General features: G+C 38.9%; 3 protein-coding genes across 3 annotated transcripts; 1 reads left to right on the forward strand and 2 right to left on the reverse strand.

Annotated features, from left to right (window-relative positions):
- The first annotated feature begins 13,709 nt into the window (after nucleotides 1-13,709).
- LOC113914499 (olfactory receptor 5B3-like) lies at nucleotides 13,710-14,624 on the forward strand. Its single transcript, XM_027579781.1, has one exon. The coding sequence runs from the start codon at nucleotides 13,710-13,712 to the stop codon at nucleotides 14,622-14,624; it is 915 nt and encodes a 304-aa protein (XP_027435582.1).
- Nucleotides 14,625-21,126: 6,502 nt separating this feature from the next.
- On the reverse strand, nucleotides 21,127-22,068 carry LOC113913540 (olfactory receptor 5B12-like). The gene has a single exon (XM_027577850.1). It carries the CDS (start codon nucleotides 22,063-22,065, stop codon nucleotides 21,127-21,129), a length of 939 nt encoding a protein of 312 aa, XP_027433651.1. The 5' UTR covers nucleotides 22,066-22,068.
- Nucleotides 22,069-63,229: 41,161 nt separating this feature from the next.
- LOC113914763 (olfactory receptor 5B12-like) lies at nucleotides 63,230-64,174 on the reverse strand. Its single transcript, XM_027580272.1, is given in 3 exon segments — nucleotides 63,230-63,311; nucleotides 63,313-63,457; nucleotides 63,460-64,174. Coding segments are annotated over 3 exon segments (939 nt in total). The 5' UTR covers nucleotides 64,172-64,174.
- Nucleotides 64,175-72,089: the final 7,915 nt, after the last annotated feature.

The raw sequence follows: 72,089 nt of genomic DNA on the forward strand, positions 1-72,089 counted from the left end.
CTACCCACCTACCCTCCAGCAACCCTCAGTTGAGGGTTTAATTTTTAATTTGAATTTGGAACTTCTGGAAGTATGTCCATTCTCTGGTGACTACTTTTCTCTACCTCTTATCTACCTTCTCTTTCCTCCTGGCCATTTTGCAACTTCACTCTACATTCCTTTTTTTGTTTTTTTTGCATTTTTAAAATTTTATTATGTTATGTCAATCACCATACATTACATCATTAGTTTTTGATGTAGTGTTATATGATTCATTGTTTGCATATAACACCCAGTGCTGCATTCAATACATGCCCTCTTTAATACCCATCACCAGGCTAACTCATTCCCCCACCCTCCAGCCCTCTAGAACCTTCAGTTTATTTCTTAGAGTCCATAGTCTCTCATGGTTCATCTCCCCCTCTGATTCCCACCCCCTTCATTTTTCCCTTCCTACTATTTTCTTCTTCTTTTTTTTTTTTTAACATATAATGTATTATTTGTTTCAGAGGTACAGGTCTGTGATTCAACAGTCTTACACAATTCACAATGCTGTCCCTAAAGGCATTTGTGTTTATAAATTTCTGACACACATGATAATATAATCTATAACTTTTAAAATAAATAGAATATGCAGTGTTCACTAATAAGGGAATTTTGTATTCAGATATTGATATGTTTCAGTTAATCTTCATAACAGTATTAAAATTTGGCACTATTGTCACTATTTTAACAGATAAGAAAACTGAAAATTTACTTCCTAGAATTACGTGTCTAATACAAAGCAGATTCAAGACTCAAATGTATCTATGATTAATTTCACAACCTATTCTCTGAATGACTGCCCTGTCAACTTTTCTAGATGTCACGAAAAGGGTGAGATTTGGGGGTAAAGAATATTAAAGGGGTATTATGCTAAGTGAAATAAGTCAGTCAGAAAAAGACAAATACTGTATCATTTCACTCATATGTGGAATTTAAGAAACAAACAGATGGACATAGGGGAAGGGAGGGAAAAATACAATAAGATGAAAATAGAGAGGGAGGCAAACCATAAGTGATGCTGAACTCTAGGGAACAAACCAAGGGTTGCTGGAGGGGAGGATTCCACTTGATGGAATGAGCACTTGGTGTTATATGCAAATGATGAATCACTAAATACTACCCCTGAAACTAAAAAAAAATTTAAAATAAAAAATAAAAAAAGAATATTAAAGGGGAATACAGATCTAAATAATCTCATGAGGATCCTTCTGGGATCTAAAGAGCTGTCAATTCAAACTTTGTTTGTGAGCATCACCTACAATGACAGGGAAAGATGGTAAACGGGAGGAAATTACCATCTGCTCAATCAGAATGTCATTCCTCTTATGTCTTTGCCCATCCTTTTTAGCAACATAACAGTGTTTCATGAGTGTCCCTGAACTTCCTACGAAGGGACGTACTTTGTAATTGGACATAAAGTCCCAACTGTTTCAGAAAAATGTTCATGACATTGTACTTTGAGCTCAAATAACTCATAGCATCAACTTCATTGCTCTTTTTACATGTATTATACTTCTCACTGAAAATGTGTATAGAAGACAGAAGCTTATTCACCTGCCCCTTGAAAACAGGTACTGGAAATCTTGATTTTTTAGTCATTGATCTAAAACTCTGCCAGGAAAGAATGTATCAATCCAGTTGCAGACGCTCTCCTTGGGCACTAGTCAAAAGGTGCCCTTAGAATAGTCACTTACTTGATGCCAAACAGTTTCTTTGTGAAATAGAAAATTATTAACACATGGGCATAAGTCATAGAATTGTGGCTGTGAATAGCAGATAAAAAGGCTATAAAACAACTCAGGAAAGGGTTGTCATTTTGACTGCATTCAATATAATTTTCATCCTGGAGGTTTTTCTGTCAATGGTTGCAGACTTACAGAAAATCCACAATTTGGGGGAAGTCCAGCACATGTACTAACAACTATTCACATTCACATGAGTAAATAAATTACCAAAACAGCTTAGTATATAGTCTGTTCCTTTCAAAATGATGTCAAAGAGAAGAACTACATTGGGATTTTTAGAAGATAATGAATGAGAACCAGAAGGGAGTTTTAGAGGCCTGGAGACCTCAGGGGAACGGGCCCCTGTGAAGACAGCTACAGAGCCTTCTCCTACTACCTAACAAAGAAGCAATTAAACCACCTGTGAAGACCTAGCTTAGTTGAGTGAACACACAGATGTATTCACATTTTTTGGTTGCCATTTCTTCCTTTTTTTCAGTTTACGTATAAGTTATTACAGGACATTTCATGAATTTTAGTGTATAGTCCTGAGAGTTTGGACAAATGGTGTTTGATCGTGGAAACACAACACAATCAAAATAAGGAATAGTCCCATTTGCCCCCCAAAATTCCCTGTGTTCTTTTGTAGTGAAACTCCCCTGCCACCCTCAATCCTCAATTTCCTATGGAAGCAATGTCACATAAATGAGGTCACACACTATCTATTTTTTGAGTCTGGCTTGTTTCATTCAGCATAATGTATTTGGGAGATTCATCCATTTGTTGCATGTATCAGTAGTTTGTTTCTTTTTATTGTCGAGTAGTAGTCTATTACATGGATCTAAGCGCATTGTTTACTTCTAGTTTGTATTGATTGCAGTTAAATCTGCTATAAACTTTTGCACACAGAACTATGTATGAACATAGGTTTGAGTAAATACCTTGAAGTGATATTGTTAGCTGATACAGTAAGTTTATGTTTAACCTTATAAAATATTACCAAATGGTATTTTTTTTTGAGTACCATTAGTAGTGCATAATAATCTCAATTTCCTCATGTCACTGCCAACCCTTGGTAGTGTCTATGCCAGGATAGAGTATTCCTGACAGAATGAAGAGCCTGAGAATTCTATGGCTACGAAAAGTTATATTGCTTACAGACTATGAGAATTGCATTAGCCTTGCAACAGCATTTGTCAAAACTACTGCAGAAGGATAAATCACAGCTGCCAAGAGCTGTAATACTGTTTGGGGAAAGTGAGGGACAAGTCAGACATTTTAAAGGGATATTTAGGAAATGATACAGCCATGTGGGCTTTGAAAAGCTCTGACATATTCCTGGGTATGTATCTGTTCAATGCTACGTAAGCACGCAGGTAAAACAGCAGATGCCAGTTCCTCATTCCTGGCTGCTCTCATGGTCCCACCCAAGAAGAAAGCGAAAGCCAGGGCAGATTTGTCAACTTGCCCGAACTTTGAATATATTTCTCAAACCATACACGGAAACTTCCATCAAAATGGGTCTAAGGAAAACTTCTGACACATCATTGGCTGGCCACTGATACAGTGGCTACCCCTAAGAGCACAGGCTTATAAATAAAAACAAGGTTAAAAAAGGATGGAATTGCGACTTCACTGGCCACACACAGCAGAGAAACAGACTCTAAAATCAGGATAGTTTGATCAATCAAACAAAAAGGAGTATCAAACAACAACTCTTGGAGGACACCTGGGTGGCTCATTTGGGTAAGCGTCTGACTTCAGCTCAGGTCTTGGGTCCTGGGATGGAGTCCCACATTGGGTGCCTTGCTCAGTGAAGAGCCTGCTTCTCCCTCTGCCTGTTGCTCCCGCTGCTTGTGCACATGCACTCTCTCTCTCTCCTTCTGACAAATAAATAAAATCTTAAACAAACAAAAAAAGACAACTCCTGGGATGTTCAGAATTCAGAGTTTCTATACTTTATTATCTGAAGTGTCCACCTTTTTAGGAAAAAAAATATTATGAGGCATGAAAATAAAGAGGAAAATGTGACCCAAACAAAGGGAGAGTAGTCATTACAAACTCTCTGAGGGAGATCAGATATGTGCAAAGAGCTGAAGAAAGCAAGGAAAGGAAAATATGGTGCCAATGATTCACCTAATAAAAAATATCAATAAATAGATGAAACTTACAAAAAAGTAACAAGTAACAATTTTGGAGTCACAATGTTAACTGCATCAAAATTCAATTTTTTTTCTATATCAAGAAACACCATTAATCAAATAAAAAAGCCAAAATTACAAATTGGGAGGAAATTTTTGCAAATCTAATATCTGATCTACAAGTTTATTTTGAGAATATAGAAATCTTACAACTCAATTATGAGAAAACAAACATCTTGATTAAAAAGTGGGGAAAGATATAAGGAGACATTTTTTTAAATTTTCTATTGTTATTTTAATCACCATATATTACATCATTTGTTTTGGCGTAGTGTTCCATGATTCATTGTTTGTTCATAACACCCAGTGCTCCATGCAGAATGTGCCCTCTTTAATACCCATCACCAGGCAAAGAAATTGTGTGAATACTGATAATCACATGAAAAGATACAAAATATCATTAATCATAAATATTAAAACCAGAATGAGACACAAGTTCATACACACTTGGATGGCTGCATTCAAATAAACAGATAATGACAGATTTTTGTACAGGTGTGGTGAAATGAGAGTCCTCATACATTGCTGGTAGTATTCAAGTTTGGAGTTACCTGAGAGGCTGGAGAATTGGGACAAACTCTTCTACAGAGGTAGAACAAAATCCTCTGTGGTTTCATTATACAAAGAAAATAAATAACTGCTAAAGGAAGGGACCTTGTCTCAAACATCAAGACAATATCACTCACAGGATATAACTGTCTTTTGAAGGTAATGGAGTGAGGTGTTAAGGGACTGGGCTAGACATTTCTGAATACATTAAGGACATAAAGGCTTTTTAAAGTTCCAATCAAAATTCCTGGGAGGGAGCACCTGACATTCCAGTAATTATAGCGAGTATAGAAGCTCAATTATCAGCGTATCTAAGGGACAAATTTGTCCCCTCCATCCACTCCAAATGTGGGTCCTTTTGATCCAACAACTTATGAACTAAGAAAAAAACTTAGCTCGTCCCATATGCACATCCAATATATAATATTGAAGTAGGGTAAAGATAATAAGGGAAAAAATCCAACTCATTCATAAAAGTGAAGAAAAGAAGGCAATCAATTCTAGAATTTTGCTGAGTTGGCATTACAAAGTCTCCTCAACCATGAGGATGGTGGATAATTCTTCATTAGATCTTGGTTTTTCTTTTTGTGAAGAAATACACTTGCCATTCTTTTTCTTAAAACCTGATTTAATTTTTTGGAAGTTGCTTTCTTTTTAAAAAAATTTTATTTATTATTATTATTATTATGTTCAATTAGGCAACCATGAGAGACTCTGGACTCTGGGAAACAAACTGAGGGTTAGCGAGGGGCAGGGGGGTGGAGGGATGGCGTAACTGGGTGATAGGTATTAAGGAGGGCACTGTTGTGATGAGCACTGGTTGTCATATGCAACTGATGGATCTTTGAACACTACATCAAAAATTAATGATGTACTATGTTGGAAGTTGCTTTCTTACCCATTATTTTTTATTTACAACTTTAGAAGCGGTGTTGAAGGATCTATTCTCCTTGAGGAACATCATTTGGCAACTTACTTTCATCCATGCAATTTTTAATTTCCACAGGTGGTTTAAGACTTTTTCAATGAAGGCACAGACATCCTAGAAATGCAGTTCCTTAAAAAACCTGGACATTTCTTATAAGTTGGCTCCCATATTCTAGTCACCACACCCTGAATTGTTTTCTAGATATAACTCTCTAGATTGCTTCATTTACTTTTGTCCCTACTCCTGTACCTTTCTCTTTTAATGTATGTGGTTCAAAGGGACACATGTACCCTGAAGGTTATAGCAGTATTATCAACAATAGCCAAATTATGGAAAGAGCCCAAATGTCCATTGACTGATGAATGGATAAAAAAGATGTGGTATATATATACAATGGAATATTACTCAGCCATAAAAAAGAATGAAACCTTTCCATTTGCAATGATGTGGATCGAGCTAGAGTGTATCATAAGCGAAGTAAGTCAGCCAGAGAAAGACAAATACCATATGATTTCACTCATATGTGGAATTTAGAAAACAAAACAGATGAATATCAAGGGAAAAAAAGAGAGGGGCAAACCATAAAACAGATTCTTATCTACAGAGAACACACTGAGGGTTGTTGGAGGGGAGGTGGGCAGGGGATGGGTCAAATGGGTGATGGGCATTAAGGAGGGCACTTGTGATGAGCACTGGGTGTTATATGGAACTGATAAATCACTAAATTCTACTCCTAAAACTGATATTACACTGTATGTTAACCAAGTAGAATTTAAATAAAAACTTGAAACTACTAAAGATAAATAATATCTCTGAGAATGACACATTGCTGGTGACACACTACTAGTGTGTAGTAGTCTGGCTTAAAATAACACAATTTGTATTTGCTTCTGTGGTATCCAAGATCGGATCCTGACCAAAGGTGGTGGGAGGGGGAGAGGACATTAGTGGAAAAAGTAGTGAAATTTGAACAAACTCTGGACTTCAGTTAACAGTAAAGTACCAATATTGGATTCTTTGTCTTAAAAAATGTGGCACAATAATATAAAATGATAAAACTTTAGATGCAAGTTTTAAGGGAAACTAAGTGAGTGGTTATACAGGAGTTCTTGGTAATGACTTTGAAACTTTTGTGTAAATCCTAAACAATTCCAACATTAAAAGTTTATGAAAAATAATCTTAGCGGTGGGCTCTCTAGACGGCATACAAAGGGCTCAACAGACCTTCTCTTCAGTGAAACAACAACATAACTAGTGAAAATTATTTTTTTTAAACCCAACAATTTGAAATCCTTTATACTTATCTTAAGGACATATAGCAAATGGAGAAATATTTATTCAAGGAGATCTGCTCAATCTTACTAAGAACAGCGTCTGTGGCATTTAAGCCAAGACCCGCTTCCATCACCTTTCCCAGCTCTGTGTGGTAGAGGTTATATTCCAGGAAAATGTGTCCAAGAAGGCAGGGAAACTTTCTAACTCCAGGTTCCAGTGGGCTACAATATCACTCTATGAGGAGCAAGACACTGGCATCTCTCATCCTTCCCAGGCCCATCCTGCGGAAGCACTGTTCCCATTGAGCAAGGCTGGGTAGGCCAGGGCTGTCATCTCCAGGGTAAAATCTTTGCCCCAACATACAGAAGTCTGAGAATTTGGGGACCCCATGGTCTCTGCCTCAATTTATTTTTTGGGCAGTGATTCCACATTGGGAGGGGCAAGCCAAGAAACCTAGGGCTATGGTCTTCCCACCAGCACTTACTTAACAAAGAGGAGGATCATTCTGGGAGAAGCTGAATGCTGTCTGCCCCCACAGTTCCAGTACAGTGGTACAGAGTTTATGTCCAGCGGGCTAGGCAGTCCACAAGGACATAGAGCTGCTGTTGACACACTACTAGTGTGTAGTAGTCTGGCTTAAAATAACACAATTTGTATTTGCTTCTGTGGTATCCAAGATCGGATCCTGACCAAAGGTGGTGGGAGGGGGAGAGGACATTAGTGGAAAAAGTAGTGAAATTTGAACAAACTCTGGACTTCAGTTAACAGTAAAGTACCAATATTGGATTCTTTGTCTTAAAAAATGTGGCACAATAATATAAAATGATAAAACTTTAGATGCAAGTTTTAAGGGAAACTAAGTGACTGACTTTAGTTAGAGCAAGTGAGAAGTTCATGCCTAAGAGTATCGTGGAAAACCATGGAGGATTTGGTGATTAGCAATTAAAAGGGGTTTGGAAAATTTCATGATACTAGTAGCAAAAAGTAAAATGGTCGAGATGCCAGTAGATTCAAAGAGAGAACAGGGGCAAGAGAGAGTCAAGAAGAGTCCTTCTAAAATCACACTCATGCCTAAGGGTCCTAAAGCTTGCATTCACACCCTAGATAGCATCCACTTAAGAGCCATAAAAGCCGGAGGTGGGGAAAACATGAAAGTTTTACCAAATCACACAGTGATCCATTAGCAAAGGACCTTGAACTCTAAGCACACTCGAGCACAACTTTGACCAAACGCTGGCTAAAAATAAGCTACTTTAATCCAGGCATAACTCTAAAGAAGTAGTCTTAAAAATAAAGTCATACTTATCCCTGTCGGTCTGGAAGATGTTCTGCATTCCCAAGGCCACACCATCTCGGGAGGCCTAGGAAGGAAAATTTCTGAGGTACTAGTCCTTGGCTAAATGTAGGGCAAAATTATAATGTCCCTGAACTGTGAAAGTGGTATCCAACTCATACAAACATCCAATGGTAAAATATGAAATTTGGGGTCTACTTGGTTAAGGGGATTTAAGAATAATTTTTGCTGTGTAAATGGTTCATAAGGACCCAAGAGCAATCCATAGGAAGGTAGGCTAAGAGATAAAGAAGGAAAAAAAAAATAAAGCCGGGACATCAGAGCTTATGTACTTCAGGGGAAATACACTTTGAAGAATTAGTCCTGCCAAGCCATTAATCATATAATAAAGGACCAGAGAGTGAGATAAGCAGGATGGAGCAATGGAAAGTCCAAACCCATGTTCCCTTACAGAAAGACAGATTTAACAATATAAGTAACAAAATGCTCTTATGAGAAGTCCAAAGTCCAGTTCAATGTCTCATTTGTTGAAGTCCTAACCTCAGTACTTCAAAATATGATCTTATCTGTAAACAGGATCGTTGCAAATTTGATTACTTAAAATGAGATCATACTGGGGTAGGATGGGCCCCAAATCTAACAGGACTCATGTCCCTTTAAGAAGGGAAATTTAGACAGACACAAACATAAGGGGAGAACACCATATGATGACGAAGACAGAAGTCAAGAAGATGTAGCAGACCAAGGAATGCCAAAGAATGCCAACACATCACCCAGATGCTCAAAGACAGATGTGAAACAAATTCTGCCTTTCAGAAATCACAAGCAACCAGCAGAACCAACCCTGTCGACACATTGACCACAGGCTCCTAGGGCCAGAAATGTGAGACAATAAATTTCTGTTGTTTAAAACACCTGTTTTGTGGTACTTTTTAATGGCAGTCTTGGGAAATTAATACAGGTAACAATATGGATGAATCTCAGACACACTGTGCTAAGTGAAGGAATCCAGATACAAAGGCTACACACTGGGATTCAATTTATAGGACATTCTTGCAAAGGCAAAATTACACGGACAAAACCAGTTTAGTGGTTTCCAGGTGCGGCAGGTGGGAGAAGGGATTGATCACAAAGAAGCTGGAGGGTTTGGTTTAGATGATGGAATTCTTCTATATCGCAATTGTGCTAGTGGTTACATGACCTTGTAAATGTAACCAAACTCTGAAATTTATACAATAGAAACTAAGGATGTTATTGTGTATAAATTCTGCTTTAATTAGAAAAGGGGGAAAATAAGAAATAACAAGTGATATGAAAACATGTGTGACCTTAATCAAATCCAGCTAGGGCCCCACAGGCTGTTTAATTGCTTCTCCCTAAGAAGGTGGATGAGAGCTATAGATGCCCTCCTGGGGGACATGCACAGAGAACTCCATGTCTACATAACTCCCTCCTGATTCCATGAGTTAGCCCCTGAAATCCCAACATGACTCACAGGACATCATTTTTAGAGGGACCAGACCATGTGCCGAGCCCCTTTGGCCACCATTTATTCATTTGACTGTTAATAGTTGCTAGTACTTGCAGACCTTCCTCCCTGACTTGGACTTGAGAATTTGCTTCAAGCCTGCAATCATGGGCAGGGAAAACATTTCAACAGGAAAATTATACTGATTGACTTTAAAGGGATAACCCCTCAGCAAGATGTTTTACTGAGCTTCCTTCCTTTGCTTACCACAGACATAATTCTGTGAATGATGTAGGAGAGGTCACTTTATTCTTTATCTTACAAATAAGGAGAGAACAAGTGACTCCTCCAAAGCATAGGAAGAATTAATGGTAGATTCAGGACATGGATCAGGTTTGTGACTCCCTGTTGGAATCTTTCCTTCATCTTTACCTGCCTTAAAGGTCTTGGAATATTTTGGCTGATAGCTGATAGAGAACATCTATAACAGTATATAGGCGTTATTCCATGGCAAAAAGTCTGATTTCAGACTCACTATTCAGGATTTCCTATCCCTTCTTTTCCAGCAGCAAGGTAAGCGTCTATGATCCATACATATATGTGTGTGTGCGTATAAATATATATATATTATATTATATATAATGTCAGTCTCTCTATATATTTCTTTATTTAAATTCAACTAACTAAGTTGAATTACTAGTTTCAGGGGTAGAATTTAGTGGTTCATCAGTTGCACATAACAGCCAGTGCTCATTCCATCAAGTGCCCTCCTTAATGCCCATCACCCAGTTACCCCATCGCCCCACCCACCTCCCCTCCAACAACCCTCAGTCTGTTCCCTAGAGCTAAGAGTCTCTTATGGTTTGCCTCCATCTCTGTTTCTATCTTATTTTATTTTTCCTTCCCTTACCCTATGTTCATCTGTTTTGTTTCTTAAATTCCACATATGAGTGAAATCATATGGTATTTGTATTTCTCTGACTGGCTTATTCCACTTAGCATAATACCCTCTAGTCCCATCCACGTTGTTGCAAATGTATTTTTAGCGAGAAGTGTAATTCATGCAAAATCCATGGGGCTACTCTACCTACTATGAATTATTTGAGCACAGAAATAGATGATTTGAACATTACGTCTAAAGTAGTGAGCTGAGACTGAGATTTAAATATCAAAACTTCTGTCAATGGGGAGTTTAGTGATACTTATGGAATACCATCATGCTGCTGTCTTTTAAAAGATCCACCAGGACGCCTGGGTGGCTCAGATGGTTAAGCGTCTGCCTTTGGCTCAGGTCAGGATCCCAGGGTCCTGGGATCGAGTCCCGCATCAGGCTCCCTGCTCGGCGGGGAGCCTGCTTCTCCCTCTGCCTCTCTCTCTCTCTCTCTCTCTCTCTCTGTCTCTCATGAATAAATAAATAAAATCTTTAAAAAAAATAAAAGATCCACCAAACAAAAAAGATAGGTGAAGCTCTTATTCAGTAAGTTTTAAATTCATCTTATGCTTGCTATCTCTGTCCTCTCATTGGAGGTTAAGAAAAACAGAAGACAGTAAAATAAACATTCTATAAACTACAAAAGTGTTATAATTAACCAGATCTGTACTCCACTGTAATCTTTCCTGCATAATGCATAATGTCATCCTTATTATTATTGTTAGCACATCTGTAAAGGCCAATGATAAGGTCACTAAAAGCACAGGTTTTTTTTAAAGATTTTATTTATTTATTTGACAGAGAGAGACATAGCGAGAGAGGGAACACAAGCAGGGGGAACGGGAGAGGGAGAAGCAGGCTTCCTGCCGAGCAGGGAGCCAGACGTGGGGCTCGATCCCAGGACCCTGGGAACATGACCTGAGGCGAAGGCAGACGCTTAACGACTGAGCCACCCAGGCGCCCCTAAAAGCACAGGCTTTTGATTTGGTCACAGCTGGATTTGAATCTTGACTCTTCCTCATCTGAGCCAAGCAGTTGTAGAGCTTTACATAATTCCTCAAATCCTCAGTTTTCTTAATGGTAACTTGGGAGTAATAATTCTACTTACCGTGAATTTAAATGTAATGATATGTGTTTACATACACACACACATAAATATATATGTACAGATATGCATAAAGAAAAATATATAAGCATATAGCTCTTACTATTTGTAGAACATGCCACATTCTAAGAGTGGTTACAATTGTCAGAGGTTGACAAACTTAATGATTTTAGAGCTGGGCTTGCTGAGGGAAGATTTGCAGAAGCGGGAGGACAGTGGTAGAGAATGATTAGCAGAAGAGATGTCTTTCTAAAGCCTTCAAATTCAAATTCAAAAGATTGAAGGCACTGTTCCTATATAAGATCATATCACATAAAAAAATTTGAGAGGCACCTGAATGGCTCAGTTGGTTGTGTCTGCCTTCGGCTCAGGTCAGGATCCCAGGGTCCTGGGATCGAGTCCTGCATCGGGCTCCCTGCTCGGCAGGAAGCCTGCTTCTCCCTCTGCCTCTGCCTCTCTCTCTCTCTCTCTCTGACTCTCATGAATAAATAAATAAAAAACATTTAAAAAATGTTTTTAAATGTGGAGCTCACTACCAAAACAGACCTGCAGGCTAAAGGCAGCCAACAAACCAGGACCTTTCAGCCCTTGATCTTGGTGATTCAACCATGAGATGATAGTAATGAGAGGAAGAATGAGTTTCAGAAAGGACATTCTTTGACTCATGCTAAAATATGGATTTTAAGAAAGAAATTAAGCAAAAGAATGGCTCATTTGGAATGGCTAGAACAGCCACTCAAGCTGACAGAGGACAGACAGACTGAGGAACACTGGAGGGGACAAAATCATCAATGGACCAAGTGTGTGAGAACAAGGAAATCAAAGAGAGGCTATAAACTTCAGAACTCATCCATCCCTGAATTTCTGCATGTCACCACCCACCTTTCTCAAACAAACATAAGGGCTATCATTCCATCCTAAGGACAATACTACAGCTAACTTATATATTAGGCCATGCTAAACACCCAGCATTTTGCTCATTGTTTATAATGCCTTATCTCTTTATTTCTATAAGGAAAGAGAGAGAGAGAGAGAGCGAGGCACACCATAAGAGACTCTTAATGATGGAGAACAAACTGAGGGTTGATGGCGGAAGGTGGGTGGTGGATGGGCTAATTGGGTGATGGGTATTAAGGAGGGCACTTGTAAGCACTGGGTGTAATATATAAGTGATGAATCACTAAGTTCTACACCTGAAACCAATTTTACCATATTTGTTAACTAACTAGAATTTAAATAAAAAGTTTAATTAAAAAAAAACTAAAAAAGAAGACAATATCTTGAGGTAGATCTCATGACAATCCTCATTTTGTGTATGGAGAAAATCAGGTCTAGGTACTGAGGTTGGAACCAATACCCCTTCGGTAGTCAGTGATAGGGCTGATGTGCACCTCTTCCCAGAGCCCGAGCTCTACACCGGATGCTGTGCCTTGCTCTCTGAATTGCCTCTGCTGGTTGTATATGCCCTACTGCTCCAGTTACCCTACTACATCTACTCTGCTTATATGCTCAGTTACCTAAGTATAAGGCTCCAAAAACTGAGTGTGGGACAATGGAGACAATGAGTAATTGTAAATTGAGTTAAATTCAATTTTACTTGAGACCAGTGGACTGAAGAAACACTCTTGGGTACAAAACTTGGCTTTGGCAGCATAATGTTGTAAACAAGAACACATGACTTAATCTCTGTGCTTCATAAATGAAATGGGGGTAATAACCAGTCAATCTCATATGGTTGTTGAGAAAAAAGAATGAATATATGCATAGTGTCTAAAGTAGTTTCTGTCTAGAGCAACATACAAGTGTAAACATTTAATGACCCATGGAACTGAAATGACAGATATATTTGATTCCAGACATGCCATCTTTTTTTTACCTTCAATGAGCCAAGGTATAGACACGTCATCTTAATCAAGACATTCTTTTTCCACATCTCAGTTTACAAATTTACAAAACTTAGAAAGTGGAATATGATCCATGAAGATCCTTCAGTTTTAGCAATGTATAACTATATAGATAATTCATGCATTAAATTTTGAGATCTGAAAAATATGAAGTAAGAATTATTGGTGTAATGAAACCATGCACATCTATTGATCTATCATTTTTCTATGTATCTCTTTCAATTTCACTTCAATTACTTGTTTGTTTTTTATTGTTTCTTTATTTCTCATCCCTCCAGGGCTTCCTGTGATTCTCCAACAATACCCATGGAAAACAACACAGAAATGACTGAATTCATCTCTCTGGGACTAACCCATGCCCCAGAGCTGCAGATCCCCCTCTTTATCATGTTCACCCTCATTTACCTCATCACTCTGGTTGGTAACATGGGGACGATTCTTTTGATTCTCTTGGACTCCCATCTCCACACCCCCATGTACTTTTTCCTCAGTAATCTGTCTCTGGTGGACTTTTGTTACTCTACAGCTGTAATTCCCAAAGTGACGGCTGGGTTCCTTGTGGGAGACAAGGTCATCTCCTACAGTGCATATGCTGCTCAGAGGTTCTTTTCTGTAGCCTTAGCCACCGTGGAAAATTTCCTGTTGGCTTCAATGGCTTATGACCATTTTGCAGCAGTGTGCAAACCCCTCCATTACACCACCGCCATGATGACAGGTGTGTGTGCTTGTCTGGCCATGGGCTCCTACATCTGCGGTTTCCTTAGTGCCTCCATTCACATTCAGAACACTGTCAGTCTCTCTTTCTGCATGTCCAATCTAATCCATCACTTTTTCTGTGATGTTTCAGCAGTCATGGCTCTCTCTTGCTCTGATAGACATGTCAGTGAGCTGGTTCTTGTTGTAGCGAGCTTCAAAATCTTTTTTGCTCTCATTATCTTGATTTCCTACCTGCTCATTTTTATCACCATCCTGAAGATGCACTCAGCCGAGGGATATCAGAAAGCTTTATCTCCCTCTGCCTCCCCCCTCACTACAGTGTCCATCTTCTATGGGCCAACCTCCTGCCATTCCATGGACTCAGACAAAATCGCATCTGTGTTCTACACAATGGTCATTCTCATGCTGAATCCCCTGGTCTATAGCCTGAGGAACAAGGAGGTTAAAACTGCTTTCAAGAAGGTGGTTGAGAAAGCAAAATTGTCTGTTGGTTTTACCTCTTGAAATCATAGTATCCACAGTGACCTGTGTCATTGTTGTCAGGTCTCTAATATGCAATGACCATTTTAATGCTCGCACTGCACCTAAATTACTGAGGTGATACCATTTCTTGTTCAAAAATCTATAATCTAGAAGAGAAAATATATGTTCAAATATGTGATATCTGAAGCAGGATGGCCAAGGGGAATCTTATGAATTTGGGGGCTCTGCTTGTAGTAAGTTTTATTAATTACATCTTCATTATTTTTTCTACCATATGGCAATGCAAGCCTCCATGCAAACCATGGCACACACAAACCCATGAAAAAAAGCATATGCAAGAATCCCATATGTGCACATACACACAGGAGGGGGGAATTTGTTAAAGGAGTTGATTGTAGTATGACTAATTTTTAATAAAAAAGTTAAAATAACCAATTTAAATATTAGAATATAAATTTATGTCTGACATTATTTATTTCTGTAGTTGAAAATTTTACAAGAGTCCAAAATGGGGATTAAGAGTACATTACCTTCATGAGCACTGAGAAATATATAAAATTGTTGCATCGATATATTGTACACTAGAAACTAATACAACACTGTATGTTAATTATACTTGAAGAAGAAAAAAATGATTTAAGATGGTGAAAAAAAGGCCAAAATGAAATAAAACATGACATAATTTTTTTTTTTAGAGAGAGAGAGAGAGCAGGGTGAAGGGGCAGAAGGAAAGAGAGAGAGAGAGAATCTTAAGCAGACTCCATGCCCAGCTCACAGCCTAATGCGGGGCTTGATCTCACAACCCTGAGATCAATGACCTGAGCAGAAATTAAGAGTTGGACATTTGACCAACTGAGCCACCCAGATGCCCAAATACATGATATAAGTTTTTAAATAAAGATATACGCCTTTTGTGGCACATTTTATTCAAAGCTACAACATACAATATTTTAAAGGAATTACTATTCTGTCTGTTGGAAACAGATTTGTCACAGGGCAATTTTCTCTTTTTTAAATTTTTTAATTAACATATAATGTATTATTTTTTCAGGGGTACAGGTCTGTGATTCATCAGTCTTACACAATTCACAGTGCTCTTCATATTACATACCCTCCCCAATGTCCATCACCCAGCCAACTCAACCTTCCCACCCCCCTCCTCTCCAGCAACCCTCAGTTTGTTTCCTGAGATTAAGAGTCTCTTAGGGTTTGTCTCACTCTCTGGTTTCGTCTTGTTTCATTTTTCCCTCCCTTCCCCTATGATCCTCTGTCTTGTTTCTCAAATTCCTCGTATCAGTGAGATCATATGATACTTGTCTTTCCCTGATTGACTTATTTTGCTTAGCATAATACCCTCTAGTTTCATCCACATCATTGCAAATGGCAAGATTTCATTTTTTCGATGGCTGCATAATATTCCATTGTATATATACACCACATCTTCTTTATCCATTCATCTGCTGATGGACATCTAGACTCTTTCCATAGTTTGGTTATTTTGGACATTGCTGCTATAAACATTGGGATGCACGTGCCCCTTTGGATCACTACATTTGTATCTTTGGGTTAAATACCCAATAATGCAATTGCTGGGTTGTAGGGTAGCTCTATTTTCAGCTTTTTGAGGAACCTCCATACTGCTTTCCAGAGTGGCTGCATCAGCTTGCATTCCCACCAACAGTGTAGGAGGGTTCCCCTTTCTCCACATCCTCACCAACATCTGTCGTTTCCTGACTTGTTAATTTTAGCCATTCTGACTGGTGTGAGGTGGTATCTCACTGAGGTTTTGATTTGGATTTCCCTGATGCTGAGTGACGTTGAGCACTTTTTCATGTGTCTGTTGGTCATTTGGATGTCTTCTTTGCAGAAATGTCTGTTCATGTCTCCTGACAGGGCAATTTTCAAAAAAAAAGAAGGCCAGAAAAAGAAAAGTTGATCAGTATATAATAAGGGAATTTTCCAATTTATCTGTTTATAATGATCCTTTCTTATATTCTGTGAAAAAATAAATGCACTGAGTAATGATCACATTAGCTATTTTTTTCTCTGGAAATACTATGAGATGGCTAGTGCTCCTCATTCAGGACACTTTGGCTTCAGATGAGCTACATCATGTGTGGCTGCTCTCTACTTGCTCCTTCCACTTCACTCACACTGAGTTCCCTGCTGTTCCTGGACCATCCAAGCTCCCTCCTGCCTTAGGGTCTTTGTACTTGCTGCTGCCAATGCTCAGAAAGCTCCCTCACTTCCCTCAGGTCTTTGCTTAAGTGTTACCATACAATAGTCTCCCCACACCCCTTGGACATTGTTCCCAACTTGTTTTACTCTTCATAGTCCTGATCAGTACTCAAGTATTTCTATTTATTTGTTTGTTAGCTTGTTTATTCATTTACCTGTCTACCTAGCACATACACTACACAAGAGTGAATTTGTTTTATCGACAACTTTATCCCCAAACAAAAATTATACCCTAGTTCATACTAATTTCTCAATAAACATTTGCTAAATTAATGAATAAATAAATTAATTAAGCTTTGAGTCCAGAAGTCAATATATTTGAACTACTGATAATTATAGTTGATTACCCATTATGTAATTCTTTAAAAAAGAATTTGAGAGCATTTTAGGAGATGTGGCTGTTTTCTTTATATAGTCTCTCACTCACTGTTTGCATTTCCCGCTTTCATACAAATAAATTTTGGAAGCCACACTATCACGTGAATCATATCAAGCCATCTTAATTCTTTTCTTCTAGGAATTTCTCATTAAATGAAAAATAACACATGAAAGACATTTTATTTAGCAAATTGTAACAACACAAAATATGAGACTGCACAAAGTTTTCTAAATTATTCAACTTGCAAAAGTCCTTCATAAATAATGATTATTCAATCAACTCCAGTGACTAAACATCCATAGAAAATGTAAGCATGACAACACTTTACCACAACAAACATAACCTACCTCAATATGCTATAATAATATATAATCATTGCGTATTTTATTTGACTTAGAGGTGAGCTCAGTTTTATGATAAACCTATCCAAAGGAATTTTTACCCATATTCTTTTTCTTATCTCTATGGTTTTACTTTTTTTTTTTTTAAAGATTTTATTTATTTATTTGAGAGAGAGAATGAGAGAGAGAGAGAGCATGAGGGGGGGAGGGTCAGAGGGAGAAGCAGACTCCCTGCCGAGCAGGAAGCCCGATGTGGGACTCGATCCCGGGACTCCAGGATCATGACCTGAGCCGAAGGCAGTCGCTTAACCAACTGAGCAACCCAGGCGCCCTGGTTTTACTTTTTTATTTACTTTGGTTTTTTTTTTAATTTTTAAAAAGATTTTATTTATTCATTTATTTATTGAGAGAGCTCAGGGGGAGGGGCAGAGGAAGAGGGAAAGAGAGAATCCCAAGCAGGCTCTTTGATGAGCACAGAGCTCATCCCGAAATCATGACCAGAGCTGAAACCAAGAGTCAGACGCTTAACATACTGAGCCGTCCAGGTGTGCTCATCTCCATGATTTTAAAAGCATTCAGCTTCTCAAGACTTGCAAACCTGTGCTTGAATGTCCTAAGACATTGCTGACATTGGTGGGGTCTGTGTGATGCAACACAAAGGTCTTCTCTGAAGTCTATGAAAATGGTTTCTATTCTGGAGCCATTTTTTAATAATGACTTTAAATTTGAAAATGATTTTAGATTTTCAAAATATTTGTTAAGATATTAGAACAAGTCCCACCTACCTCCCACCCAGTTTCCCCTAGTGTTAACATCTTACTTTATCATAATACACTAGTCAAAACGCAGAGACCAGCATTGATACATTACTATTCTCTAAACTTGAAGAATTCGTGCAGATTATTATTTTTCAGATAATGTCGTTTTGTTCTTACAGGGTCTGATCCGGTATCCAAACCTACATATACTGTCCTGTCTCCTTAGTCTCCTCTGATCTGTGAGAGGGTCAGTCTTTCCTGGATTTTAACTACCTTAATAGCTCTGAGGAGTATTGCTTTGGCATTTTCTAGAAGGTCTTTCAATTTAGGTTTGTATACTTTTTCTGGTCATGGTTACAGGGGTTGTAGGTTTTCAGAAAAATAACAAATTCATATCTGATCAGGGGACACATTACCAACATGACTTGTCACTGGGGGTCTTAACCTTAATCACCTAAAGAAGGTATGTTTGCCAGGGGCTTCAGTGTAATGTTGCCTTTCTCCCCTGCATGCTGTACACTTTAGAAACATCACACTAAGTTCAGGACACACTCATGGTGGAAGGGACTACACTCTACCTCCTGGGGAAGTCTGAATATATTATTTAGAATTTTTCTATAAGGAAGATTTGTTTGCTTACTTATTTATTTATTAATTACTTCCATCAATACCAACTTACATATATCTGCTTTATACTTTGGGGTACAGTGTAGTCCTATGTTATTTACTTTCTTGTTCAAGTTGTTCTGTCTTTGGCCATTGGGAGCACTTTCAGTTTTACTCTTGTTTCCTTTTGATATACCCAACCCTCTTGTTTTTCTCCTCCTTACTTTCTGGAACTACAAGACACTCCAGGTTCCTCTTGTGCTATTCCTGTCCCAACCCGGTAATCAGTTCTTTCTCCAAAGAGCCCATCTCACTTCTCAGTTGTAACTCAAATGAACCCAAATCCTCCAGCCTTCTTTCCTTTAACTGGTAGATTAAATAGCAACTAGCTAGCTACAAGAGGCTGAGTACCTTCCTAAATGGTTCTGAGGTGTCTTTGAGTAGGGATTGTGTGTGTTTAAGTTTTCCTTTTGTCTCTCAGTTCCTGTTCCAAATCCCTTCCTTTGTCTTACTTGTCCATCACTTCAAGCACCACACCACCTCCTGTGCCTCTTCTTTTCCTGTCTCTACACTGCTTTTCCCCAAGGTGACCTAAACCACTCCTTCTCCATTCTTCTAAAGAACCAGTTACACAATAATCTTGTACTCAGACAAAATGGAGGGGAAGTGAAGCCCAGAACAACGAATTGCTGCAAAGTAGGCATTCGATATAACTGATGCTCAAGTTCATGAAGCATCATCTACTGCCAAAACATCTTTTTACCAGTCATCTCCTGAAACCGTGGCTTCCCATCATGTTGTTAGGCTCTGTCTATCTCTCTTCTCAAAGTTGAAAGTCTCAAAGCCTTATCTCTCTAGCTGCTCTGGGAAAAGACAACATACATTTACTCCATCATGCAGGTTGGGAAAATACTTAGAAATGATGTAAAGCAAAGAATAATCATGGACTAGATTGTAGAGTATACATTTAATGAGATTTGTTCTTCCACCATCTAGCTATAACCATTCAAAGTCACCCACCAACTTGCTATCACTATGGCCTATTTCCAGTTCTTAGTCTTGATATTGCTTAACCTACTAGCAGCTCAGACACATCCATTTCCTCTTGATGCATTTCTCATCACTTGGTTTCTAGAACACCACTCACCTCTAGAACACCACTCACTGGCTACTCATCTCTCTGACCTTTTATTGAGAAAGTTCCAGGGCTTAGAAGCTCAGATTCAGTTACTAATTGTGTGGCAGTATCCTGGCTTTCCAGGATATGTTTTTCCATTATTTTTTCCAAAAGTATTGAGATTTCAGCTTCATCCACTGTCTTTTAGACAGAGATTAAATTTTGAAGTTGATTTTGCAGGTTGTTTTTGTGGACTTATGACTAAATCCTTGCCAATGGAATGTACTCAGAAGTCATGCAGATAGTGACTATATTACTTTCTTGAAGAGATATTATTTTTCTTTCAACTCATCTCTTCCTCCTTTCCTCCAGACAGAAGAGTTATGATGAGGACAAACTCAACACTCAACACTCTAGGAGATAATAGAGAGAGGTTAGGTGGACTGAACCTGGCCCTGAATGACCAAGACACACCAGCCGTCCAGAGAGTTCATTTTCACGTTGCTACATTAGCTTCCATTATTTGAGAACAAATTGCTATGGTATTTAAGCCACTGTATTTTGGCTTTCTCTGTTACAGCAGTTTAACCTAATTTCTAATTATGGTAGATTAACTATGGGCACAAATTCTTTGCAGCTATTTCCCTCAAGAGGTGGAGTCTTTCTTCATGCTTGCATTGGGGCCAACCCTTTGACACCATTGATTAGTATAATGTGGTAGAGAAAATGTGTAAGTTAGGAGTCTAAATTTCAAGAAACTGTTCAGTTTTACTTTCATACTTAAAATATGTAATAAAGCTTGTCCATCCTCTGGAGGATGAAAGAGCATGTGGAGAAGAGGTGGACAGTAACCAGAATCCACAGTTAGAAATATGAGTTAGAAACATGAACCTTTCAGCCCAGCTGACCTTGCAGAAGGTATGCAACTTCATGAGTGGGCCCATAGGAAAGCAGTAAAGGAACTACCCCACCAACCACAGAATTATGAGAAATAATAAACTGTTGTTTTAAGCATTGTGATATTTTGCTACACAACAATAGATAACTGATTAACTATACAGCTTTTATAATCTCTCTAATTGATCTATGGGCTGAACAGAATTTTCAGCTTCTTAGTGGCTTTCCTGAAAGCATTATTCACCTCTTTATTCCTTAGACTATAGACAATAGGGTTCAACGTGGGGACTATTATTGTATAGAACATAGATGCCATTTGGTCATTGTCCATAGAATGACTAGAACTGGGTTGTAAGTACATAAACATGACAGTCCCATAGAAGGTGGTTACAGCAGTGAGCTGTGAGGCACAGGTGGAGAAAGCTTTCTTCCTTCCCTCAGCTGAGCACATCCTCAGGATGGCAATGAAGATGAACAGATAGGAGGTCAAGATAACTACAAGGGCAAAACAGACACTGAAAGCTGCTAAGGTAAAGAGCACAATCTTATTTATATAGATATAAAGGCAGGAAAGAGCCAAAATTGGGGGGATATCACAGAAAAAGTGATGGGCCACATTGGAATGGCAGAAAGAGAGGCAAAATGTGAATCCAGTATAGATGACAGAGTCAACAAAGCCCCAGACATAGCAGCTTACTGCCGTTTGAGCACACAAGCTTGTAGTCACAGCGGTGATATAATGTAAGGGCTTACATACTGCTGCCTGCCGATCATAAGCCATGGCAGCTAACAGGAAACAGTCTACACTGGCAAAAGCCACAAAGAAGAACATCTGAGCAACACATCCACCATAGGAAATGACTTTATCCCCTGTGAGAAACCCAGCCATCACACTGGGGGTAACAGCTGAGGAGTAAGCACAGTCCACCAGAGAGAGGTTACTGAGGAAAATATACATGGGAGTGTGGAGACGAGAGTCCAACAGAATCACCAGGAGCATCCCAAGATTTCCAATGAGGGTAGTGAGATAAATGAAAATGAACATTATGAAGAGAGGGATTTGCAGTTCTGGGCTGTCGGTCAGTCCCAAGAGCCTAAACTCATTCACCTTGGTGCTGTTCTCCATAGATACTATTTTGAAATTATGGTTCACCAGAAGGCAAAATGGATAAATTACTTATGCATGGAAAATGACTCAGAGCTCACCCAAGTCACCCAAATGACATGAGTGCACCATGACACCATTACCAGTACAGGGTTCCCAGTAACCCAGAGACTGGCATCTTCTGACCTCCATCTTTCAATGTGTAAGGGTACATACATACTTGTCAGTGCCTGACCCCACTGAGATATTCCAAATTACCACTCAGTTATCTTCAAACTGGCTATTGCTTATTTTCATGTAGGTTGAAGGTTTCTGTGATCTTCATTTTATTGCCTCAGAAAAGCAACATAAATGTTCCTGAGCTTTAATTTCTTCATCTGAAAAAACTAAGTGGGCATTGTGTTTCCTACTTTTACTATATTACAAGATTCTTAGAGGAATTTTAAAAGGCACTTTGAAAACAACACAAGTATTTCCAGGGGCGGCATATTGTTATAGTGAAGAACATGGTGTCTGGGTGACCTATCTGCATTCAAATCCTGGCATTTCCACTTGCTAGCTGGTAATCCTGGGCAAGTCACAGCCTTTCCGTGTGTCAGTTTAAAACAGAGGTGATAATAATAGTACTTCACAAGGCTGTTTGGAGAATTTAATGAGTTGATATATTTGAATCACCCCAAATACTGCCTAATAGTGTGTAATAAATCATAAGTTGTATTATTATTAAATAAATATTATTATTATTAATAGTATGTATATAAGGCTGTTGAAAAAAATAACAAAGAAACCAACACAATTATTGGAACCATACTACTAAAGAAACTTATGTGGGTGAGTGACCTCATAACTTAAATTCAAATCTGTTTAAACAAACATACTGTTTTAAAAATATTAACAACAAAAAATTGGGGGCCAAACATCAGGAATGATAACAGGTACAAATGTTGAGATACTATCTTTCATGGCATGACTACTGCAAAAGGAATCTCTTGAAGGTTATACCAATTATTTCAGCCAACTGTATAATCTCTGTATAAAATAGCCTCCACAATTCTCAGAATCCAGGTTACATATCTGGCTAACCCTGATAAAGTCTTCCACAAAGAATCTCTTAATGCCAGAATTATTCAGCCCTGGCTCTTTCCCTCACGCTCCACATGTAGTCCATGAGCACATCTTGTTATCTCTACCTTCAAAATATAGCCTGAATTGATGTCCTTGTCACCACCTCCTGTGTACCCGCTCTAAGCCATGGCATCACTTAGGCCATGTGTGGTAAGAACTGAGTCCTGCAGTGGGTCACTGGAAAAGGTAAGAAGAGAAAATCAGAGGTGAGATGCAGATATGGGAGCTGAAAGATGGTGGGAGCCAAGGAGTAGATATTAACGATGCCAAAGTTTTGTCTTTTCAAGTAGATAATAAATGTGTCCCATAGGCCATGTCTTTTTAAAGCTAACAACAATAAGATCAATAGAGCTCCTGGGTGGCTCAGTTGGTTGAGTGTCAGACTCTTGGTTTTGGCTCAGGTCATGATCTCAGGTTCGTGATCTCAGGATCATGCTCTCAGGGTCATGAGATCAAGCCCCGCACCAGGCTCCATGCTCAGCATGGACTCTGCTTGAGATTCTCTCTTCCTCTCCCTCTGCTCCTCCTCCCCCACTGCTCACATGTGCTCTCTCTCACTCTCTCTCAAAATAAATAAATAGATCTTAAAAAAACAACAATAATATCAACAATAATGGGTAGCCAGGCACTACTGTTACTTATTCACAGAAGTCTAAAACCTTTGATCCAGGGCCTCTGCAAAGCCTCTGTTAAGTTGCACATGAGACTAGCTTTAATAACACAGTACCAGGTACTTCAGAATGTGCTTCATTAACAGGCTTAATAAACAGCTCATTCAGAGATTCATTCATTCATTCATGTATTCATTTATTCATCTTTTCACTCATTACCTCAACAAAGATGTACTGAGTCCTTACCAGTTTCTAAGTGCTCTCTTAGGTGCAGGGATGTTAAATGATGAGAAAAATACCATCTCTATTATTTGAGAAAAATCACCATTTTCCTAATCAATAAAGGTTCCTCTAACATCTGGACTCCAGCCAAGCAGTCTGGAAGGGTAAGAATATTAAACTCTGAAAAATCGGTGTTGGGAAGGTGTTGGGAAGGTGTTGCCCTTGTAACTTCACATAGCACATCTTCAAATACCACAATCTAACAGACCAGAGAACTGAGCTAAACATTTACCTTGCCCTTCAAGGAAGGTGACACAACTTCACTTATGATCTTCAAATTGCTAGTGCCACTCAAAGAGAAAGAAAATGTCCCATTGATCTCCTTGCTTAATGTCTGGTCACAAAGATTGAGGTTCTCTAGAGGCAGGGAGATATAAAGAAAAGGTAGTTACTAGATGGGGATTATAAAATATTCTCCAACCTGTCACACAGAGATGCTGCCATGAGGAAAAACAGAAGAAAGTCTCTGAATGGACTCTACAGTCCTGAGCCACTCCAAAAAAGAATCATCATACCCACCAGGGACAAAATTTCGGCCTGGGATTTTGTCCCTGCTCATTTCACAGGCTCAGAGTAATATGTCTGTGAAATAAGGCCACTTAGTGAAATAGACAACATTTTACATGAAGATTCACAAAAAGAACACCAAAGAGCCTATGGCACACAGACTGGTCCCTCCAAAGTGATGTCAAATAGAGTCATGTTGGGATGTTAGGAGCTAATGATGGGGAAACAGAGGGATTTATACATACATGAGATTCTCAGTGGAATAGGTACCCAAGAGAGCAACCATAGCCTCTGAGTCCATTCACGTAGAGAAGAAGCAATTAGAGACCCAGCTTAGTTTGTTAAGGCATAACATTGATGTATTTACATGACTTGGGATTATTTCTTCTTGACAGTGCAGATATCTTCAGAAAAGATTCAGCATTAAATTTCCCAATGGCAATCAGACAGAATCGTGAGAGAGGTCATGAAAACCAGGCTGGAGCATTATGGAAGTTGTGTTGTCGCACAGCCACATGACCTCCAAAAATTAATGTGGAGAAGGTTACAGGTTATATAACCCCTCTACACTTCAGCTCCCTCATTTGTAAAATGAAGACAATGATAGTGCCTACTTCATACAGTTGTTATGAGAAGCATATTAATTAACATTTATATGCTTTTAAAACAAAGCCAGGTACACAGTAAACTCTCACCAAACATTGTAAAAAACAATTGCAAAGTCTTACTTTTTTGTGAGAGAGCCTCCATTCATTTCTGAAAGTGCCCATTGTCTCTAAAAGAAATAATTTACCCCCTAGGGGCCTTAGAAGTCACCATGACTCAATTCCACAGACCCTACCATAGTGGGGTTGAGGTGTGTGTTAATAATTAGCAAACTGAGAAGTAAGAATTCAAGTGAGAAAAGAAGAATTCAAATACGAGCTGCTTAAATTGACAAAGCAGGGAAGCAAGAATTCATCTATAGCATATTCAGTTTGCCCACTGACTTCCAGACTAAGCTGAACAACCCAGGGACTCAACAAAGAAATTCCAGATATATGTCTTTGTAGAAACTATAACATGGCCACCAGGAGCTGAGATACGACATTTTTCTGGATGCCCTTCACCCAAACTCTTCCTACTTTTGATAATTGCCCAATATATGAAACGTGGTAGGAAACTACAGCACTGGGTTCACAAGTAGGAAACTGTACAACACTGTGTTCACAAGTTCACAAGAGAAGACTCCAGAGGGTGGCATGTGTGCAGATCCTGGTTCTGTCCAAACTGTCCTGGAATGTGGGGGAGCTAATTAATGTCTCTAAGCCTCAGTTCCTCTTAAGTAAAATGGGAATTACAATAGTACTTATTTGTGAAGTTGCTGTGAAGATTAAATTAATTAAGACGTGTAAGCACTAAGAACATGGTCAATGTACTAGGAGGGATGTATTTGAGAGCAGTAATTATTATTATTATTATTATTATTATTATGCTTACCATGCTCACAGCTCAGCAAGCATCAGAAGAACTTATCTCAGCCAAAGGAATGCAATTAATGCCATACAGAAGTTAGGATAGTTAGAATTTTTTGCAATAGGTGTTATGGCATATGACATTAGCAAGGGTCCAACAGTTGTGGTAGTGGCAGCCGTCAATAGTAGCGTCCAAGGCAGAAATGGTGGATGTGCCAGAGGAATTGTCTTAACAAAACTCTTTCAAGGGCTTTGTCTTGCCTGTGGTTCCTGCCTTCTGGCTTTCTTTGTTTAACACCGATTTTCTTAGCCTAAATTATCACATATTCCCTTTGGTTTTGTGAGCACCCCTTTAATCTTCTAATAAATTTCTTTTCTGCTTAAGTTAGCCAGAGTTCATTTCTGTTGTGTACATCAAGATCACCTCTCTCCCCCACATTATCACCCACACCTATGTGATAGGCAGGGATGGCAACAGTGGAGGGAGCCTAACCAGGAAAACAGATTGCCACTGCCACTTTTGCTCAAAGTCCTGAGTTGTCTTGTCTCACCTTTTAATTCCCAAATGGGCATGACTAGACTCCTTGACACAACATGCCAAACATCAAGAATCTTAAGTTACAGATTTTATATCTTAAATATGAGAATGGCTGACATGCTTTTTTGTCCCTCCTTACTCACACCTTGGCCTGATTACTCATCAGTGTTGTATCAACTTTGTTCTAGCAGGGGAATATTCCAACTCAGTTAGCTGGGAAAGAAAATTAAAAAAAGAAAAGTGAAGGAAGAGCTATTTGGATCAGTTTCTCAGGTTTCCAAATCCAGCAAAATGTAAATACAATTTATAACAGTTTCTTTTACTAAGCAAATGACAAACAAAACAAAACAAACAAACAAGCCAAAGCATAGAGAGTACCCGAATCCTAACACCAGATAAGATAAATGCCTTACCACTAAGGAAAACTACAAGCAAACATTTCTCGTGAACATCGATACAAAAATCCTTAGCAAAATATTACCAAACCAAATGCAGCAGTGTATAAAAAGAACTATACACAATGACTAAGTGGAAATTATTCCAGGTATGCAAGGCTGAGCCAACATTTGAAAATCAGTCGATGTAATTGACCTTATCAATATGCTAATAAAGAAAATTAAACGTGATCATATCATTTGCTGCCGAAAAAACAGTTGACAAATCCAATATTGATTCGTGATAAAAACTGTTGTTGAGCTAGCACTAGAGGAAAAGAAGTCACACAGGAAGTGGGGGAGGTTGGAAAGAACAAAATTAAAGTCAGAAATATTTAGCTTATTACAGGTATAGATGGGCAGATACAGAAATAAGCATAAATGTGTGTGTATGTATATTTCCTAGTTTTGTCTTCTAAGATCACCTGGAAATGACAGCCAAGTAGCAATGAGCCTACCCAGCTCCTAGATCTTATTTTCTAAATAGTATTCGCCAATAGATGGGAGCAGGGCTCTCTGGAGAAATAACTGATTCCAGGCCTGGAGAGGGTCAACACAAGATGAGTCTGAGCATCTCATAATGCTCCAACACAAAGAATTGTTCAAAACAGATGGGGGCGTGTCAAAAGGGTTATACCCCAAAGTATACAATAAATGTGGGATCCCATACTGATATAAATAAATGATTGAAGAAATAAGTAAATGGTGAAAATAGACAGATTCTCCCTTCAGAAGAATTCTAAATCATTTATTTATATGTCCCCCTCTACTCCCAGAGGTGGACCTTAGTCCCCCACTGCCTGGAGTCTAAGGTAGTCTTAGTGAGTTACTTACAAAAAATAGAATATAAAGAAGGGAAAACATTGCTTCACACTGGACAACCTGGCCAAGCCCTCTTGGCCACGTGATCAAAGGTAATATCGCAGTACCAAATCATGTTGTGAACGTGTACCGCTGATACAACATGATGAAAAGGGAACTTCTTGTTCCTGACAGAAAACCCATAACCCTTATTTAACCATGACCCCAAAAAAACCAAATAACTGCAAATTGAAAGCTATTCTACAAAATATCTGACTAGTACCTCTCAAAACTGTCCAAGTCATGAGAGACAAGGAAAGACTGAGACACTGTTATAGGAAACCAAGGAGCCATAACAACTCAATTCAGTATTGTTCCTGAGTTGTAGCCTGGAAGAGAAAAGGACATTACTGGAAAAAAATGATAAAATCCAAGTAAAATCTAAAGTTTAGAGAACAGTAATGCTGAGGTTAGCTTCTTCGTTTTGACAAACATACCATGTTAAAGTAACACATTAGTAATAGGGGAAAGTAGGGCAGGGGTATATGGGAAGTGACAGTAATATCTTTGTAAGTTTTTGAAAATTTAGAACATTCTAGAATTTAAAAAATATTTAAAGTGATAATAATGGTTCCAGGAGGAGAAACATCACCATTTCTATAGACTTTAGAGCCAGAAGGGAATGCATGCTAGTGTCCCACTAGCATATGATACTAGTGAGATAAACTGGTGGGACAAAAAAGCACGTCAGCCATTCCTATATTTAAGATATAAAATCTGTAACTTAAGATTCTTGATGTTTGGCATGTCGTGTCAAGGAGTCTAGTCATGCCCATTTGGGAATATCAGTTTATCTCATGCTAGTATCTACATGACTGCCTTAAGGCATTCAAGCACAGTGTTATAAATCTTGAGATGTTGAATACTTCTAATCATATAGAGATAGAAAGAGAAGATACAGATGCAAATATCCTTGGGTAGCTTTATTATAGCTAACAGGAGAACCAAAATCAAATGATAATTATTGTATCTCACACTAGGATACTGAATGCAGGTTATGTTTACATTCAATATTAGGTCTTTTCATAATTTACTAAATAGGATTTGTTTGATTGTGTGACTTGCCACTTAATGAGACATTCCTAAGGGAAAAATAAGAGATGGTTTCAGATGACACACTGAATGGCAAGGTGGGTTCCAAAAGATCCTTGCATCTAAAATTGGGGGTCCAAGCACTGAGATTGTAGATAAAAATATTCCACAAAGGAGAAAAGCAGCCATGTCTCTTGAAATGTTCTAAATTATATTTAGAAGGATTATTTAGTAGTGGTGTGATAGAATTATCAGTGCTTCAAAGATCCAACATATTGACATAGTGTACTCATGACAGAGTTACTTCGTTCATTCCACAAAAGAATCTTGAGCCAGACACTCTACTAGGTACTGGGAAGAGAGTTGTGAACACAGAAGATCAAACTGCAGCTCTCGGGGAGTTTATATTCTAGTTAGCAGATATAGATGAACAGGTGAACAGATAAAATAAGTCAGTGTTAATAAGAACTATGAAAAATAGAGCAGGCTGAGGTGAGGAGGCCCATGAAGAACAAAGTGAACATTTTATAAGGGGAGTCATACCTATAGGACAGGTAACATTTAGGGAGAGTCCTGAAGGAAGCAAGGGAACATTCTAAGCAGAGGGAATAGCAGGTACAAAGGTCCTGAGGTAGGAGCATGCTTGGAATTGTGAAGGAATAACAAGGAAGTCAATGTGAACGATGTGGAGTCCATGATTGGGAAAGTGATAACAGATGGTGCAGATCAACTAGGGTAAAAGTGAATGAGGACAATAACCATTTCAAAGCATTTACAGACAGAAAAAAAGTATATTTGTTATTCTGAGTGCATTATTTTTACTCAACGTGAGGAGTCGGTAGTCATGTACACATAAGGTGGAAAGGCCGGTATTATCTCTTTTGTTTTCTTCTACTCTGGTCTTTTATCTTTTTGAAAATTATTATGTGAACCTGCTGTTTCTACATAATGGCTCAGTCAAGATGGAATTCATTTAAGTGCTATACTTATGTAGCTTTCCATAAAACGTATTGACTTAAACACATGCCTTCATTAAAAAAATACTAGAGTACTTTTTTCTGCATTTGGGACTCTTAGAACAGTTTTTCAAACAAATAAATTATGATTTGACATAAGTTTATATTCTGATACCTCAACTGATTTGTTATGTTTTTTCATCAAACATTAGCCACACTATACTTACTTCTTTGACAAATTTCCTATTCCTACCTGTATGTGTATAGATGGAACTCTGCATTACTTTTTATTCACAGGCTTGTGTGCACCCCCATTCTCATGTACTCATGTAGGTTTATATTGAATGTGGTAGAGCAAATGCATGTCCTATCCATTTTAATTATGTTTAGAAGCTGGATGGGGATTAATTTGTGGAATTGTGTTGTAGACATTTGACAGTATTTCTCATCATACATCCATCTGCTTCTTGCCAACAGCCTCCAGACTGTCTTATGGGAATCTCTTTATATTAGCTGGTGTAAATAATACGAGCTGTTATTCAAGGAAACTCCCAAATCACAGTGGCTTAACCATAGAGACTTCACTTGCTCATATACTGTTCAGTTAGTTGTTCTATGTGACCTGGATTCTCTATCCAATAGGTGACAGTGGAAGAGAGAATAAGCAAAGGATCACCTGGAAGGTTTCACAGGCCAGACTTGGAAGTGGCACAGGTAACTTATACTCACTTTCACTGACAAGGATACAATGACATGACCTCCACTAATTGCATGCAGGCTGAGAAATTAAGTGTAGCTATGTGCTTAAGAGGAAAAAGAAAATAGTTTGGCACAAAAAGAACAAGTGTCTTCTACTGTAATATTTATGTTCATCAAATATCCATTTTATTCCCCCTGTTCCCACAGACCATATTATCTGCTTCCAGTAGGGAGACAACCTAAATCCCAACTAATCACTATAGGGGCTCAATACCCAGGACACTAAAGGGGTTCAATGGTTCTCTCCATTCAGTCCAAACATGGCTCCTCATGGTCTAGGAACTTACAAACTAAACAAACAAATAAAAACCAAACAGCTTATCTCACATCTTACTCAATATATTACATACAAACAGGATGAATATAAGTGAAAAAAAAAAGTTCCCTATTATGAAAGTAAAGAACAGAGATATAATGGTCACTTTTGAAATCTTGCTGAGTCAGCCTTATGAAACAGCCCCCCTCACCCCACCCCAACCTTGACAGTGGAGATATTTCTTTATGAGATCCTGTTTTTCTCTCTAGGAGAATTCTACTTTCCATTATTTTTCCTGGGCCCTAGTCTAGTTGGATTTCCCCCCCCCCCTTACCCATTATTCTTTAAGATCATTTCTGAAGTGTATCAAAGACAAAATCTGAGACAAAATTAACAGGCTGGTTTTGTTTTGTTTTGTTTTGCCTTGTTGTATTTTGTGTCAGCAAGGGAAGCCATCTGCTATTACTTGAGTTTTAGCAGGGGTTATAAAAATGTTATAAAGGAGAGTAAGTTTTATAGATTAAAAAGAAGAAATACTGAGAGATGTATAAAATTGACGAACATGTTATTAAGATGGGATTTTTGGAAAAGGAGACTTTCTAATTGGTTTTCAGGTAACTTTGATGGGCCTTAGTTTGTTGCAGGGTTCAAGTGAACAGTTCTGGGGCATTTCAAAACAGAAAGAACTGTCCGGTGCTAAAGACCTTGGGTATTAGAGTCTGGCCATGTCCCAGAACAAGTGGGAGATATATTGAGTGCTGTTGTGCAATGTTTTTATGTGAAGCTGATGGCCACATCAGGCAGTTTAAGTGCATGTGGGGGATTATGAGCTCTTTGAGGAATATTCAGTTTTTACAGCTTACTTCTGCACACGCAATTTTAAATTTCTAGAGTTGTTTTAATGCTCAGTCAAGGCTCATAGCTTTCTTGCCAATGCAATTCCCTCAATAATGTGAAGTTGTGTTTTCAATTTGTATTACTAGGTCCAATATTGGTCATCATATCCAAAATTTTTTCTTTGTTTTTTTAAAGATTTTATTTATTTATTTGAGAGAGGGAGGAGAGCATGAGTAGGGGGAGGGGCAGAGGGAGAAGGAGAAGCAGACTCCCTGCTGAGCAAGGAGCCCAGTGTGGGGCTTGGGTTCCCAGGACCCTGGGATCATGACCTGAGCCGAAGGCAGGCACAACTGACTGAGACACCCAGGCACCCACCAAGTTTTTTCTTATATGTAACTACTTCACCTTCTTTGTCTCCTTACCCCCATGACTTTTTCTTTCACTTATATGCTGCTTGTAGAACATCACCCAAAATAATGACATAAAACAATAACCACTTTTATTTCCTTATGTGGTATCGTGGATAGGATACTGGAACAGAAAAAAGACATCAAAAGAAAAACTAGTGAAATCCAAGTAAGTATGGGATTCAGTTAATAGCAATGTATGAATGTTGGATTCTTTGTATGGACATATGTACCAAGGTAATATAGATGATAACATCAGAGTAAACTGGGTAAGGGATATATGGGAACTCTTATACTGTCTTTGCACATTTTCTGTAAGCCTAAAACTATTCCAAAAGTTTTTATTAAACTTAGTTTCTTAAATGATTCCAGCAGAAGATACATCACCATCATCATAGATCTGGAGCCAAAAGAGAACGTTTATGTTATAACACACTGCCCATGCTAGTGTCAGCATGACCATCCTAGCATATTCAAACACAGTCTTTTTATTTTTAGAGCAAGGAATGGGGGAGGGGCAGAGAGAGAGGGAGAAAGAGAATCTCAAGCAGGCTCTACGCCCAGTCTGACACTGGGCTTGATCTCATGACCTTGAGATCATGACCTGAGCAGAAACCAAGAGTCAGCCACTTAACTGACTGAACCACCCGGGTGCCCCAAGCACAGTCTTTCATATACTGTGAGTATGAGTGCCTCCAAGTGTGTAGATGCAGAAAAGGAAACAGTGCAAATTCCTATAGGGAGCTTTATTATAGAATTGATCTCTCCTGAGGATCAAAATTAAACACATGATCACTTTAATGCTAGGATATTGAATGTGGATTGTATTTACTATTGACAAATACTATTGCATTCCCATTCTCTATGGATATTTAAAAGGCGAAAGATTGGGCGCCTGGGTGGCTCAGTTGGTTAAGCGACTGCCTTCGGCTCAGGTCATGATCCTGGAGTACCGGGATCGAGTCCCACATCGGGCTCCCTGCTCAGCGGGGAGTCTGCTTCTCCCTCTGACCCTCTTCCCTCTCGTGCTTTCTATCTGTCATTCTCTCTCTCTCAAATAAATAAAATCTTTAAAAAAAAAAGGCGAAAGATTTATGTGATCTGAAGAGAAATCAGAGTATCTCTCTATGGATATTTAGAATCACTGGAATTAACTGCATAACCAGTGTGTATAAAGTGATTTTCTGAACTGAATGAGATATTAAACTTTAAAATAGTTTTATACTTTATATCTTTTCATGATTTACTAAATAGAATCTATTTGATGTGTTACTTACTAGTCAATGAGATGTCATTCCTAAGGAATGATAATGTAGTTTCCAGAAAATTATTGCATCCATAAATGGGGATTAAAAGCATTGAGTGAGAATGTAGATAAAAATATTTCAGCAAAAAAGAACACTGGTCATGAATCTTGAAATGTTCTATAATTTTATGTCTGATGAATTTAAAATTTTTTTTATTTTATGAATGATGAATTTTATGAATTTATTTTATGAATGATGAATTATAAATATTCATGATCCAAATAGCCAATGTATTGATATGATTAAACTAAAAGCTTCATTTATTAATTCATTCATTTCACAAAGAGTTACTGAAATTTCCTATGAACCAGAGATTCATTTAGCTATGGAGGGTAGAGTTATGAGCAAAGCAGACAAAGCTACTGTTCACATGGAGTTTATGTGTTAACTGGAAATACATACGATAAATGCCATTTTGTTTGTGTCTATGGAATTCTTGGAGCTAGGCTGTAAGTACATGAAGATGAAGATGATTGTCCCATAGAAGATGGTCACTGTAGTGAGGTGGGAAGCACAGGTGGACAAAACCTTTTGATGCCCCTGAGCTGAGTGCATCTTCAAGATGGTGATAAATATAAACAGGTAGGAAATAAAGATAACCACAAAGGCAAAAAAAAAGAATGGAAGCCAGTCATATAGATAAGAACCAACTTACTGATGTACTTATCAGAGCAAGACAGAGCTGTGACTGCTAGAATATCACAGATAAAGTGCTGAACCACATTGGACATACAGGAAGAGAGACTGAAGGTATCTCCAACATTTATAGAGGCATTCAGAACATCACAGACATCCAGCCTATGGCCAGACAAACACACAAACCTACTGTCATGGTGGTATAATGGTCTCTGATAAGATAAACTCAAAATGGATGAAAGACCTCAGTGTGAGACAGGAATCCATCAAAATCCTAGAGGAGAACATAGGCAGTGACCTCTTTGACATCAGTCACAGCAACTTCTTTCAAGATACATCTCCAAAGACTAGTGAAACAAAAGCAAAAATAAACCTTTGGGACTTCATCAAGATAAAAAGCTTCTGCACAGCAAAGGAAACAGTCAACAAAACAAAGAGGCAACCCACAGAATGGGAGAAGATATTTGCAAATGACACTACAGATAAAGGGCTGGTATCCAAGATCTATAAAGAACTTCTCAAACTCAACACCCAAAAAACAAATAATCAAGTCAAAAAATGGGCAGAAGACATAACAGACACTTCTCCAAAGAGGACACACAAATGGCTAACAGACACATGAAAAAGTGTTCATCATCATCAGCCATCAGTGAAATTCAAATCAAAACCACATTGAGATACCACATTACACGAGTCAGAATGGCAAAAATGGACAAGGCAAGAAACAACAAATGTTGGAGAGGTTGTGGAGAAAGGGAAACCCTCTTACACTGTTGGTGGGAATACAAGTTGGTACAGCCACTTTGGAAAACAGTGTGGAGGTGCCTCAAAAAATTAAAAATAGAGCTACCCTATGACCCAGCAATTGCACTACTGGATATTTACTCCAAAGACGCAGATGTAGTGAAAAGAAGGGCCATATGCACCCCAATGTTCATAGCAGCAATGTCCGCAATAGCCAAACTGTGGAAAGAGCCGAGATGCCCTTCAACAGATGAATAGATAAAGATGTGGTCCATATATACAATGGAATATTACTCAGCCATCAGAAAGGATGAATACCCAACTTTTACATCGACATGGATGGGACTGGAGGAGATTATGCTAAGTGAAATAAGTCAAGCAGAGAAAGTCAATTATCATATGGCTTCACTTATTTGTGGAACATAAAGAATAGCATGGAGGACATTAGGAGAAGGAAGGGGAAAAGGAAGTGGGGGAAATCAGAGGGAGAGATGAAGCTTGAGAGACTATGGACTCCAGGAAACAAATTGAAGGTTTTAGAGGGGAGGGGGTTGGGGGAAAGTGTTAGCCCGGTGATGGGTATTAAGGAGGGCATGTACTGCATGGAGCACTGGCTGTTATACGAAAACAATGAATCATGGATCACTACATCAAAACTAATGATGTATTGTATGGTGACTAACATAATATAATAAAATTAAATAAAAAAAAAAAGAAGTCCTGTCATGACCTTGGGTATGTAACAAAAATCTATCAGAGACAGATTACTGAAGAAAAAGTACCTGGGAGTGTAGAGATGGGAGTCCAACAGAATCAACACAATCACCCCCAGATTTCCAACTAGAGTAAAGAGATAGAAGAGGGTGAATGTCATAAAGAGTGAGATCTGCAGTTCTGGAGCATCTGTATGTCCTAGAAGGATGAACTCACTTCTGTGCTGTTCTCCATGGATGTCAGTGGGGAATCACAGGATACCCTGTAGTGATGAGAAGTAAAGGAACAGAGTGTTAATTGGAAAAGAGAGTAGAATGAAGTTGAACTGTGTAAATTGATTGTTTCAATTATGGCAATAATTTGTTCTTCAAGTCTAGAGCACACACAAAACAAAACAACCAGTCATTACGCTCATTTATTTTGTGAGGGAACTTAGGCTCAAAAAGGTTGTGTAATTTGTCCAAGCTTACCCAAATATTAACTGGCAGAATCAAGCTGTGTACCCAGGCAGACTAATTCCAGAATCCCATGACAGTAACTGAAATTTGAATTGAATTGAATTAATTCTATTCACATGAAGCCATTGAATCCATCAGAACCATCTTAATGTTAGTTGTGAGGAATACTGACATGATGAAGATACTATTCCTGGATTTGAGACTTGCAGTGGGGTGACAGAAGCATAGAGGTAGAGTGGATGTAGTGGGGGAGCTGCTGCTGCAGACATGGACAACCAGCAAAGGCACTTCTGAAGAGAAGGTAATGCACCAAGTACAAGAGCTCAAGCTCCTGTGCTAAAATGGTACCCTAGCATTTACCGTCTGGGAGACACTGTCCTAACCTAAGTTCTCTGAGCCTCAGTTTTTTCATCTCTAAAAATGGAGATGTAATGTGAAGGGGCAATTGTGAGTTTAAAAATAATGCATGAACAACAATAATGACAAATCTCATGAGTGTTGGCTCTAATGTTATTAGTGGGATGAAAGGGTGGTCTCTGTCTTGGCTGGGTAAATGTGGGAAGCCATATCCAATCTCTAGGTTACAGATTAGTTTTGAAGTCTGAGAGCCTCGCTCTTTGATTTGTCTTTCCCCACACACCATGTCCACTCAGATCTTCTGATCCTCCTGTGTCTCGTTCTGTCCTACCTCTGACCGTATCATTGGCCACACCAGCCATTCGTTCAGTTTCTTCCTTGGGATCCATACTTTACCTTGGGTTGAAACAGTTTTCTTCTGTTTTGAACTCACTCTTACTCTCATTACTCTGACCCCTTAAGCTGGATGACAAAGAACCAGGGTCAAAATCTCATGTCCCTGGGTTTGACTCTAGCTTTCAGATCTGCCTTCGAGGTGAGCTCCATGCTGTGATTTTTCTCATTTGAACTGAATGAAGCCTATGCCACAGCTTTCCCTCATTGGTAACCACTCTTCTCTACCATCTGAAGAGGCGTCACAACTTCCCCTTTCATACCCAGTTCCTAAAAACATTTGTATGTGCTCACCTTTGACAAATATAAGATTTTTTTTTAGCATATACTAAGTTCTACAACCTCTGATAAGAGCATTCCGAGTGTGGGTGTGTATTCTTTCTTTATCCTCATGACTTTATAAGGATAACTTATAAATTGACAAGAATAACTTTAAAAGTTATAGTATCCTACAATGTTATAAGATATGGAGTATTTAAAAAAAGATATGGAGTATTAATATCCACATTTTGTGGTTAAAGAATTGAGGATTTGAGAGGTTTGGTGACTTTACAGAGGTCCACTCTACACCTAGCAAGAAATAAACTCAAGATTCATATACAGATCAGAAAGTTCATAAGCCTGTGCTTTTAGCTACTACACTTTCAGCTTTTTTATGTGAGCCAGTAATATGAGTAAGGTTAGAGAGCAAAAAAAGGTTGAAATAGAGTACGGAGCTTTATAATCATGAGGATCCTCTTGGAGTCTAAAGACATATCATTTCACCTTGTTCTACTTAACTTCCCTTCCATAACAGACCCACAATTAGTAAACAGAATGAAATTACTACCTATTCCATTGAAGCATAATCTATCCTCTATTTCTTGTTATTGCTGTTCAGCGTCCTTAGGAAAGCAATATGTTGTTTCCTAATTATCACTAAATTCCTTATTTGTTGAATAATGATGTACATTTGAGCATTTAAGACCAGCTCTGCCTCACTGTTCAGAAAAATACTCACAGCATCCATTACTTTGCTAAAATAATTTACAGCAATTCCTAGAGCATAGATCGTTTACCTCTTTGGTTAGGTTTATTCTGAGGTATCTTATGGTTTTTGGTGCTGTTATAAATGGAATCGTTTCTCTAAATTCTCTTTCTACAGTTGCGTTGTTAGTGTATAAGAAAGCAACTGATTTCTGTGCATTGATTTTGTATCCTGCCACATTACTGAATTGCTGTATGAGTTCTAGTAATTTGGGGGTGGAGTCTTTTGGGTTTTCCACATAAAGTATCATGTCGTCTGCAAAAAGAGAGAGTTTGACTTCTTCTTTGCCAATTTGAATACCTTTTATTTCTTTTTGTTGTCTGATTGCTGTTGCTAGGACTTCTAGTACTATGTTGAACAATAGTGGCAAGAGTGGGCATCCTTGACGTGTTCCTGATCTTAGGGAAAGGCTCTCAGCTTTTCCCCATTGAGGATGATATTTGCTGTGGGTTTTTCATAGATGGATTTTATGAACTTGAGGAATATTCCCTCTATCCCTATACTCCGAAGAGTCTTCATCAGGAAGGATGCTGTATTTTGTCAAATGCTTTTTCTGCATTAATTGAGAGGACCATATGGTTCTTCTCTCTCCTCTTATTAATGTGGTTCTATCACGGTGATTGATTTGCGAATGTTGAACCACACTCGCATCCTGGGGATAAATCCCACTTGGTCGTGGTGGATGATCCTTTTAATGTATTGTTGGATCCTATTAGCTAGAATTTTGTTGAGGAATTTGGAATCCATATTCATCAGGGATATCGGTCTGAAATTCTCCTTTTTGATGGGGTCTTTGCCTGGTTTGGGGATTAAGATAATGCTGGCCTCATAGAATGAGTTTGGAAGTTTTCCTTCTGTTTCTGTTTTTTGAAACAGCTTCAGGAGAATAGGTATTCTTTCTTCTTTGAATGTTTGGTAGAATTCCCCAGGGAATCCATCAGGCCCTGGACTCTTGTTTTTTGGGATGTTTTTGATCACTGCTTCAATCTCGTTACTGGTTATTGGCCTATTCAGGTTGTCAATTTCTTCCTGTTTCAGTCTTGGCAGCTTATAGGTTTCCAGGAAGGCCTCCATTTCATCCAGATTGCTCAGTTTATTGGCATATAGTTGTTGATAATAATTTCTAATGATTGTTTCTATTTCCTTGGTGTTAGTCGTGATCTCTCCCCTTTCATTCATAATTTCATTAATTTGGGTCCTTTCTCTTTTCTTTTGGATAAGTCTGGCCAGTGGTTTATCAATCTTATTAATTCTTTCAAAGAACCAACTTCTAGTTTCGTTGATCTGATCTACTGTGTTTCTGGTTTCTAATTCATTGATTTCTGCTCTGATTTTAATTATTTCTCTTCTAATGCATGGCTTAGTCATCGTTTGTTGCTTTTTCTCTAGTTCTTTAAGGTGTAGATTTAGTTGGTGAATTCGGGATTTTTCTATTTTTCTTGGATGGCTATGTATTTCCCCCTTAGGACCACCTTTGCAGTATCCCATAGGTTTTGGACTGATGTGTTTTCATTCTCATTGATTTCCATGAATTGTTTAAGTTCTTCTTTGATTTCCTGGTTGACCCAAACATTCTTGAGCAGAGTGGTCTTTTTTTTTTATTGTTATGTTAATCACCATATATTACATCATTAGTTTTTGGTGCAGTGTTCCATGATTCATTGTTTGTTCATAACACCCAGTGCTCCATGCAGAACGTGCCCTCCTCAATACCCATCACCAGGCTAACCCATCCCCCTACCCCCCTCCCCTCTAGAACCCTCAGTTTGTTTTTCAGAGTCCATCATCTCTCATGGTTCGTCTCCCCCTCTGACATACTCCCCTTTTCTTCCTCTCCTGTTATCTTCTTCTTTTTCTTTTTTCTTAAAATATGTTCCGTTATTTGTTTCAGAAGTACAGATCTGTGATTCAACAGTCTTGCACAATTCACAGCGCTCACCGTAGCACATACCCTCCCCAATATCTATCACCCAGCCACCCCATCCCTCCCACCCCCAACCACTCCAGTAACACTCAGTTTCTTTCCTGAGATTAAGAATTCCTCATATCAGTGAGGTCATGTGATACATGTCTTTCTCTGATTGACTTATTTCACTCAGCATAACACCCTCCAGTTCCATCCACGTCGTTGCAAATGGCAAGATCTCATTCCTTTTGATGGCTGCATAATATTCCATTGTGTATATATACCACTTCTTCTTTATCCATTCATCTGTCGATGGGCATCTTGGCTCTTTCCACAGTTTGGCTATGGTGGACATTGCTACTATAAACATTGGGGTACACGTACCCCTTCGGGTCCCTACATTTGTATCTTTGTGGTAAATACCCAGGAGTGCAATTGCTGGATCGAACAGTAGCTCTAATTTCAACTGTTTGAGGAACCTCCATACTGTTTTCCAGAGGGGTTGCACCAGCTTGCATTCCCACCAACAGTGTAGGAGGGTTCCCCTTTCTCCACATCCCCGCCAACATCTGTCGTTCCCTGACTTGTTAATTTTAGCCATTCTGACGGGTGTGAGGTGGTATCTCATTGAGGTTTTGATTTGGATTTCCCTGATGCTAAGCGATGTTGAGCACTTTTTCCTGTGCCTGTTGGCCATTTGGATGTCTTCTTTGGAGAAATGTCTGTTCATGTCTTCTGCCCATTTCTTGATTGGATTATTTGTTCTTTGGGTGTTGAGTTTGATAAGTTCTTTATAGATTTTGGATACTAGCCCTTTATCTGATATGTCATTTGCAAATATTTTCTCCCATTCTGTTGGTTGTCTTTTGGTTTTGTGGACTGTTTCTTTTGCTGTGCAGAAGCTTTTTATCTTGATGAAATCCCAATAGTTCATTTTTGCCCTGGCTTCCCGTGCCTTTGGCGATGTTTCTAGGAAGAAGTTGCTGCGGCTAAGGTCGAAAAGGTTGCTACCTGTGTTCTCCTGTAGGATTTGGATGGACTCCTGTCTCACGTTTCGGTCTTTCAACCATTTGGAGTCTATTTTTGTGTGTGGTGTAAGGAAATGGTCCAGTTTCATTCTTCTGCATGTGGCTGTCCAATTTTCCCAACACCATTTGTTGAAGAGACTGTCTTTTTGCCATTGGACATTCTTTCCTGCTTTGTCAAAAATAAGTTGACCATAGAGTTGAGGGTCCATTTCTGGGCTCTCTGTTCTGTTCCATTGATCTATGTGTCTGTTTTTGTGCCAGTACCATACTGTCTTGATGATGACAGCTTTGTAATAGAGCTGGAAGTCCGGAATTGTGATGCCGCCAGCTTTGCTTTTCTTTTTCAGTATTCCTCTGGCTATTCTGGGTCTCTTCTGGTTCCATACAAATTTTAGGATTATTTGTCCCATTTCTTTGAAAAAAGTGGATGGTATTTTGATGGGGATTGCATTGAATGTGTAGATTGCTCTAGGTAGCATTGACATCTTCACAATGTTGATTCTCCCAATCCATGAGCATGGAACGTTTTTCCATTTCTTTGTGTCTTCTTCAATTTCTTTCCTGAGTATTTTATAGTTTTCTGAGTACAGATCCTTTGCCTCTTTGGTTAGATTTATTCCTAGGTATCTAATGGTTTTGGGTGCAATTGTAAATGGGATCGACTCCTTGATTTGTCTCTCTTCTGTCTTGTTGTTGGTGTATAGGAATGCCACTGATTTCTGTGCATTGATTTTATATCCTGCTACTTTACTGAATTCCTGTATGAGTTCTAGCAGTTTTGGGGTGGAGTCTTTTGGGTTTTCCACATACAGTATCATATCATCTGCAAAGAGTGAGAGTTTGACTTCCTCTTTGCCGATTTGGATGCCTTTGATTTCTTTTTGTTGTCTGATTGCTGTGGCTAGGACTTCTAATACTATGTTGAATAGCAGTGGTGAGAGTGGACATCCCTGCCGCGTTCCTGACCTTAGGGGAAAAGCTCTCAGCCTTTCCCCATTGAGAATGATATTCGCTGTAGGTTTTTCATAGATGGCTTTTATGATATTGAGGTATGTACCCTCTATCCCTATACTCTGAAGAGTTTTGATCAAGAAAGGATGTTGTACTTTGTCAAATGCTTTTTCTGCATCTATTGAGAGGATCATATGATTCTTGTTCTTTCTTTTGTTAATGTATTGTATCACGTTGATTGATTTGCGGATGTTGAACCAGCCTTGCAGCCCAGGAATAAATCCCACTTGGTCGTGGTGAATAATCCTTTTAGTGTACTGTTGGATCTTATTGGCTAGTATTTTGGTGAGAATTTTTGCATCCATGTTCATCAAGGATATTGGTCTGTAATTCTCTTTTTTGATGGGGTCTTTGTCTGGTTTTGGGATCAAGGTAATGCTGGCCTCATAAAATGAGTTTGGAAGTTTCCCTTCCATTTCTATTTTTTGGAACAGTTTCAGGAGAATAGGTATTAATTCTTCTTGAAATGTCTGATAGAATTCCCCTGGGAAGCCATCTGGCCCTGGACTTTTGTTTCTTGGGAGATTTTTGATGACTGTTTCAATTTCCTTAGTGGTTATAGGTCTGTTCAGGTTTTCTATTTCTTCCTGGTTCAATTTTGGTAGTTGATACATCTCTAGGAATGCACCCATTTCTTCCAGGTTATCTAATTTGCTGGCATAGAGTTGCTCATCCTATGTTCTTATAATTGTTTGTATTTCTTTGGTGTTGCTTGTGATCTCTCTTTCATTCATGATTTTGTTGATTTGGGTCATTTCTCTTTTCTTTTTCATCAGTCTGGCCAGGGGTTTATCAATCTTGTTAATTCTTTCAAAGAACCAGCTCCTAGTTTCGTTGATCTGTTCTACTGTTCTTTTGGTTTCTAGTTCATTGATTTCTGCTCTGATCTTTATTATTTCTCTTCTCCTGCTGGGTTTAGGCTTTCTTTGTTGTTCTTTCTCCAGCTCCTTTAGGTGTAGGGTTAGGTTGTGTATTTGAGACCTTTCTTGTTTCTTGAGAAAGGCTTGTATTGCTATATACTTTCCTCTCAGGACTGCCTTTGCTGTATCCCAAAGATTTTGAACAGTTGTGTTTTCATTTTCATTGGTTTCCATGAATTTTTTTAATTCTTCTTTAATTTCTTGGTTGACCCATTCATTCTTTAGTAGGATGCTCTTTAGCCTCCATGTATTTGAGTTCTTTCCGACTTTCCTCTTGTGGTTGAGTTCTAGTTTCAAAGCATTGTGGTCTGAAAATATGCAGGGAATGATCCCAATCTTTTGGTACCGATTGAGACCTGATTTGTGACCTAGGATGTGATCAATTCTGGAGAATGTTCCATGGGCACTAGAGCAGAGTGGTCTTTAGCTCTAGGAACTACAGAACACTCATGAAAGAAATTGAAGAAGACACAAAAAGATGGAAAAATATTCCATGCTCATGGATCGGAAGAATAAACATTGTTAAAATATCTATGCTACCCAGAGCAATCTATACCTTCAATGCCATCCCAATCAAAATTCCAATGATATTCTTCAAAGTGCTGGAAAAAAGAATCCTAAAATTTGTATGGAACCAGAAAAGACCCCGAATCGCCAAGGAAATGTTGAAAAATAAAAACAAAGCTGGGGGCATCACGTTGCCCGATTTCAAGCTATATTACAAAGCAATGATCACCAAGACAGCATGGTACTGGCACAAAAACAGACATATAGACCAATGGAACAGAATAGAGAACCCAGATATAGACCCTCAACTCTATGGTCAAATAATCTTTGACAAAGCAGGAAAAAACACGCAATGGAAAAAAGACAATCTCTTCAATAAATGGTGCTGGGAAAATTGCAGAGCCACATGCAGAAGAATGAAACTTGACCATTCTCTAACACCATTCACAAAGATAAACTGAAAGTGGATGAAAGACCTCAATGTGAGACAGGAATCCATCAAAACCCTAGAGGAGAACATAGGCAGTGACCTCTTTGACATCAGTCACAGCAACTTCTTTCAAGGTACATCTCCAAAGACTAGTGAAACAAAAGCAAAAATAAACCTTTGGGACTTCATCAAGATAAAAAGCTTCTGCACAGCAAAGGAAACAGTCAACAAAACAAAGAGGCAACCCACAGAATGGGAGAAGATATTTGCAAATGACACTACAGATAAAGGGCTGGTATCCAAGATCTATAAAGAACTTCTCAAACTCAACACCCAAAAAACAAATAATCAAGTCAAAAAATGGGCAGAAGACATAACAGACACTTCTCCAAAGAGGACACACAAATGGCTAACAGACACATGAAAAAGTGTTCATCATCATCAGCCATCAGTGAAATTCAAATCAAAACCACATTGAGATACCACATTACACGAGTCAGAATGGCAAAAATGGACAAGGCAAGAAACAACAAATGTTGGAGAGGTTGTGGAGAAAGGGAAACCCTCTTACACTGTTGGTGGGAATACAAGTTGGTACAGCCACTTTGGAAAACAGTGTGGAGGTGCCTCAAAAAATTAAAAATAGAGCTACCCTATGACCCAGCAATTGCACTACTGGATATTTACTCCAAAGACGCAGATGTAGTGAAAAGAAGGGCCATATGCACCCCAATGTTCATAGCAGCAATGTCCGCAATAGCCAAACTGTGGAAAGAGCCAAGATGCCCTTCAACAGATGAATGGATAAAGAAGATGTGGTCCATACATACAATGGAATATTACTCAGCCATCAGAAAGGATGAATACCCAACTTTTACATCGACATGGATGGGACTGGAAGAGCTTATGCTAAGTGAAATAAGTCAAGCAGAGAAAGTCAATTATCATATGGCTTCACTTATTTGTGGAACATGAGGGATAGCATGGAGGACATTAGGAGAAGGAAGGGAAAAATGAGGGGGGGCGGAATTGAAGGGAGAGATGAACCATGAGAGATCATGGACTCTGAGAAACAAACAGGGTTTGGAGGGGGATTGGTTAGCCCAGTGATGGGTATTAAGGAGGGCACATACTTCATGGAGCACTGGGTGTTAAACGAAAACAATGGATCGTGGATCACCACATCAAAAACTAATGATGTATTGTATGGTGACTAACATAACATAATAAAATTTAAAAAAATAAAATAATTCACAGCAGACACAGCTTGCCTACTGTTTTGGCATGAATTACACTTCTTACTGAAAATGTCTAGGATATGTAGAATCTTACCTTGCTCCTTGACGAAAAGGGAAAGGCAACCATGAATTGTGTCTCTGATATCAGAACTTCAACCGGGGTAGAATGTGTATATCTTATTGAAGAGGCTCTCTCTCTGGTACTGGTAAAAAGGCTTCAAGGTCTCTGAACCATGGAAGAATGGAGGAAAACTCACTGACGTGGATCTAGGAAAATGGTCCAATTCCCGCATCTCCCATGTATTCTTCATGATCCCCTGGAAGAGTCATTTACTTCTGTCAAGCCCAGTTTCCTGATACGTGAAGTAAACTAATAAAATTGCATCTCCCGCATACCTTACAGAATTCTGTGTGTGAATAGCAGATGAGGGAAGGTCTATAAACCAACTTGGTAAGGGGTTTATCGTTTTAACCTGAATTAGTATAATTCTTATCTCGGAGTGGTTTTTTCTTGTAGTTGTTTTTTGTTTTGTTTTGGTTTGGGTTTTTTTGGCTTTGGTTGCAGCCTGGAAACAAATCCTGTTTGGAGGAAGACAGCAGGTATACCAGGAAAACTAACTTTAAGATGAATGAACAAGTCCATATATACAATGGAATATTACTCAGGCATCAGAAAGGATGAATACCCAACTTTTACATCAACATGGATGGGACTGGAGGAGCTTATGCTAAGTGAAATAAGTCAAGCAGAGAAAGTCAATTATCATAGGGTTTCACGTATTTGCGGAACATAAGGAATAACGTGGAGAACACTAGGAGAAGGAAGGGAAAAATGAAGGGGAGGAAATCGGAGGGAGAGATGAACCATGAGAGACTATGGACTCTGAGAAACAGACAGGGTTTTAGAGGGGAGGGGGGTGGGGGGATGGGTTAGCCCAGTGATTGGTATTAAGGAGGGTACGTCCGGCATGGAGCACTGGGTGTTATATGAAAACAATGAATCATGGATCACTACATCAAAAACTAATGATGTACTGTATGGTGACTAACATAACATAATAAAATTTTTTTTAAAAAGATGTATAAACAAATGAACAAAAGGGTTCTGCACACAGTTGGGTACTCTAAAATGATGTCAAATCGAGTGATTTTAGGATTCCCAAGGCTAATGAATGGGAACCAGGAGAAAGTCAAAAAAGAAAGAAAGAAAGAAAGCTATAGGGAGGCAGAGTTCTCAGGGGAACAGACCCCCTATGAGAAGATCCACAGCTCCTCATCTCATTTAGGGAAGAAGCAATTAAACTGTCAGTGGGGAACTGAAGTGTCTGTTGAGTAAGAGCACTGACCCATTTGCATTACTTGTCTCTCTTTTGTTTTCCTTTTTCTAATTAAAGTATAATTTACATAGTTATATCCACACTTGCAATGCATTGTTCTAAGAGTTTGTACAAATGTAATTGGCCATATAACCACCATAATATCATGATATAGAACAGTTTATTAACCCCCCACAGTTCCTACAAGCCGTTGCAATTGACCTCTCCTTCCACCTCCTAGCAACCGCTAATTTTTTTCGGTCCCTATGGTTTGGGCTTTGTAAGAATGTCATAAAAAAAGAATCATACAGTAGGTTATCTCTTGAGTCATGCTTCTCTCCCTTAGTATAATGCATTTGAAATTTATGGAGTTGTGTATTTGTTCTGTAATTGGTTCCTTTTTATTTCTGAGATGCAGTCTATGTATTCAAATTATTTATCCATTCTTCAGTTGAGGAAAATGGGTTATTTCCAGTTTTTAACATACAAATAAAGATCCTATAAGCATTAACATACAGGATTTTATGTGAACATGTGCTTTTATTTCACCTGAGTAGATTGTTAGGAGTGAGATTTCTAGGTTATGTGATACTGCCAACCTATTTTCTAAAATAGCATACTATTTTGCATTCCCACCAGCAATGTATGAGAGTTCCAATTGCTTTACATCCTTGATGGTACTTTACATTTACAGATGGGCTTTTTTTTTTTTTACATTAGTTATTCTAATAAGTTTATAGTATATCCCCTTGTTGTATTAATTTGAATTTCTCTAATGACTAATGATGTTGAGCCTCTTTTTATGTGTTTACTTTCCTTCCCAATTATCTTCTTTTATGAAATGTCTGTTAAAATCTTTGGCCTGTTTTTGATACATGCACCCCAATGTTTATAGTAGCATAATCTACAACAGCCAAATTGTGGAAAGGGCCCAAGTGTCCATCAACTGAAGAAATAAAGGAGATGTGGTATATATGTGGTGGAATATTACTCAGCCATAAAAAAAAAGAATGAAATCTTGCCATTTGCAGTGACATGGATGGAACTAGAGAGTATTATGCTAAGCGAAATAAGTCAGTCAGAGAAAGACAAATACCATGTGATTTCACTCATATGTGGAATTTAAGAAACAGAACAAGCAAAGGGAAAAAAAGAGAGAAAGAAGTAAACCAAGAAACAGACTCTTAACTATAGAGAACAAACTGATGGTTACCAGAGGGGAGGTGGGTAGGGGAATGGGTGAAATAGGTGATGGAGATTAAGGGACACCCAAGTTGTGCTGAGCACTGGTGATGTATGGAAATGCTGAATCACTATATCGAACACTTGAAACTAATATTACATTGTATGTTAACTAACTGGAATTTAAATAAAAACTTAAGGGAGGCGGAGCAAGATGGCAGAGGAGTAGGAGACCCGGATTTCGTCTGGTCTCAGGAATTCAGCTGAATAGGGATCAAACCATTCTGAACACCTACGAACTCAACAGGAGATCGAAGAGGAGAGTAGCAACAACTCTGAACAGAGAAGCGACCACTTACTGGAAGGTAGGACGTGCGGAGAAGTGAATCCCGGGCGATATTCGGGAGGATAGACGGCGGAAGAGGGGGCCTCCGTCGACCGCTTCTGGCAAGTGATAGAGCCGCGGAGCACAAAATCGGACCTTTTAGAAGTTGGCTCCGCGGAGGGACGTCGCTGCAGTGGCTAAGCGGGGGGTGGAATCCTCCTGGGACAGTGTGGTCTCAGGACCCTTGGGGTCACAGAAAGACCGGGGGTGCCTGAGTGCGGCAGAGCTCCCAGGTATTGGAGCGGGGAAGCCGGCTGCAGAGACAGAGCCGAGGTGCAGGCTCTCAGCTCGGGGTGGCTATAAACTGTGATCTGCGGCCCAGTCGGGCCACTGCTCCTCCAGCAGGGACCCAACAAGTGGCAGAGCCGGGGATACTCCCCTTCCTCCCCGGGGAGGAGCGGCGCGGGAGCGCACCACAGGGATCTGCTGGGTTTGGAGACTCCACATGGGGTCGGGTGCCAGACATAGAAACGCTCGATCACAGGCCGGGTGAGGACGCAGTGCGGCCGGAGACCGGGGAGACGGGAGTGACTGCTTTTCTCTGGGGGCGCACTGAAGAGCGGGGCCCCGAGTTCTCAGCTCCTCCGGGCGGAGATTGGGCAGCCACCATTTTCACCCTGGTCCTGCAAAGCTGTACCAAGAGCTTGCAGGGAACCAAAGCTCCTGAGAGCAAACCGGAGCAGCTTGCTTAGCCCTGACTCACAAGGGCGGGGCAATTCCGCCTCCGGCAAAGACATTTGGGAACCACGGCAACAGACCCCTCCCCCAGAAGATCAGCACGAACAGCCAGCAAGCCAAGACCAAGTTTACCGATCAAGGAGAACGGGAGAACTCCAGCGCTAGGGGAATACTGCACATAGAATTCATGGCTTTTTTTTTTTTACCATGATTCATTAGTTCATCAAAGTTAATTTTTTTAACTATTTTTTTATTTTTATTTTTCCCTTTTTCAACCAAAATCTTATCAATCCCTTCTTTTAAAAAAAATTTTTTATTTTTCATTTTTTAGAGTCATATTTTATCCCTTCATAGTAGTTACCCTTATTTTTGGCATATATATATAAGTTGTTCTCTCTTTAAAATTTTGAGATACAATTTCTTCTAACAGATCAAAATATACCCTAAATCACTAGTGTATGGCTTTGTTCTAGTCTCCTGCCTGATCACATTCTCTCCATTTTTTCTTTTTTTTTTAATCTTCTTTCTTTTTTCAAGCAACTTATCTTATCAATTCCTTTTATAAAATCTTTTATAATTTTCATCTTTACACTCATCTTCCATCCCTTCATTGTATCAACCCTTATTTTGTACATATATGTCTTTCTTCCTTTAAAATTTTAGGAGGCACTTTTTTCTAACAGATCAAAATACGCCCAAAATCTAGTGTGTGGCACTGCTCTATGCACTAGCCTGATCATATTTGATCATATTCTGCTTTTTTTGTTTTGTTGTATTTTATTTTTGTCTTTCTTTTTCCTCTTTCTTTTTTCTTTCTTTCCCTTTCTTTTCCCCTGGTTTCAGGTCTTTCCTGATTTGTATACAGTATATTTGCTGGGGACGTTGTTAACCTGTTAGAATTTTGTTCTCTCATTCATCTATTCTCCTCTGGACAAAATGACAAGATGAAAATTATCACCTCAGCAAAAAGAACAAGAGGTAGTACCGTCAGCCAGGGACATACTCAATACGGACATTATTACAATGTCGGACCTAGAGTTCAGAATCATGACTTTAAAGATATTAGCTGGGCTTGAAAAAAGCGTGGCAGTTATTAGAGACACCCTTTCTGGAGAAATAAAAGAACTAAAATATAACGAAGTCAAAATCAAAAACGCTATTAATTAGGTGCAATCAAAAATGGGGGCACTAACTGCCAGGATAAATGAGGCAGAAGAGAGAATCAGTGATATAGAAGACCAAATGATGGAAAATAAAGAGGCTGAGAAAAAGAGAGAGAAACAACTACAGGATCAAGAGGGCAGAATTCGAGAGATAAGCGGACAGTAGATGAAACATCATTAGAATAATTGGGATCCCAGAAGAAGAAGAAAGAGAGAGGGGCAGAAGGTATATTGGAGCAAATAATAGCAGAGAACTTCACAACCAACACCAAAGAAATACCAACAATTATAAGAACATATGATGAGCAACTCTATGCCAGCAAATTAGATAACCTGGAACAAATGGGTGCATTCCTAGAGATGTATCAACTACCAAAATTGAACCAGGAAGAAACAGAAAACCTGAACAGACCTATAGCCACTAAGGAAATTGAAGCAGTCATCAAAAATCTCCCAACAAACAAAAGCCCAGGGCCAGATGGCTTCCCAGCGGAATTCTAACAGACATTTAAAGAAGAATTAATACCTATTCTTCTGAAACTGCTCCAAAAAATAGAAATGGAAGGAAAACTTCCAAACTCATTTTATGAGGCCACCATTACCTTGATCCCAACACCAGACAAAGACCCCATCAAAAAGGAGAATTACAGACCAATATCCTTGATGAACATGGATGCAAAAATTCTCACCAAAATACTAGCCAATAGGATCCAACAGTACATTAAAAGGATTATTCACCACGACCAAGTGGGCTTTATCCCTGGGCTGCAAGGCTGGTTCAACATCCGCAAATCAATCAACGTGATACAATACATTAACAAAAGAAAGAACAAGAATCATATGATCCTCTCAATAGATGCAGAAAAAGCATTTGACAAAGTACAGCATCCTTTCTTGATCAAAACTCTTCAGAGTATAGGAATAGAGGGTACATACCTCAACATCATAAAAGCCATCTTTGAAAAACCTACAACGAATATCATTCTCAGTGGGGAAAAGCTGAGAGCTTTTCCCCTAAGGTCAGGAACGCGGCAGGGATGTCCACTCTCACCACTGCTATTCAACATAGTATTAGAAGTCCTAGCCACAGCAATCAGACAACAAAAAGAAATCAAAGGCATCCAAATCGGCAAAGAGGAAGTCAAACTCTCACTCCTTGCAGATGATATGATACTGTATGTGGAAAACCCAAAAGACTCCACTCCAAAACTGCTAGAACTCATAAAGGAATTCAGTAAAGTAGCAGAATATAAAATCAATGCACAGAAATCAGTGGCATTCCTATACACCAACAACAAGACAGAAGAGAGACAAATCAAGGAGTCGATCCCATTTATAATTGCACCCAAAACCATAAGATACCCAGGAATAAATTTAACCAAAGAGGCAAAGGATCTGTACTCAGAAAACTATAACATACTCAGGAAAGAAATTGAAGAAGACACAAAGAAATGGAAAAACGTTCCATGCTCATGGATTGGGAGAACCAACATTGTGAAGATGTCAATACTACCTAGAGCAATCTACACATTCAATGCAATCCCCATCAAAATACCATCCACTTTTTTCAAAGAAATGGGACAAATAATCCTAAAATTTGTATGGAACCAGATGAGACCCCGAATAGCCAGAGGAATCTTGAAAAAGAAAAGCAAAGCTGGCGGCATCACAATTCCAGGCTTCCAGCTCTATTACAAAGCTGTCACCATCAAGACAGTATGGTACTGGCACAAAAACAGACACATCGATCAATGGAACAGAACAGAGAGCCCAGAAATGGACCCTCCACTCTATGGTCAACTCATCTTTGACAAAGCAGGAAAGAATGTCCAATGGCAAAAAGACAGTCTCTTCAACAAATGGTGTTGGGAAAATTGGACAGCCACATGCAGAAGAATGAAACTGGACCATTTCCTTACACCACACACAACAATAGACTCCAAATGGTTGAAAGACCTAAACGTGAGACAGGAGTCCATCAAAATCCTAAAGGAGAACACAGGCAGCAACCTCTTCGACCTCAGCCGCAACAACGTGTTCCTAGAAACATCGCCAAAAGCAAGGGAAGCAAGGGCAAAAATGAAGTATTGGGATTTCATCGAGATAAAAAGCTTTTGCACAGCAAAAGAAACACTCCACAAAACCAAAAGACAACCGACAGAATGGGAGAAAATATTTGCAAATGACATATCAGATAAAGGGCTAGTATCCAAAATCTATAAAGAACTTATCCAACTCAACACCCAAAGAACAAATGATCCAATCAAGAAATGGGCAGAAGACATGAACAGACATTTTTCCAAAGAAGACATCCAAATGGCCAACCGACACATGAAAAAGTGCTCAACATCGCTCGGCATCAGGGAAATCCAAATCAAAACCTCAACGAGATACCACCTCACACCAGTCAGAATGGCTAAAATTAACAAGTCAGGAAACGACAGATGTTGGCGGGGATGTGGAGAAAGGGGAACCCTCCTACACTGTCGGTGGGAATGCAAGCTGGTGCAACCCCTCTGGAAAACAGTATGGAGGTTCCTCAAACAGTTGAAAAGAGAGCTACCCTACGATCCAGCAATGGCACTACTGGGTATTTACCCCAAAGATACAAATGTAGGGATCCGAAGGGGTACGTGTACCCCAATGTTTATAGCAGCAATGTCCACAATAGCCAAACTGTGGAAGGAGCCAAGATGTCCATCGACAGATGAATGGATAAAGAAGAGGTGGTCTATATACACAATGGAATATTATGCAGCCATCAAAAGGAAAGAGTTTTGCCATTTGCAACGACGTGGATGGAACTGGAGGGTGTTATGCTGAGTCAAATAATTCAATCAGAGAAAGACATGTATCATATGACCTCACTGATATGAGGAATTCTTAATCTCAGGAAACAAACTGAGGGTTGCTGGAGTGGTGGGGGATGGGAGGGATGGGGTGTCTGTGTGATAGACATTGGGTAGGGTATGTGCTATGGTGAGCGCTGTGAAGTGTGCAAGACTGTTGAATCACAGATCTGTATTTCTGAAACAAATAATGCAACATATGTTAAGAAAAAAGAAAAAGAAGATAGCAGGAGGGGAAGAATGAAGGGGAGTAGGTCAGAAGGGGAGACGAACCATGAGAGACGATGGACACCGAAAAACAAACTGAGGGTTCTAGAGGGGAGGGGGGTGGGGGGATGGGTTAGCCTGGTGATGGGTATTAAAGAGGGCACATTCTGCGTGGAGCACTGGGTGTTATGCAGAAACAATGAATCATGGAACACTACATCAAAAACTAATGATTTAATGTATGGTGATTAACATAACAATAAAAAAATTGAAAAAGTAACAATGTTTAAAGTTTAAGCACCAAGAATTACAATAGTATTAAAAACTTATTTGTATGCAATGCTAGGAATTTGTTAATGTACAAATCTGCTAAAATTTTGAGTCTCACTATGTCAAAAAATTCTGAATCTGTATGTATGTCCATTTCTTTCCCCTGATTTAGGGAGTTTTTGGCCATTATTTTTTCAAATATTCTTTCTGTCCCTTTCTCTCTCCCCTTTTGAGACTCTCATTAGTTGTAAGTTGGTACTCTCGCAGTATCCCACTGCTCTTCAAGACAATTTATTTTTCTTGATTTTTTAAAAAAAATTTCTGCTTTTCAGGCTGGATGTTCTCAACTGACCTATCTTAAAGCTTACTGATTTTTTTTTCTGCCACCTTCCATCTGCTACTGATCCACTTTTTAAACTTTATATTTTATTTATTTTTCTTTTCAACTCAAGAATTTCTATTTCTGTTATTAAAAATAATGTCTATATCTTTATTGATATTCTCTATTTGGTGAGACATTGTTCTCATGCTGTCCTTAATTCTTTTTTTCCCCCCTTAATGCTTTCGACATGGTTTCCTTTAGTTCTTTGACCACATTTACAGTGTCTTAAATCTTTTCCTCTTAAACCCAAGGTTAGCTCAAACTTCAAAATCAAAATCAATCAATTTAATTCACTATATTAATAGACTCAGGAATACAAATCATATAATCATCTCAATAGATGCTGAAAAGCCTTTGACAAAATTCACCCTGTATTTATGATAAAAATTCAGCAAACTATTAATGGTAGAGAATTTCCTAAACATAATAAAAGAATTCCATGAAAAACTTACAGCTAACTTCACACTTCATGGTGAAAGACCGAATGCTTTTCTCCAAGATTAGAAATAGGGCAAGGGTGTCCCCTCTTAAAATTTCTATCCCACATCATGATAGATATCCTAGTCATACCCTAAGGCAAGAAAAAGAAAAACATGCCACTTGGAAAGGAATAAATAAAATTCTCTCAATTCAGAGAAGATACGGCTTTCTACTTAGAAAAGAATTTGGCAAAAAACTATACAACTAATAAGTTTATCAAGTTCTGAAGAAACAAAGTCAATATACAAAAATCTGTCATAATTCTATATAATATTAATAAACATTTAGAAATTGGAATTTAAAAACAGTACCACTTGCAAAAGCACCAACATCATGAAGTACTTAGGTACAAATTTTGCAAGATACGTGCAAGATATGCTGAAAAATATAAATATGTGGATTAAATAAATCAAAGCAGATCTAGATACATGAAGAAATTTACTATATTCATGGATTGGAGGACTAGATAATTTAAAGATGTCTGTCTTTCCCAAGGTAATCAACAAAATTTCAATCAAAATCCCAGAAAGAATTTTCCCAATTTGTAAAAATTGGCAAGCTCATCATAAAATTTACATGGAACATAAAAAAAAAAACTAGAATAACACAATTTTGTAGAAGAACAACAAAGTTGGAGCACTCACTCTACCTCCTTTCCAGATTCACTATACAGCTATAATAGTCAAGTAGTGTGGTATTGAACAAAGGATAGATATATTACATTAAATATTACTGAAACAAGTGTTTGTTCAAGTTTTTTTATTCCAGAAAAAAAGACAAGTCATAGACTAGAAGAAAGGATTTGCAAATCATATCAGTCCTTATCAGTAAAGGGCTTGTATTTTGGATACATAAAGTATTCTCAAATCCCAATAATAAGAAAACAAATACAATGAAATACAATAAAAATTGGCAAAAGATTTTTTTACTGTTTTTTTAAGTTTTTATTTATTTTCATTTTTTTTTACCTGAAAATGGGATGGTATCTGTGTTCTTTTTTCTTTTTTCCTTTTTTTAATTTTTAATTGTTATGTTAATCACCATATATTACATCATTAGTTTTTGATGTAGTGTTCCATGATTCATTGTTTGTGCATAACACCCAATGCTCCATGCAGAACGTGCCCTCTTTAATACCCATCACCAGGCTAACCCATCCCCCTACCCTCCTCCCCTCTAGAACCCTCAGTTTGTTTTTCAGAGTCCATCGTCTCTCATGGTTCGTCTCCCAATCTGACTTACTCCCCTTCATTCTTCCCCTCCTGCTATCTTCTTCTTCTTCTTTTTTCTTAACATATGTTGCATTATTTGTTTCAGAAGTACAGATCTATAATTCAACAGTCTTGCACAATTCACAGCGTTCACCATAGCACATACCCTACCCAATGTCTATCACCCAGCCACCCCATCTCTCCCACCCCCCACCACTCCAGCAACCCTCAGTTTGTTTCCTGAGATTAAGAATTCCTCATATCAGTGAGGTCATATGATACATGTCTTTCTCTGATTGACTTATTTGACTCAGCATAACACCCTCCAGTTCCATCCACGTCGTTGCAAATGGCAAGATCTCATTCCTTTTGATGGCTGCATAATATTCCATTGTGTATATATACCACCTCTTTATCCATTCAGCTGTCGATGCACATCTTGGCTCTTCCCACAGTTTGGCTATTGTGGACATTGCTGCTATAAACATTGCGGTGCACGTACCCCTTCGGATCCCTACATTTGTATCTTTGGGGTAAATACCCAGTAGTGCCATTGCTGGATCGTAGGGTAGCTCTCTTTTCAACTGTTTGAGGAACCTCCATACTCTTTTCCAGAGGGGTTGCACCAGCTTGCATTCCCACCGACAGTGTAGGAGGGTTCCCCTTTCTCCACATCCCCGCCAACATCTGTCGTTTCCTGACTTGTTAATTTTAGCCATTCTGACTGGTGTGAGGTGGTATCTCGTTGAGGTTTTGATTTGGATTTCCCTGATGCCGAGCGATGTTGAGCACTTTTTCATGTGTCGGTTGGCCATTTGGATGTCTTCTTTGGAAAAATGTCTGTTCATGTCTTCTGCCCATTTCTTGATTAGATCATTTGTTCTTTGGGTGTTGAGTTGGATAAGTTCTTTATAGATTTTGGATACTAGCCCTTTATCTGATATGTCATTTGCAAATATTTTCTCCCATTCTGTCGGTTGTCTTTTGGTTTTGTGGAGTGTTTCTTTTGCTGTGCAAAAGCTTTTTATCTCGATGAAATCCCAATACTTCATTTTTGCCCTTGCTTCCCTTGCCTTTGGTGATGTTTCTAGGAACACGTTGTTGCGGCTGAGGTCGAAGAGGTTGCTGCCTGTGTTCTCCTTTAGGATTTTGATGGACACCTGTCTCACGTTTAGGTCTTTCAACCATTTGGAGTCTATTTTTGTGTGTGGTGTAAGGAAATGGTCCAGTTTCATTCTTCTGCATGTGGCTGTCCAGTTTTCCCAATACCATTTGTTGAAGAGACTGTCTTTTTGCCATTGGACATTCTTTCCTGCTTTGTCAAAGATGAGTTGACCATAGAGTGGAGGGTCCATTTCTGGGCTCTCTGTTCTGTTCCATTGATCGATGTGTCTGTTTTTGTGCCAGTACCATACTGTCTTGATGGTGACAGCTTTGTAATAGAGCTGGAAGCCTGGAATTGTGATGCCGCCAGCTTTGCTTTTCTTTTTCAAGATTCCTCTGGCTATTCGGGGTCTCATCTGGTTCCATACAAATTTTAGGATTATTTGTCCCATTTCTTTGAAAAAAGTGGATGGTATTTTGATGGGGATTGCATTGAATGTGTAGATTGCTCTAGGTAGCATTGACATCTTCACAATGTTGGTTCTCCCAATCCATGAGCATGGAACGTTTTTCCATTTCTTTGTGTCTTCTTCAATTTCTTTCCTGAGTATTTTATAGTTTTCTGAGTACAGATCCTTTGCCTCTTTGGTTAAATTTATTCCTAGGTATCTTATGGTTTTGGGTGCAATTATAAATGGGATCGACTCCTTGATTTGTCTCTCTTCTGTCTTGTTGTTGGTGTATAGGAATGCCACTGATTTCTGTGCATTGATTTTATATCCTGGTACTTTACTGAATTCCTTTATGAGTTCTAGCAGTTTTGGAGTGGAGTCTTTTGGGTTTTCCACATACAGTATCATATCATCTGCAAGGAGTGAGAGTTTGACTTCCTCTTTGCCGATTTGGATGCCTTTGATTTCTTTTTGTTGTCTGATTGCTGTGGCTAGGACTTCTAATACTATGTTGAATAGCAGTGGTGAGAGTGGACATCCCTGCCGCGTTCCTGACCTTAGGGGAAAAGCTCTCAGCTTTTCCCCACTGAGAATGATATTCGCTGTAGGTTTTTCAAAGATGGCTTTTATGATGTTGAGGTATGTACCCTCTATCCCTATACTCTGAAGAGTTTTGATCAAGAAAGGATGCTGTACTTTGTCAAATGCATTTTCTGCATCTATTGAGAGGATCATATGATTCTTGTTCTTTCTTTTGTTAATGCATTGTATCACGTTGATTGATTTGCGGATGTTGAACCAGCCTTGCAGCCCAGGGATAAATCTCACTTGGTCGTGGTGAATAATCCTTTTAATGTACTGTTGGATCTTATTGGCTAGTATTTTGGTGAGAATTTTTGCATCCATGTTCATCAAGGATATTGGTCTGTAATTCTCCTTTTTGATGGGGTCTTTGTCTGGTTTTGGGATCAAGGTAATGGTGGCCTCATAAAATGAGTTTGGAAGTTTTCCTTCCATTTCTATTTTTTGGAGCAGTTTCAGAAGAATAGGTATTAATTCTTCTTTAAATGTCTGTTAGAATTCCGCTGGGAAGCCATCTGGCCCTGGGCTTTTGTTTGTTGGGAGATTTTTGATGACTGCTTCAATTTCCTTAGTGGCTATAGGTCTGTTCAGGTTTTCTATTTCTTCCTGGTTCAGTTTTGGTAGTTGATACATCTCTAGGAATGCACCCATTTCTTCCAGGTTATCTAATTTGCTGGCATAGAGTTGCTCATCATATGTTCTTATAATTGTTGGTATTTCTTTGGTGTTGGTTGTGATCTCTCCTCTTTCATTCATGATTTTGTTGATTTGGGTCCTTTCTCTTTTCTTTTTGATAAATCTGGCCAGGGGTTTATCAAACTTGTTAATTTTTTCAAAGAACCAGCTCCTAGTTTCATTGATCTGTTCTACTGTTCTTTTGGTTTCTAGTTCATTGATTTCTGCTCTGATCTTTATTATTTCTCTTCTCCTGCTGGGTTTAGGCTTTATTTGCTGTTCTTTCTCCAGCTCCTTCAGGTGTAGGGTTAGGTTGTGTATTTGAGACCTTTCTTGTTTCTTGAGAAAGGCTTGTATTGCTATATACTTTCCTCTCAGGACTGCCTTTGCTGCATCCCAAAGATTTTGAACAGTTGTGTTTTTATTTTCATTGGTTTCCATGAATTTTTTTAATTCTTCTTTAATTTCCTGGTTGACCCATTCATTCTTTAGTAGGATGCTCTTTAGCCTCCATGTATTTGAGTTCTTTCCGACTTTCCTCTTGTGATTGAGTTCTAGTTTCAAAGCATTGTGGTCTGAAAATATGCAGGGAATGATCCCAATCTTTTGGTACCGGTTGAGACCTGATTTGTGACCTAGGATGTGATCAGTTCTGGAGAATATTCCATGGGCACTAGAGAAGAATGTGTATTCTGTTGCTTTGGGATGGAATGTTCTGAATATGTCTGTGAAGTCCATTTGGTCCAGTGTGTCATTTAAAGTCTTTATTTCCTTGTTGATCTTTTGCTTAGATGATCTGTCCATTTCAGTCAGGGGGGTGTTAAAGTCCCCCACTATTTTTTTTAAGATTTTATTTATTTATCTGAGAGAAAGAGAGAATGAGAGAGAGAGAGAGCATGAGAGGGGGGATGGTCAGAGGGAGAAGTAGACTCCTTGCCGAGCACGGAGCCTGATGTGGGACTCGATTCTGGGAGTCCAGGATCATGACCTGAGCCAAAGGCAGTCACTTAACCAACTGAGCCATCCAGGCATCCAAAGTCCCCCACTATTATTGTATTGTCACTGTGTTTCTTCGCTTTTGGTATTAATTGCCTTATAAAATTGGCTGCTCCCATGTTATGGGCATAGATATTTACAATTGTTAGATCTTCTTGTTGGATAGACCCTTTAAGTAGGATATAGTGTCCTTCTTCATCTCTTATTACAGTCTTTGTTTTAAAATCTAATTTGTCTGATATAAGGATTGCCACCCCAGCTTTCTTTTGGTGTCCATTAGTATGGTAAATGGTTTTCCACCCCCTTACTTTCAATCTGGGGGTGTCTTTGGGTCTAAAATGAGTCTCTTGCATACAGCATATGGATGGGTCTTGTTTTTTAATCCAATCTGATGGCCTGTGTCTTTTGATTGGGGTATTTAACCCATTTACATTCAGGGTAACTATTGAAAGGTATGAATATAGTGCCATTGTATTGCCCGTAAGGTGACTGTTACTGTATATTGTCTCTGTTCCTTTCTGATCTATGCTGCTTTTAGGCTCTCTCTTGGCTTAGAGGACCCCTTTCAATATTTCTTGGAGGGCTGGTTTCGTGTTTACAAAGTCCTTTAGTTTTTGTTTGTCCTGGAAGCTTTTTATCTCTCCTTCTATTTTCAATGATAGCCTAGCTGGATATAGTATTCTTGGCTGCATATTTTTCTGGTTTAGTGCTCTGAAGGTCTCATGCCAGTCCTTTCTGGCCTGCCAGGTCTCTGTGGATAGGTCTGTTGCCAATCTAATGTTTTTAGCATTGTAGGTTACATATCTCTTCTCCCGAGCTGCTTTCAGGATTTTCTCTTTTTCTCTGAGACTCGTAAGTTTTACTATTAGATGTCGGCGTGTTGACCTATTTTTATTGATTTTGAGAGGGGTTCTCTGTGCCTTCTGGATTTTGATGCCTGTTTCCTTCCTCGCATTAGGGAAGTTCTCTGCTATTATTTGCTCCAATATACCTTCTGCCCCTCTATCTCTTTCTTCTGCTTCTGGGATCCCAATTATTCTAATGTTGTTTCATCTTATCGTACCGCTTATCTCTCGAATTCTGCCCTCGTGATCCTGTAGTTGTTTCTCTCTCTTTTTCTCAGCCTCTTTATTTTCCATCATTTGGTCTTCTGTATCGCTGATTCTCTCTTCTGCTTCATCTATCCTAGCAGTTAGTGCCCCCATTTTTGATTGCACCTCATTAATAGCCTTTTTGATTTCGACTTGGTTAGATTTTAGTTCTTTTATTTCTCCAGAAAGGGTTTCTGTAATAACTTCCACCCTTTTTTCAAGCCCAGCTATATCTTTAAAGTCATGATTCTGAACTCTAGGTCTGACATCGTACTAATGTCCATATTGAGTAGGTCCCTGGCCTACGGTACTACTTCTTGTTGTTTTTGCTGAGGTGATTTTTTTCGTCTTGTCACTTTGTCCAGAGGATAATAGATGAATGAGAGAACAAAATGCTGACAAGTTATCAATGTCCCCAGCAAATATTCTGTATACAAATCAGAAAAGACCTGAAACCAGGGAAAGGAAGGGAAAGAAAAAAGAAAGAGGGAAAAAAAAACACAAAAAGAAAAAGATAAAAACAAAAACAGAACAATACAAAAAAAACCAGAATATGATCAAATATGATCAGGGTAGTGCATAGATCAGTGCCACACACTAGATTTTGGGCATATTTTGGTGTGTTAGAAAAAAGTGCCTCCTAAAATTTTAAAGGAAGAAAGACTTACATATGTACAAAATAAGGGTTGATACAATGAAGGGATGGAAGATGACTGTAAAGATAAAAATTATAAAAGATTTTATAAAAGGAATTGATAATATAAGAAGTTGTTTGAAAAAAGAAAGAAGAAGATTAAGAAAAAAGGGAGAGAATGTGATCAGGCAGGAGACTAGAACAAAGCCATACACTAGTGATTTAGGGTATATTTTGATCTGTTAGAAGAAATTGTATCTTAAAATTTTAAAGAGAGAACAACTTATACATATATGCGAAAAATAAGGGTAACTACTATGAAGGGATAAAATATGACTCTAAAAAATGAAAAATAAAAAATGTTTTTTTAAGAAAGGGATTGATAAGATGTTGGTTGAAAAAGGGAAAAAGAAAAATTAAAAAAAATAGTTAAAAAAATTAACTTTGAAAAACTAACGAATCATAGTAAAGAAAGCCATGAATTCTATGTGCAGTATTCCCCTAGGGCTGGAGTTCTCCCGTCCTTCTTGATCGATAAACTTGGTCTTGGCTTGCTGGCTGTTCGTGCTGATCTTCTGGGGGAGGGGCCTGTTGCCGTGGTTCCCAAATGTCTTTGCCGGAGGCGGAATTGCCCCGCCCTTGTCGGTCTGGGCTAAGCAAGCTGCTCAGGTTTGCTATCAGGAGCTTTTGTTCCCTGCAGTACAGTTTTGGAGGACCAGGGCGAAAGTGGTGGCCTCCCAATCTCCACCCGGAGGAGCTGAGAACTCGGGGCCCCGCTCCTCAGTGCGCCCCCAGAGAAAAGCAGTCACTCCCGTCTCCCTGGTCTCTGGCTGCACTGCGTGCTCACCCGGCCTGTGACCGAGCGTTTCTATGTCTGGCACTGGACCCCATGTGGAGTCTCCAAACCCAGCAGATCCCTGCGGTGCGCTCCTGCGCCGCTCCTCCCGGAGGAGGGAGGGGAGTCTCCCCAGATCTGCCGCTTGTTGGGTCCCTGCTGGAGGAGCAGTGGCCCGACTGGGCTGCGGATCACAGTTTATGGCCACCCCGAGCTGAGAGCCCGCGCCTCGGCTCCGTCTCTGCAGCCAGCTTCCCCGCTCCGATCCCTGGGAGCTCTGCCACACTCAGGCACCCCCGGTCTTTCTGTGACCCCAAGGGTCCTGAGACCACACTGTCCCGGGAGGATTCCACCCCCCGCTTAGCCACTGCAGCGACGTCCCTCCGCAGAGCCGACTTCTCAATGTTCCGATTTTGTGCTCCGCGGCTCTAGCACTTGCCAGAAGCGGCCGGCGGAGGCCCCTCCCCCGCTGTCTATCCTCCCGAATATCGCCTCGGATTCACTTCTCCGCACGTCCTACCTTCCAGTAACTGGTCGCTTCTCTGTTCAGAGTTGTTGCTACTCTCTTCTTCGGTCTCCTGTTGAGTTCGTAGGTGTTCAGAATGGTTTCATCCCTATTCAGCTGAATTCCTGAGACCAGACGAATTCCAGGTCTCCTACTCCTCCGCCATCTTGCCGCATTGTTACATTTTTATTTAAGTGAAAAAAATATGCCTTGTCATCCTTTTTCCTGTTTTGTGTGATATATTTTCTCTATTTAACTGTCATATACACATATTATTTTTAGATAGGCTCATTAATATGGAAATTTGGCTAGGAAAATAAATGCCCATATAAAGCATGTATTTTTTTTTTTTTGCTATCAAGATTTTATTTAAATTCAAGTTAGTTAACATATAGTGTAGTATTAATTTCAGGTTAGAATTTAGTGATCCATCACTTCTATACAACACCTAGTGCTCATCACAACAAATGCCCTCCTTAATGCCCAGCACCTATTTACCCCATCCCCTCACCAACATCCCCTCCAGCAACCCTGTTTTTTCCCTATACTTAAGAGTCTCTTATGGCTTGCATTTTTACTAAAAACAAGAACTGACAAAGAACCAATAATAAATCTACATTCAAGGAACTTTGGAAGTATTTTCATAAACTTTAATTTTTTTAAATATAAAACATATTGTTTTTTTCATATGCAAAAAGATAAAGTAAAAATAATTCTTAAAAACCAGACATATGGGGCACCTGGGTGTCTCAGTCGACTGAGCAAATCTGCCTTTCGCTCAGGTCGTGATCCCAGGGTTCTGGGGCTCGAGCCGCATCAAGCCCAGCATGGACCTCTGCATCAGGCTCCCTGCTCAGTAGGGAACCTGCTTCTCTCTTTCTCTCTCCCTCTGCTGCTCAGCTGCCTGTGCTCTCTCACTCTCTCTCTCTGTCAAATACACAAAAAAACTAAATAAAAAAAACCCACAGACATATATATATGTTTTTTTTCCATTAAGTCAACTATTTCTGTATGTTAAGAATGTGTTCTCCAACACCAAAATAATTGTTTTAAATTCTACTATAACAACAGACCTATCTCATATATGTCTTAACTAATTTTTCCTTCTGTGGTGTGTGTGTGCATTTCATGAGTTTCTCATGAATTATCTATGTGTGTGCCTGGGCTTAAAAATACTGTGAGTATACATGTTCATGTGGGAGTATGGATGAACATGTTTATTAAGAAGAATTTTTCAGATAAGAACATATTTATGGGTGATTCCTCTTAACCTATTATTCTTAGGTATATATTTTTAAAGATATGTAAACTTTGTAAACAAAGATATGTAAACTTTGTAAACTTAATATCTGGGAAAATTACTATAAGAAATTAGAAATTTGTCGGCTGGACAGGTAAATATTTTCTCTAGATCTGAGGTGGATGAAAGTGACTTATTGTAGCTTCTTCGTAATTAAAATCTGAATCCTATAGAAGGCTTTGCCTTCTCCACAGCCTTTTTAAAGGCACTCTTGACCTCTTTGTTCTTCAGGCTAGACCACTGGGTTCAGCATGGGGATGACCATGGTGTAGAACATGGATGCCGCTTTCTCCATGTCCATGGAATGGCTGGAGCTGGGCTGTAAGTACATGAAGGTGCCCGTCCCATAGAAGATGGAAACAGTGGTCAGGTGGGAGGCCAGGTGGAAAAGGCCTTCTGGCATCCCTCAGATGAGCGCATCCTCAGAATAGTGATAAATATAAACAGGTAGGGGATCAAGATGACCAAGACAGAAAAGAGGACATTGAAGCCCACTACCAAAAAAATAGCCATCTCCCTGATGTGGATGTCTGAACATGAGAAAGCGAGGAGCAGAGGAGCATCACAGAAGAAGTGATCAACCACATTGGCTCTACAGAAGGAGAGCCTGAAAATGTTCCCAGTGTGGATGGAGGCATTCAGGAAACCACAGACGTAGCAGCCCATGGCCAGATGAGCACACACACCTGTCGTCATGATGGTGGTGTAATGCAGGGGTTTGCACACTGCTGCAAAATGGTCATAAGCCATTGAGGCCAACAGGAAGCTTTCTACAGTGATAAAGGCTACAAGGAGAAAGAACTGGGGGGCACAAGCATTGTAGGAGATGACCTTGTCTCCTATAAGTAATCCAGCCATGACCTTGGGAGTGACAGCTGTAGAGTAACCAAAGTCCACCAGAGACAGATTACTGAGGAAAAAGTACATGGGGGTGTGGAGATGGGAGTCCCAGAGAATCAGTGCCATCATGCCCATGTTCCCAACCACAGTGATGAGGTAAATGAGGGTGAATATGATAAAGAGGGGGATCTGCAGCTCTGGGGCATGGGTTAACCCCACAAGAATGAACTCAGTCACTTCTGTACTGTTCTCCATGGGGGTCAGTTGGGAATTATGCGGCTGCCCTGGAGCAGTGAGCAAATCGAATCCGAATTATAAACGGAGTGGATTCCGCTGAAATCAGTCCGCATGTCCACTCTGTGTCTTACTTCGGTATTGCAAGAATTTGTTTTCAGGATGTTCTAGAACTAAAGCATGGTTGTGACAACAAAATGCAATCTTAAATCATTATAGAATGCCAGAAAAAGGATTTGGAGATAATGCATCCTAATCTCTTAACTTCATAGAAGACCGAATTAAGGCAAAAAGAAGAAAAGAAAGGACTTAAGTAATGTCACCAGAGTTGTTGCTAATTGGAACAGCTCAGACTCCCAAGTAAAACCTTACAAAACAACCACAAATTACTCTTTGTATTAAACTAAAATCGCTTAGTAAAATTAATGTGAAAGTGAGTTAATTTTGCTTCAACTGACCTTTTTTTTTTGTCTTGTCCATTGTGTCAAGAACAGTGTTATATGCTAGTAAAAGATAGTTATATAAAGCATGTCCTTAGCCTAAAGTATATCTTTGGGCAAACACATGAAGGAAGTAGGGGAGCGAGTCTATATTTGGGGAAAGAGCAATTCAGGCAGAGGCAACAACAAATACATGGTACTAGGGTTTGAACATGCCGAGATTGTTCTAGGGACAGCAACAAAACCAATAAGGCTACAGTGGGAAGGAAAGTTTAGGTGAGAGAGGTAGAGCGGGGGGGAGCCATACACTACATTAAATTATGAAGCTTTTATTTTGAGTGAGATTGGAAAACATTACAGGATTTAGACCAAAAGGGGACATAATCTGACTTCTTTTTTAAAAAGGTCACTCTTGTAGATCTGTTGGTAATTGAATTTAACATAATAAGGATGGAAGGTGCTGGAAAAATTAGGAGGCCACTGTAATATTCTAGGTAAATGATGGTGAGTGCCTGAACCAAGATGGTAGTGTGAGAGATAATGAGAAATCCATCCACTTTGGGATATATTTCCAAAGTAGAGCTGACCAAATTTCCTGATATATTGAAAAAGGGACATGAGAGAAAGAGAGGGGTCCACATTGACTCCAAGTTGTGCAGAGTGATACAAAAAATAGTGTAAAAGAAGCAGGTGTTTGGGGAAAGGGGTAAAGAAATCATTTAATCAAGTCTGAGATAACTTTTGGCCATCCAAGTAGAGCATTGTATAAATAATTGGTATGCAATCCAGAGCTGAGGAGAGGTCTGGCTGCCTCAGATTATATTAATTTGAACTATGCTGGCAATTTTTAATGATTCGACATGCGTATATTAAATGCACACCATCAAAGAAAAGAGTACATAGAGACAGACAAAAGTACAGAGTATTCTAATGTTTACAATGATGAGATTCAGTGGTAAGGGGAATGTGGGAAAGAAAACTACTGCCCCAGGACACTGGATTCTGTCAGACCAAGTAGGCAAAGAGACTGTCAGAGGAGAGGTTAAGTATGTATTGGGTCATACTGATGAATGACTATAAATGCCAGAAGGCACAGTGGAATGGTTTTAGGAGTTGGGCAGGAGTGGGAGCCAAGGTCAGTGAAGGAGATATGCAGAGATGTCCAGACATTATTTTGTAGCAGTTGAGGGCTTAGATGACAATCTTCAGCTTTGCGATGAGTGACATAGAGCTAAATATAATATTAAGATTAGTCCTATGGGTCTCAAGGTAGGGTAGGGGTTGGGAAGGCAATCCAGGCAGTTGAGAGTCATGACAGACAGAGTTCACTGCTGTTACTAGTGGTATAGGAGGGCCATTTACACAGAGCAGGGTGGTGAGGATACCCTCTTGGTTCCTTAAAAAACTGCTCACTTGATAGCATAGATACAGATTTCCCAAATTCTGGAAAAACAACAACAGTGTGGTAGGAATCAGTTCAAAACTTTTTACCAACTTTCTTTTCCGCATCTGAAATCTTAGGGTATTTTTTAAATTTTTTTTATTATGACCACCATACATTACATCATTAGTTTTTGATGTAGTGTTCCATGATTCCTTATTTGTGTATAACACCCAGTGCTCCATGCAGAACGTGCCCTTTTTAATACCCATCACCAGGCTAACCCATCCCCCCACCCCCCTCCCCTCTAGAACCCTCAGTTTGTTTTTCAGAGTCCATCGTCTCTCATGGTTCATCTCCCCCTCCGATTTCCCCCCCTTCATTCTTCCCCTCCTGCTATCTTCTTCTTCTTTTTTTTTTAACATATAATGTATTATTTGTTCAGAGGTACAGATCTGTGATTCAACAGTCTTGCACATTCACCATAGCACATACCCTCCCCAATGTCTATCACCCAGCCACCCCATCCCTCCCACCCCCCACCACTCCAGCAACCTTTAGGTTTTAATCCAACATCTTCCTGGAGGAAAAAGAAAGTTATAACTCATTTTAATCTGTTGGAAAGAAATTAAGAACTACAATGGTTCTTTGAGGCATTTGTTAACCTGTTACCATTCTTTGTTCTACAGATGGAAACTTCTGATGGAATGGACCTCCATATAGTTGGTGCTCAGTACAAATTAAAAAATGCAATCTTCCTTACAAAATGTCCTCTGCCTCTGATACAAAATCTCATGTATTCTTCAAAGAATAACACAAGTTCCAAAGCTTCCCTGAAATCTTCCTCAGCTCCTACCTCTTTAGACACAACTATGTCATTATAATCAATCAAATTCATCACTTCATTACTCTAAAAAAATTTTTTTAAGATTTTATTTATTTATTTGACAGAGAGATAGCACAAGTAGGCAGAGGGAGAGGGAGAAGCAGGCTCTCCCCTGAGCGGGGAGCCAGACATGGGGCTCGATCCCAGGACCCCAGGATCATGACCTGAGCCAAAGGTAGCCACTTAACCGACTGAGCCACCCAGGTGCCCCACTCTGAAAAAAATTTATCATAATTTATCATTTTGTATAAGTGGAAGTCATGATTAATAATGACTTTAGCTGTTATGGATATGAATTATTGAGCATTTGCTCTGTGCCTATCACCAAGTTAGAGGTGTGCTGATTTACCTCATTTAATCCTCATGCATTGTGTGAGATATTATCCCCACTTCACAGGTATGGAAGCTGAAGGTTTCTGACATTTAGTTACTTGCTTGCAGCTGAAGAAATTAGTAGAGCAGGGATTTGAAGCCAAGTCATTCTGAATTGAAGTTTAAGCTCCTTACATGATGAAATACTCTTTTAATTTTTTACCATTTAAACTAAACTGGGCACAAAGTAATGCATTTGGTTGACTGGATGATGACTGATTAAGTGACTAAATCTATCATCGGAAGTCAATGGGGAGAATTAAGAAGCACAAACTTGGGAATCAGATATACCTACCAGTTTGTTTGAACTTTGTGCAAATAACCTAGCTTTCTGGATCTTAGCTGAATAATAAGAAATGGATCTACAAATATTTGCAAGCTACTTCAATCCCTCAAAAACTCCTCACAGTTAAAAAGGAACATGACTTCTTAGTAACACCAACCAATAAGCCACATAAAATGCTGGATGTTGTTCATCCCTTCATTCCCTGTACAAGAACAAATAAGTCTGTATGGTGCACCAGGGTGTATGCCTAATTTCCAGGCTTACAGTGATGAGCAAGACTCATTCCCTGACCTCAGGATACCTAGTGCTCTGAGACACATAAATAAACTGAAGAATACTAGGTACTGTTCTCATTCTCCATCCCAAGAGAGAGCATTGTTTTCTCATTTGCTCAGAACTCTGTAATCGTGGCTGATCATTTACACTATAATCATTAGGCAGTCCATGTAATAGTTAATAAATTGAGTCCCCAACCCAGATAAGTCTTTAGTGGCAGAATTAGAATTTGAGATGAAATTTACTCATTTCTATAATATGTCTTGTGTGACTTTACACATCTCCATTTTGGTGGACTTTATAGCTGATTACTAACCCTGATTTTTCCCTCATTATTATTCTCCATTCATTCTCTCTCTCTTCTTAGATATCATATGAACTGCCAGAATATAATAACATTTTATACTTGATCCTCTTAACAACTCTGAAATTAGTCAAAATAACCAATATTATCATATTCCCTCAAGAGAAAATAGATTGAAATACTTTAAATAACATGATATATATATGTTCTAATAGGACCTCTACAGTGTTGAGACATATAATCCCTGATTGTGTAAAACAGATACAAGAAATATTCAAAACATTCAGACCTAATCTTTCAATAAATCAAAGGAGAAATCACTTCCTTGACGCATTTTCCTAATTACCTTTATCTAGGCAAATTTATGCAGACAGTAGATTTGATCTAGTAGATTTATAAGTTTACCTTATTCCCTGAGTAATACAACGTGCAAGTCCAGCGCCTTCATATATGAGTGGATCTCAAATCAGAAACTCAGGCTGTGAAAGAAAGTGAACAACTTACTGCAATGTTCTTCTTTAATGTTTGGCCAAAATGTTTACAGTTGTCTGGAGGGAGGAAGAAACTGAAGAAAACAAAAATGCTATTGGCCTTGGAATCAGCTAATAAGTTCTAGTTCTGGATCTGCTGCTCATGTTTCTTAGATATATCACTTAACCTCTTTGAGCTTTGACATCTTCATTTATAAAATGAGAATAGTAAGAAGTTAGCCCCAATGCCATCTTCCCTGAAAACTTCTGCTGTGATAAGAAAATTAGAAAATCTCTAAAATGCCTTATACTTGTAAGGTGTGATTGTCATAATCACAGCCAACATCATTATTATTTGGGATTGTTTTCCCTAGACTTTGTTGCATGCTCTTAGTAAGATTAGTTTGGGGGAAGGTCATTATTGCTACTAGACAACTATTAACAAATCACATGAATGAATGAATGGCCAAAGTGAGTCTGGTTCTTGGGCTGCTCCCTCTAGAACGAAGCCAAATGGAGTCATGTGGGAACTTGAAAAGTTAAGTAGCGAGAACCAGGAAGGAGTTATATAATCATGGAACTCTCAGGGAACAAAAACCCTATGAGGGCTACAGAACTCTTTCTCACCTAACTAGGGAAGAAGTGATTAAAGTGTCTATGAGGATCCAGCTCTGCTTGTTGAGGGAGGTCATCAGTAAATTCACATTATTTGTAATAATTCTCTTCGATAATGTGGAAATCAAGCCATATCATGAACTCCAGGGCTGCAATTTGTGTAGATATTGAAGGATGGAGATAATGCGCTCTGTCATTAAACAAGAAAACAGTCCCCTGGAATTTACTCACCTTAAATGTTTGTACCACTGAGAAGAAATATCATTTTATTCAACTGTTTATTGATCTCAAATGTGTTTCAGCAATAATGATGAGCCATGGGAATACAGACCCATGCAGAATAAACATCATTCTTGCATTCATGGGGTTTAAGTATAATGGAGAAGACAGACACTGAGTGAACACTCTAAAAGATATATAACTACATATAGAATGAAATGCCACATATATGTAATTATGTGTAGAATAAGCATGTAATTATAAATACTATTTACTTCATGGGAAGGAACATGATGCAATCAAGGAGTGTTTTGATATCAATGAACAATTTTGGTCCTATTTCTGGGAGTTTACCATATCTATCTATCTGTGTGTGTGTGTGTGTGTGTGTGTGTGTGTGTGTGTGTGTATACATATATAGAGAGACTATATATATATATACATATAGAGAGATACTCTATATACTTATGAATTTATATATATAAGGTTTTTTGTATATATACAAATGTATACATATATACACAGAAAGATATAAGGATACACTTATAAATTAATATGTATATTGTTTATATATAACCGTATGTGTATATAAAGTTCATGAAATATATACGTTACATGAATATTTTCTGTATCTCTGACTTAAACTTTTAATAGATTTTATTTCTTAGAGCAGTTTTAGGTTCACAACAATATGGAGAATAAGGTACAGAGATTTCCCATATACCCCCTGCCTTACACATGCACAGCCTCCCCCCTCATCAGTGTCCCTCACCAGAGTAGTACATTTGTTACAAATGAACCCACATTGACACATCATCATCACCCAAAGTCCATAGTTTACATTAGGATTCACTCTTGGTGTTGTAAATTCAGTGGGTTTAGATAAATGTGTAACGTTATGTATCCATCATTACAATATCATACCGTGTATTTTCATTGCCTTAAAATTCCTCTGTGCTCCATCTGCTCATCCCTCCCTCCACCCAACTCCTGGGAAAACACAGTAGTCTCCATAGTTTTGTCTTTTCCGGAAGATCACATGGCTGGAATCAGACAGTATGTAGCTTTTTCCAGCTGGCTTCTTTCACTTCGTGAAATACATTCCTCGATGTATTTTCATGGCTTGCTAGGTTTACGGATGGAAACCAGGAAGGGAGTTCCATACTCATGGAACCCCCCAAGGGACAACCCCCCAACGGGAGCAACAAAAACTTACACAACCAGCAATTAAATACCTTAAATTTCCAAAAGGCAACATGTCAAACTTATTAAATAAAAAACATCTTAAAAATAAAATCTTTATGGGGAATCCAGCTCTGCCTGTTAAGGGAGATTATGAATATATTTATATTGCCTTTACTAATTCCCTTTGATAATGCAAAAATCATTACCTCTAGGGCACCAATTGGACTCTGCCATTAAACAAGCCAAATGGATCCAAGAAATTATTGTTTCATCTAATTCACCTTAAATATTTGCAGCATTGTGTAACAGATTACTGAGTTAGTGAACACAACACTGGAAGTGGAGCCAAATAGTCTCATTTTAAGACAGTTCCACTGCTTGCCATCTGAATAATTAAAAAACTTACAACCTCAAATTGCTTTGTTTTATTTATTTTTTAACAATAGGATAATAACATTTCTTTTTCAAATGAGGTAAAATGTCAGCAATTATAAACATTGTTAATGTTCTAGTTCTTCAGCTTGATTCATGAGTGTTATTTTGTTATGCTTCATAAATTAATATACATTACGTATATTCCTTTTCAGGTATTAACTATTTGATCACACAAAACACTCGTTTTCTAATTTAAAAAAAGCGACTACATGGCTTCTGCTATACCTTAAGTTATGCTAAGTAAGCTTCAACCATCCCTAAGGCTACCTTAGGAAGATGCAATCCCAATCCCTTCCCACCGGTTTTTTCTCCTCCAGTCAGAGCACCAAAACCATCAACATCCTTATGAGGTGAGATTGGATAATGATTTAGCAAGAAATACAGATTATGGCTCCCTCTTTGTGCTGAGTCCAGAATTACCTTTTATTATTATTATTATTATTTAGGTATAAATGACATCTAACATTGTACTAGTTTCAGGTGAACACCATAATGATTTAATATTTGTATACATTGCAAAATGATCACCACAAGAAGTCTAGTAAACATTCGTCCCCATACTTAGTTACAAAATTTTTTTTCTTGTGATGAAGACTTAGGATCTACTCTCTTAGTGACTTCTAAATATACAACAGAGTGTTATTAACTATAGTCACCATGCTATCTGTTACATCTCCAGGACTTAAGTGCTTTATAACTGGAAGTTTATACCTTCTGAATTATGTCATGTCAACTTTTTGGATACACATATCTGGCCATGAGTGGATTACTTGGCACTATATGTCAAGCCACAAAAGTCCTAAATTCCAGATTTCATGCTTCCGATAGGAAAAAAAAAAAAGAATTCCTTCACCTCACTCAGCCTCACTTTCTATATTCTTTTAATGGAATTAGTAATACCCACCCTTGATGGTTTCCAGAGTGGCTTGGGGATGAAATAAGACAGAGGATGTGAAATGTTTAGTGAATCACTCAACCTGTATAAAAACTGACCCTTGTTATCAGAGAGTCCTGTCCCAGGTTGTTCTCACTAATATCTCACATCAGTATCACTGTGATGGAAAAGGGCT

This window comes from Zalophus californianus, chromosome 11, assembly GCF_009762305.2.
Source record: "Zalophus californianus isolate mZalCal1 chromosome 11, mZalCal1.pri.v2, whole genome shotgun sequence".
In the NCBI taxonomy this organism is placed as follows: domain Eukaryota; kingdom Metazoa; phylum Chordata; class Mammalia; order Carnivora; family Otariidae; genus Zalophus; species Zalophus californianus.

Bases quoted from the DNA above. Each gene is read 5' to 3' on its own strand.
- LOC113914499 (XM_027579781.1), top strand. From the start codon at position 13,710: ATGGAAAACAACACAGAAATGACTGAATTCATCTCTCTGGGACTAACC.
- LOC113913540 (XM_027577850.1), bottom strand. From the start codon at position 22,065: ATGGAGAACAGCACCAAGGTGAATGAGTTTAGGCTCTTGGGACTGACC.